Raw genomic sequence first — 66,722 nt, 5'->3', positions numbered from 1 at the left:
CAGTGCTATACGGTATCTCCTCCTCCACTCTCGCTCGACTTCAGCTTGTGCAGAACGCAGCAGCTCGTTTCTTGACTGGCACCAGGCAGCGGGAACACATCACACCGGTTTTAGCAAATCTCCATTGGCTCCCCATCCATCTCCTGATAGAGTTTAAGATCCTGGTTTTTGTTTTTAAATCCCTCAATAATTTAGCACCTGGCTACTTGTCTGAGCTCATTCACCCATATGTCCCTACAAGATCCCTCCGATCAGCTGACAGACACCTCCTACATGTCCCTAGCTCTCGCTGTAAGTCCCGCGGGGAGCGCGCCTTTTCAGTTTGTGCACCAAAGCTCTGGAACCACTTGCCCCTCCCGATCAGACTCTCTTCCTCTCTTTTCCTTTTTAAGTCTCATTTAAAAACTCACTTTTATTCTCTGGCTTTTAATTCTGTCTAACTTATTCCCTTTCTCCTTTTCTTTTCGAGTTGGATTACTTGATTTTAATGGATTTAGTTTTTATTTTTGATTGTTTTTATTGTGTGTTTTTGTTCAGCACTTTGTTCGGCTCTCATGCCGTGTTTAAATGTGCTATATAAATAAAATTGGTATGGTATGGTATGGTTAACACTACAGCTATACGAGTAGAGTTTTGTCTAATTTTTCCAGCTAGCTGTATGTAGGCAAGGCAAGGCTGCTTTATTTGTAGAGCACATTTCAAATACAGAGGCAATTCAATGTGCTTTACAATCATCAGGATATGATATGAAAACAACATAAAAACCATGCCCCCACAATGCGGCTCTAAAATTGGGCCCAACCCGGAAGTAACAAAAATTGCAGTTCCACCCTCATCCACTAGGGGCTGGTGTCAGAAGCGAGCAAATCCTCATTGACTCCCATGTTAAAAATACCAATTTCACAGCAGAAATAAACATGTTTACAGCCTGGTACCAAAACATGTTTTTTGTTAAAATGATCTAGTTTACGCTCATGACAACTCTGAGGGGGGTGAATTTTTTTCTCACTCTTCTGTTTAAGTGTATTAAAAGCCTAAAATTCTGTTTAATTAACTCATTCACTGCTATTGACGACTAAAGTCGTGATTTTAGATCCAACCGTCGTCATTTGCATTTATTTACTGTTTGAGCATTGGAACGAGCCCCCGCGCTGATAGAACAAACACCTCAGCCCTGAAGCCGATCTTCATCCGCATGCGTCACAGATCACATGATCAGGAAGCAACACATCCATGTGTTTGGAGATCGTTTTGGGCTGTTCCTGTAAAAAAAGTGAGGCGCAAACTGGAAAAGCGTCTGCCGATCACAATTCGACAACGGATTATGAAAGAACGGATAACGCTCGAAACACGCGGCTTCTTCCTGATGTAAGAGGTGAGTCTCCTCTTTGTTTTGGTTGTTTTGGCATCGACATCATGCTAGCTCGCAACGTTCTGTGACTCTTAAAAAAACAGTAAAAACGGTGAGAAACACTGGCAGCAAAGGCCGTTAGCGATCAGGAAACGGCTGGCAGTGAATGAGTTAATGAGCATCCGACCCACGTGACCGCCGCCTCACCCCGGCTTTCCACGGGAGCCGTCAGCAGCACGTTACTGCAGCAGCACGTCATAGCTGCTGATAGGAACCGCTGTGGTCAACAGAACCTTTTCCACCGGAGCCGTCAGCAGCGCGAGTCGGCCGCGTCTCAGGAGCAGCATGTCGCGGCCTTTACGCGCCGGTTCTATTTTCTACGCGCGACGCCTCTGAAACGGGTCAAGTTCGACATTTTTGGGGAAGGAAAGACAGGAAATCGGACGCGGAAATGGAGAGAAGCTCCCGAGATTTTCAGAATAAAGAACGTGCTGCCTTCCGGTTGCTTTACTTTTAAAAAATGTTACTAACTGTGCGTCCCCGTGAGAAGTTATCACCTAGCTAGCGGTCTCCTTTGTTTTTCAGGTCCGTATTGGCGACTATAAAACGGACAGAACATAAAACACAAACCATGTTGTAATTTTCTCCTGCTTGTTGTTGTGTTTACTGACGAAGTCACTCGTGTGACTTCGTGCTCTGTCGGTGACAGCTGCTCCCCTGCTGCTTCGCGTCTCGTGGGAAGGGCCAAGCAGCAGCTTACGCGAGCAAGACGTGCTGCTGCAGTAACGTGCTGCTGACGGCTCCCATGGAAACCCAGGGTCAGACCCACGTGACCACAGAGCTAGTTCCATGGAACTTCATTTTTTTCGGTAAGTAAAATTATATTTATGTGTTTTAGGTCACAGCCGAGCTGAGCTTAGATTTTAACATGTACTGTTTATCCATGAAATTTAAATGTAATAGGGTAAAACCCAGTGCATTTAACATAATGCTGCACTTTAGAAAATGGGTTGAAATATAACATGTTGGTGGAGCTGGGTTCCCACTATCGGCTTGTGGAGCTCTCGGGAGACCGATGTTTTCCATCCGGTTCTCCCCTCCCCGCAGCTCGGCGCATCTCTGTCTGATCGCGGCTTCTGTGTGCTGCGCGGGCTGACGGCTTGTGGAGCTCTGGGATGGAAACCTTTCCACCTGGTTCTCCCCAGCTGCAGCTCTGCACATCTCAGATCGCAGCGGCGCTTGTCTGCTGTGCGGCTGCCGGCTTGTGGAGGTCTCCGAGACCTCTGTGTTCCACCCGGTTTTACCCAGCGGTCAGCCCGGCGTATCTCTGACTCAGAAGCTCTGGTGTTGTGCACAGTTAACTCCGGTTGTAGCTAGGTTGCTACCTCCAGTAGCTTAGCTCCCACCTCCGCATTAGCTTTGGGTTAGTTTCAGGTTAGCTTGTAGCTAGTTCGACCGGGTGTCGTCAGTCGATCCCAGCCTTACAGCCCCACCCTCAGCTCCTCCTCTCTTCCCTTTTATGGAATTGTCTGGGCTTGAAGGAACCTGTGACACGGTCAAAATGGCGGTGGTGGCCACCTCCCATTTTAGTACAAAAACGTGTTATTGGAGCCTATATGTCCATATATGTATGTCGATGATAAAAACACAAATTAAAATACATACAAATGTAGACAGTTTAGAGCTAAAGGAGAAGACAAAGTTACAGTGCAGATTACAGTGGAGATGACACATGATAAGAAACAGTTTATTTAAAGGCTGATGAGTACATTGTTTTAAGCAACACTAGGGTTGGGGCAGATCTGAGGTCATGGGGAAGCTGATAACTAAATGCATCTCCACCATGAGTGATGTGCTCCATTCTCTTAGTTCTTGTTAAGACTCCAGCAGCAGCATTCTGAACAAGCTGCAGTTGATTCACAGCTTTTTGGGAAGACCAGTTAGGAGACCATTGCAGTAGTTCAGCCGACTAGAAATAAAAGCATGGACGTCACTAGGATTGAGATATAGGGGGGGCTTAGCCCCAGGAGCTTGACCTTGAACATTTTTTTCACACCCTGCAAAAACTTTGTCAATTAATTCATTATCTGAAGAACATTTAACAAAATCTATTATTTCATCACTGTCTTTTCCTTTCCTACCATTGTGCATTTTCTCTCTTCTTTTTTTTTTATAAAAAAAATAACACTTAATCAGCTCATTAGTGGGGTCTATGTTGAAGAAAGATTTTATATAATTCCATTAAAAATTAGATATGTTATATTTCCAAATAAAGCTATTCATTTCAGTCTACTGCACTTAACATGGGGAAATGTTGTAGTCATTTATTTAATTACAACTTGCTTAATTATAAATGTTACTGAAATATGACAAAGAACAAATGAATAACTGTCAAACTTTTATTCTGCCAAATGAGTGTGCAGTTGACAGTTTTAATATATGAATAACACTGCTATGATATGGAATAAAGGAGTATGTAATTAACAATTACAAGACAAAATAACAGTATATATAAAAATTAGGGCTGGGACTTGATTAAAATTTTTAATCTAATTAATTAGAGGCTTTGTAATTAATCTAAATTAATCACATTTTAATCGCTCAGGAACATGTGCTCTCAAAGCAAAACTTAACTAAAATTATGAGACAGAGAATTAAACATTAGACATAGTTATTACTGTAAAACTAAAGCTTTTAATAAAAAAATGCATTTTAATTAATCAAATTTCACTGTGTGATATGAAACAAGACCCAAATCAACTAAAATTTATAATTACAAATAGAAAACGCCTGCAAAGGGTTCCAGAGCCTTTAAATAGTCTCTCTGTCTAGTTGAATTACTGAAATAAATTTGACTTTGCACCAGATTCTAATTTTTCCAGTTTTACTTGTTTGTATAATTGGGAGTTTTTATTAGCATTTCTACTCATAATGTAGTAAAAACACATAAATAATAATCCTTCAAAATGACAGTAGAACAGGCACAAATATGACCTAGGACTTAAATGTACTAACTTTTAACACCAGAGCAGGCGTGGCATATTCTGAGAATGATCAGGAACACTGGTTTCAGTTGGATGACTGGAGGATGATGGGAAGATTAAAGATCATGGCGAGGAAATAATGAATAATGATGGGAAGTCCTGATGTCACGTTAAGAAGGGGATGCTGCAGACCCACAGATTCACGCCTGCAGCAGAGAATCTGGTGTGATCTCCAGCCTGATCACAACTTCCACGTTCCTCGCTGCCCCTGATACACTTAAGCATCCGCCCCTTAGCTGATGACAGCTTCAACACACCTCGCTGCTTAATGATAGTAATGCATGTGATGATGTTTAGACAGAGACTCGTCTCAGAAACGTATACCTCCCCGACAGAATTGTTTAGAAAATCATCAGAAGAGTTTTTCTGTTTTAACTTAAACTTCTGTTTTCAACTTTAAGACACGTTGTCTGTGATTGTTTACAGAGTAGTGAGAACACAGAGCGTTCTCCCAGCGGCACCCAGGTGCCTCGTTTGTCTGACTACTTTCATAAACTACTGTTAGGGCACAGAATTATTCTGTCTGGTGCTTTCAGCGCTGCACAGATGTTACGTAAATGTTAAAAATATGTTGTGAGCTGGGAGGTGAGCACTCCACACACACCATGACATCACCTGGCTTGTGAGTTCTCTGATTCCATGAGAGAGAGCAGCAGCTGCGATCAATCAGCTGATCAGTGGGTGGCCTTCATAAGGAGGACGGAGGACACTGCTAAGCCGCCGGATGATTACGCCTTACTGGTAGAGTTCCAGCCACAGTGTTAACTCGATTTTTGAAACCTTGACTTTGAACTTTTGGAACTTAGACTTTGAACTTTTGGAACTTAGACTTTGAACTTTTGGAACTTAGACTTTGAACTTTTGGAACTTAGACTTTGAACTTTTGGAACTTAGACTTTGAACTTTTGGAACTTAGACTTTGAACTTTTGGAACTTAGACTTTGAACTTTTGGAACTTAGACTTTGAACTTTTGGAACTTAGGCTTTGAACTTTTGGAACTTAGGCTTTGAACTTTTGGAACTTAGGCTTTGAACTTTTGGAACTTAGGCTTTGAACTTTTGGAACTTAGGCTTTGAACTTTTGGAACTTAGGCTTTGAACTTTTGGAACTTAGGCTTTGAACTTTTGGAACTTAGACTTTGAACTTTTGGAACTTAGACTTTGAACTTTTGGAACTTAGACTTTGAACTTTTGGAACTTAGACTTTGAACTTTTGGAACTTAGACTTTGAACTTTTGGAACTTAGACTTTGAACTTTTGGAACTTAGACTTTGAACTTTTGGAACTTAGACTTTGAACTTTTGGAACTTAGACTTTGAACTTTTGGAACTTAGACTTTGAACTTTTGGAACTTAGACTTTGAACTTTTGGAACTTAGACTTTGAACTTTTGGAACTTAGACTTTGAACTTTTGGAACTTAGACTTTGAACTTTTGGAACTTAGACTTTGAACTTTTGGAACTTAGACTTTGAACTTTTGGAACTTAGACTTTGAACTTTTGGAACTTAGACTTTGAACTTTTGGAACTTAGACTTTGAACTTTTGGAACTTAGACTTTGAACTTTTGGAACTTAGACTTTGAACTTTTGGAACTTAGACTTTGAACTTTTGGAACTTAGACTTTGAACTTTTGGAACTTAGACTTTGAACTTTTGGAACTTAGACTTTGAACTTTAGAAATGTGTTATTCGCTAGCGATCTTTTGCTCAGATTTTTTGTTTTGTTTTGTCTCTGGCTCAGTCATCTTTCCATACACCACCTCCTCGCTGTGAGCTTTTGGATTTACTACCCGACCATACGACGTCTGGACTTCACTCCCGGTTCCCGTCCTCTTCATGGCACTAACTGCTCCCAGCACTACAGGCTCTCTCTCTCTTCCCCTCCGGTTGTAAAACCTCGCCCATCTTCATCATCCCGGAATACTCGTTCACTCTACCAGCTCACCCCTCCCTGGAGGTCCTCTACCACGCTACGTCTGTAAGTCCTCCTACCAAACTCATCCTCTACCATACTACAGTATCAATCAAGGACTCACCTCTGTTTCCCTTCCCTCAGATGCTGCTCCCGTTTACCCATTCACTGGATTTCCAGTGCACCCTAAGTTCTAGTTACCAAATTTATTTTTTCACATCCTGCTCCAGTGTGTTGATTCTGCATGTTTTGGATTAAATCATTACCTCAGATCATGACAAAATATAGCTTTTGTAAAGTTTCCTGTGCCACCGGGCAGCTGCAGCTGAGACGATCTCTGAAAAATGTCCGCGACACGGACTCCGTTGTTGTCTGGAAGTTTTTTTTTTTTTTTTTTTCCAAGTTAAGAAAAGAGGCGGACGGGTTTCCTAAATCCTGCATCAGTCCAAGCAAGGCAACTTCTTTCCATTTTTATTTCGTTAGTAGCCATTAGCACTGTGCATTGTGTGCGTCAGTGATATTCAGTCTACGAGGAAGTCGTGCAATGACAAAGGTTCCGCCGTGCTCGAAATGCAAGCTGCGATTAAATGCGTGAAATTTTTTTTACGTGTCGTTTTTTCTAATCATAACGCGTTAAAGTCCCAGCCCTAAAACTCAAAATGATAGGGGGGCTTGTGATTATTTTAGACCGTTATATAAAACGGACCTAACGACGTCAGCGAATAAAAGCATGAATACGTATCTCTAAATCTGGTCTGGACACAAGACCTCTGACTCTTGATATTTGATGGCGATAAAACGCTGATTTAGTTATAGCCTTAATATGTCCAGAGAAGTTCAGGTCGGAGTCAATAACACCAAGATTTCTAACCTGGGGTTGCAATGATTATAAATTTTGGTGGTACGATTGTAATCTGAGAAGTAATTATGGTTTCACGATTACCACAATTATTTTTACAAGAATTGATTTCCCATCTGTATTAAATTATTGATAAAAGACATGATTACAATCTATAAAAGTTCTGAATCCTTGAAATATCTATTGTTACTTTTCAGGAATTTTGTTTTGAAAAATTCACTCTACAACTGATTTGCAATGTTAATGTTTTACCTCCACAAATAACACAAGTCTGAAGGAGTTCTGCTGTGTGGTGAAGTTGCTAATGCTAACAGTTGGCTTCTACTTGCTGAGACGTTCTCTGCTGTTTCCTGGATGCTGAACAAACAATAGCCTTCCCTGTCGTGAGTCAAGATGGGTGAGTCCATAAATGATAAGCGAGTGTGACGTAGATCAGTCAGGCTTCTCTAATCCTAGAGATTAACTGTCAAATTTTTTTATCAGAAGCTAATGCAGGAGATAGATGTAGGAGACTATTTTTGTTGAACCTGCATGAAAAACTCAGAGTGATTATCAGAATTAGAATGTCATTAAAATGTTTTTTCAGGGAAACAACTAATTGTAATTGCCTAATATCCTTTTTCGAGTTTCTGTAAAAAGACAAAACGGTTTAACCGTTGACAGCTGGTAAATTTTGGTGGTACGATTGTAGTCTGAGAAGTAATCATGGTTTCACGATTACCACTATTATTTTACAAGAATTTATTTCCCATCTGTATTAAATTATTGATAAAAGACATGATTACAATCTATAAAAGTTTTGAATCCTTGAAATATCTATTGTTCCTTTTCAGGAATTTTGTTTTGAAAAATTCACTCTACTACTGAAGGATGGAAACACTTTTAAGAGCAAGTCACACCAAAATCAACCTTTGTTGCTGATAATTTCTATAAATAAATGCATTATAGTGTTGTAGACATGTGTAGTCATTATTTCAGTTTGGTGCATTTTCTTTAAAAACTTAAAATTGTGCCTAAAACCTTCAGTCTAAAGCTGGAAATATACTTGCTTTTTTACCTCGCGTAACCTCGCGTTACTACAAACAGCCTGCTGCATCTTCAGCACGTATTTGCCTGCATACTGCACGCACTACTGGAGTGTTCCGCTAGAGGTCAGTGTATCGTATAGTGTGTGGCATTATACCAAAACAAAACAAACATGGCGATGATAGAGGAGTTAAGTAGCTGGTTAATTTTAAGATTACGACAGAAAAAAAGACGGCGTCGTTGTCGTAGATGGTATGTGAGACCCCTAAACCAGGCACGACAAGACAACGGAGAATATGTTTCGCTCGTTTTGCCGATGAGGGAAATCGACGATGACAAACATTATAATTACTTCCGAATGTCCTCGTCTGCTTTTGACGAGTTGCTCAGAAGGATTGAGACACTGATTTCCCATCAACGCACAGGTAGTGCTCCCATTAGCTCATCACAGCGCCTTGCTGTCACACTATGATTTCTTGCTACTGGTTGTAGCTACCAATCCCTGGCAGCCAGCTATAAACTTGGATCCGCAACAGTTGGATGTATTGTAAAAGAAGTTTGCGAAGCTATATGGACAGCACTCAAGGACGACGTTGTGGCCTTTCCCAGTGTTGCAAAGTGGATGGAAATTCAGGAGGAATTCTGGTCTCTTTGGAATTTTCCCAACTGTGTCGGAGCAATCGATGGGAAACACATTCGAGTTCGAGCTCCAGCCAATCGTGGAAGTTCCTTCCACAACTACAAAGGGTACTTCAGCTTCATCCTGATGGCTTGTGTGTGACACCAGGTGAGTGGTAGAATGCTATACCCACCCTTAGTAAGTAAAAGGTCGGTTTTTATGTTCCCCAGAGTTAAGTGAGGAAAAGAATGTTTTAACTAATCCTCCTAACCTGGCAGCTGTGCCTTGTGTTTAGCATGAAACAATCTTTGTTGTTCCATTTCATTTACATAGTTTTATGCTAACCTAAAGCAAACTGACAGGTCAGGAGGATTAGTTACTTGCTTTTTCTCACTTAACGCTGGGGAATATAAAAACTGACATTTTATTTAGGGGTGGAGTATACCTTTTACAGAATCATATTCTTTTATTTTAAACTTTAATTGAAATTATTTGTTTATGTACTTATTGCTTGAAGTCATATTTGCACAGACAAATCATTTTACTGAGGATTTATTTAATTTTAAATTAATATTTATTGCAGATAAACATCATTTGGAGCTGGGCATAAAATAAAACTTATTTCGTTACTTCAGGTACAGATTTACACTTGTGGATATTGGAGCCTATGGCCGTGACAGTGATGCTGGTGTGTTATCAAGAAGAGCCTTTGGATCCTAGCTCATCAAGGGGGAGCTGCACCTGCCACCTCCATCTCGTCTGCCAGGTGTTGTTGTTCGGAGTACCCCAGTCTTCGTTGCAGATGAAGCTTTTCCACTGAAAGTGAACCTGATGTATGAGGCCAGAACAGTCTCAATAAGAATTAAGTTACACAACGTTTTCCACAAATGCACATGTTCATTCGGAAATCCACACTCTGTTTCACAAATATAATTCGGAGGAACACAAATGCACACGCTCATTCGGAAATTCACACTCTTTGACTCATAAATATAATGTGAAAAAAATAAGTCACGCAACATTTTCCACAAATGCACACGCTAATTCTGAAGTTCACACTCTTACTTCATCCTCTCACCCTCAGTCTGCACCACACACTCTTACTTCATCCTCTCACCCTCAGCCTGCACCACACACTCTTACTTCATCCTCTCACCCTCAGCCTGCACCACACACTCTTACTTCATCCTCTCACCCTCAGCCTGCACCACACACTCTTACTTCATCCTCTCACCCTCAGTCTGCACCACACACTCTTACTTCCTCCTCTCACCCTCAGTCTGCACCACACACTCTTACTTCATCCTCTCACCCTCAGTCTGCACCACACACTCTTACTTCATCCTCTCACCCTCAGTCTGCACCACACACTCTTACTTCATCCTCTCACCCTCAGTCTGCACCACACACTCTTACTTCATCCTCTCACCCTCAGTCTGCACCACACACTCTTACTTCATCCTCTCACCCTCAGTCTGCACCAAACACTCTTACTTCATCCTCTCACCCTCAGTCTGCACCACACACTCAGCCTTTATCAACTATGCCTGTACTATCTTTGAATCACCCTTCCTCATCAACCCTCTCTTGTTCTGGTTCTGATCTGTGTTCCTCCTCCTCTTTGGTACTTTCTGCTCCAACTACAGTTTGCACCCCTAATCCTGGTGGCTCTTCAAGAAAAAAAAAAGACCTCGAATGAAAGGTTAGATATTTCCCTGTTTGACTTTGTTAAAACGGTTGCAGCTTTCAATTTTTTTATTTATTTTTTATATATTTTTTAGAGTGCCGAAAACACAGGAGACAAACGGTGTTCTTGTATGAAGAGGTGGTGGACAAGTTAATGTAAGTTAAAAAGTACACATTGTATTTACAGTCTTTTGCATTTTTCTTTCTAAGATATGAAGTGTCGAGCGTGCATTTCCAAATTACAGTTAAAAATAACCACAAAGTGTTGGTTGAACAAGTATAGAAAACACTTAAGACATAAGATGAAAAGGTAAGTCAATACGATGAAAAAATATAGCAAAGATGTCCAGAGCATCATTTTGACCAGACATTCAAAGGCACAATCCCAAATACTATGGGCCTTAGAAAACTAACACCTTGGAGAAGGGGCAGTTTTTTGTACAGCTGACATACAGCACAGGCTGAAAGTTTGGACACGCTGAATTTGTCTTTATTTTCATGACCATTAACATTGGGAGATTCTCACTGAAGGCATCAAAACTATGAATGAACACATGTGGAGTCATGTACTTAACCAAGAAAGGTGAATTAGCTGAAATTTTTTTTAATATTCTATTTGCTCCAAAATAGCCACCCTTTGCTCTGATTACTGCTTTGCACACTATTGGCATTCTCTTCATGAGCTTCAAGAGGTAGTCACCTGAAATGGTTTTCCAACAGTCTTGAAGGAGTTCCCAGAGGTGTTAAGCACTTGTTGGCCCCTTTGTAAATGGTCATGAAGATAAAGAAAACACATTGAATGAGAAGGTGTGTCCAAACTTTTGGTCTGTACTGTACACAAACAACCATTCACTCTCGCATTCAATAACTAGGGGCAGCCTACACAGGCAAATCTTACTAAATCAATCTGCTTGACTAACCACTGGCACAGTGGTCTAATTTCTGAAATATTTTCCAAGTTTTACAATATATTATGCAGTGACTGTATTACAGTATTATTTCTACAAAATGCTACATCAGTAGTGGTGTAAATATTGACGCAACTGGGGGAACTGGAACAGGACTCAGATGCCGTTGCGGCCCATTGACTTCGCTCACATAACAGGCATTAAGCAGTGTGACAAAGTGAGAGAGTTGATACAAAACTCATGTCCTTTTTAATTGAGTATATTCTATTATTGCAGCAGTAATGAACAAAATGGGGCTAGCAGCCTAGATGTAGGCCTAACATTAGCATAAATTTAGGTTTCTAAACTGGAGTCGGTCAATGCCTTTGTGCTTGTCTCTCAGCAATGTGACGCAGGGGCATCTCCCAAGAAAAACAACTGCACACAGACACATTAGGGAGTCAATCGCGCAGATGACACCACAGATGTGCAGCTTTTCTCAAGTTTGATTCCTTTGACAATTTTCCTTGATACAAAGAAAGTGCACCCTTTACCAGCTTCAATGATCAGTAAAAACTATTAATAGTCTCGTCTCTCTTTTTTTCAGTATACTAGTGTAGACTGGTCTATTTTATTACTTACGCCAAGATGGTAATGTGATTGTGCTTGCTTGCAACAAATTACTGATCAGATGTTGGGATCAATGGTATTAGGAATGACTGAACATCCTCTTACATCAGTTGAAAAACAGACACTTGTCCTAAAATATCTGCATATGAGCGGAAAAATCCAAAACTAATGAATGTCTTTATATTTTGTTTTTTACAGAAGTCCTTATTAACTTTGTAAAACGCACTGGGGTTGATGTATGAGCTCCACTGAGTAATTGTTATTCCCAAATAACTGTGTTTCAGGGAAAAAATGAAGTCAAAATCAGATGGGCACCATGCACAACATGGTAAATTCAGTAGAAGCAATGTCTGGATATATTTAAAATTGTTGAAATCAAACATAATTTTAACCTTTTTTTTTCTTTTTCCTCCTAGTGGCAAACAGTGGGATGATACCTGGGAGCCAGCTGAACAGTATATGAATGTATTGTGGGCAGAGGTGGACAGTATTCTGTTTTTCTACAAATGTTTGTAAAACTTAAAAAAAGTGAATGTGTATGATGTGTGAGCCTTGTTATTTTTATAAGGTGGAATGTAAGTCAAGCATATTAAAAATTTTCATTCAAATAATGTCATTTTGGACAGTATGGCGGTTAATTTGGGTTTTATACACTAAGATTTATTGACGTTTAAATATATTAATATATGTGTGTGTGTATATCTACATATATACACACACAGCTGTCTGTAAGCATTTATAATGCATTTACAAAATACAAAGGTCTTTACACACATACACAGACAAAAAACAGGGTTGCTTTTGGGACTAATGTACAAGGCAGGTGAGTGTTTTTTTCCAGGTGTGGATATGAATCCAACCTGTGATTTACATTCAGCATCTGATGGTCCATTACACCCTTCAAACAATACAGCAGAAACTGGTTAGGAAACAAAAAATGCAGTTTCTCATCAATTCTAACTCAGCATCAACTAAAACATAATGTATCCACAACACAGGCATCATCTCAACTACAAGATTCATATTGTTAACCTGTTATAACAAAACTCCTTCATGCTCTGCATGTGGTAACTTTGAGTTTGAGCTTTAGCTTAGAGTAGGTAATATCCAGTGGGGTGTGAAAGTTTTGGCAGTCTAATTAATCATCTTGAGTTATCTTTATAAATCTATGGTTGTTATGAAAAGGGAGTTTTCCTCTCCACTGTCGCTGCATGCTTGCTTAGTATGAGGATTGCTGTATAGTCACTGACACTAGTCAGTGACTTGATGCAATTTGCTGGGTTCCTTATATAGGAAACATTATTTCTGATTGGCTTAATGAACTGTGAATTGGAATGTTATGTGAAGTGCCTTGAGACGACTCTTGTCGTGATTTGGCGCTATATAAATAAACTTGAATTGAATTATGAAAAAAAATTACATCGGTTATATATATATATACATATATCATATAGGAGACAGTCATATTTAAGATATTATGTGAGGTTTACAGGATTAACAGAAAGCATGCAGTAACTTTTTAAACTAAATTAGGCAGCTACATTAATTTTGGCACTGTTGTCATTTTATATATTACAGAATCTTTAGAAATAATTAGTGAAGTTCAGCATTGGTTTGGTAAGCTCAGTGACCCTTGACCTCCATACACAAGTGAATCTAGTTATGAGAGAGTATTTAAGGGGCCAATTATAAGTTTCCCTCTGAATATTGTCTGAAGAGCAGCAACATGGGGTTTCTAAACAACTCTCACATGACCTGAAAACCGATTGTTCACCATCATGGTTTAGGGGAAGGATACAGAAAGCTGTCTCAGAGATTCCAGCTGTTTCTTTCTACAGTCAAGAACATATTGAGGAAATGGAAGACCACAGGCACAGTTAAAGTGACAGACCAAGAAAAATCTCAGATAAACAGAAGAGAAGAAGGGTGAGAACAGTCAGAGTCAACCCACAGAACAGCACCAAAGACCTACAACATCATCTTGCTGCAGATGGAGTCTGCATCGTTCAACTCTTTGGTACAGTTTACACAAGGAGATGCTGTATGTGAGAGTGATGAAGAGGAAGCCTTTTGTCCACCCACAGCACAAATGGCTGCATCGGGTATGCTTAAGCACATTTGGACAATTCAGCTCTGGGTAAATTACAGACATTGGACCACCATCTCAGGACAGTCCTTCCAGAACACTAATATATATGTATGAATGACATATGTTAAAATGCCAAAAAAAATACTTCAGCAAGCAGATGTCTGAAAATCAAACGAAGTCGAGGGAATCCAATTTTTTGTCCTGAAAATGTGAACTTCTGAACTGCTAAGTGTACAGTTTTGCTTGAGGGCTCTATGGAAAGGTCTCGCTGAGCGGAGTACTACAGTCTAAATATTGTCTCTACGATTTTACACTGCAAGGCTGGAGTGCGCTAAAAACCTTTTTTTGCAACTTGTTCAGCCCCATAACTCTGCCCCTGAAAGGCGTGCAGGGATTATACATCAATAGAAAGCTGTCACTAAGATGTATAATATATGTGAGCCTCCTGTAGGTAGTGTTCTTACTTAGCTATGAACTCAATTTTCTTTTCTTTTTTTCAGTTGCTAGAAAAAAAAATCCAAAAGTGCCCAAAATAGGCAGATACAATTGTGTGTCAGCACTGTGCTGTAGGGTAGGAGTTAGTTTTGATGACAGTATCAAGTGGCCTATCAAGCTTGAGCGAGTTGTTGTTTTCCAGGTGCACATTGGTATATATCATTTCAGTTGTTAATGTGATTGGCTAAAGACAATTTACTAGCCCAATCAGCGTATTAGTAATTTTTTTGTTCTGTGGGAGGAAGCCAGAGCACCTGGAGGGAACCCACACTTGCATTGAGAGCCAAATTTTACTGTTCCAAATTTTGGCCTTGATTTGTTTTTGCCCATTTTGTTTGACTGTGAAATCCCCTCTGATATTCTGAAAGCCTACAGGGTTCTTCAGGGAGTATATTTTATAGTTAAATGTTTCTTTTGGCAGAGCGCATTTTCCCTCAGCCATCTTCCAAACTAGGGACTTTTCCATCCACATTATGAATCTAAATGCAGTTTTGAAAGTCATATAAAGGTGTGGCAAAGATGTTTAGTTTACAGTGTTTGGTAATTAAACTGGGGGCTTTGCCACTCCAACATTTAGTAGCTCACACAATCAAAATGCATTTGCCATAATCTTTTCTAAAACCCTTACACACTAATAGTATTATTTGAAATATCCACAATTAAAAATTGGAAATGAAAAAACACAAGTAGAAATTATATAAATGTTTATTGCAGAACATCTTATTTAGCAGGCATTGTGTTAAAGTGCAACTTCATTTTAAATGTACAGTATTGTTCAAAATAAACGCAATGTGACTAAAAAAATTAAGCCAAAAAATCAAAATCATAGTTTAATTTACATTTTTCTTTCCGATTACATAATGACAGTCCATGATATATCCTTAATCCCAGCATTAAGTTACATAAAATGGAAGAGAAGCTAAAATGTAAGCTGTACATAAAAAAAAATTTGTTTCTGCACTTGTCATTACAAACTCAAATTAGTACTGTATAACCACATTTCTCAATGTGAATTTGCTTTCTCGTGAATCTGCAGGTTTAAGGGAGCCAAATTGAAGACTTTTTAAGACCGTTTTAAGGACCGGCGGATACCCTGTATCAGCTAAAAACACTTTCAGAGAAACGCTTCACATTTGCGTAACTTTGTCGGCCAACTTCTGGGTGCAATACAAGTAGGCTGTGCTTTTATAACATACGCATTTTGCGATCTCATAACATTTCATCAGACATGTCAGAGTCACTGTCAGAGTTATCTGAAAAGCTTTGGAGGATGTTGCTCGTCTCTGCTTGCGTGAAAACTTTTAAGTAGCAGCTCCTTGCATGTGCCACAGCTTTTCTGGTGTTCTGCCTTTTCCTAAGAAGTAGGCTTTGAAGACCTTTTAACACCTCATCTGGTAGGCCCCACAGTGAAGTAGCAGTACCTGGCAAAAAAAAGCATATTAGTAACCCTGTCATTAGTAATACCCATTTTCAGATTGGACTTAAGAACATACTTTTGAGAGCAGCATTTGAAACTTCCTCAGAAAGCTCCTTCAGGGAATCCATTTGACGCAGAAGGTACTTCCAGTGTTGGTTCATCTCTGCCATGAGAATCTTCTTCTCCTCTTGCAGTCTTTTCACTGCCATGACAAGGTCAAAGGCTCTTCTTTTTGTCCTGAGATCTACGGAGCCTGCATTCAGTTAAAAGATACAAATTAAAATAATTAGGAACAAAAACAACTGAACTGAAATGTGTTTGTGCACAACATGCTCCTTGAAAATAGATTACCAACAGTTTTGTAAAGGAAGGTTTAAGGCACATCACCCAGTACTATTATTTGAAATCACTGGAAAAATATAGTTAAACAATATGGCACTCCTTAGCCTGACTGACTAGCAAACCTTTACGACCTGAAATCCTCTTTAAATGTAATTTAAAACCTCAGAAAAAATGTATATATAGGATTTTGAATAAAGAAATGTTGGATCTCAGAAAAATATTATACATATGTACTCAGTACTTGTCTGGGGCACCACTTGCATGACTTACTGACTCAAAGCAGCGTGGCATGAATGCTATCAGCCTGTGTTATTGCTGAGGTGTTATGGAGGACCAAGAAACATTTATAACAGCCTTCAGTTGTTCTGAATCATTGGCTCTCATGCCTCTCATTTTTCTCTTAGGGCTAACCCATAGATTCTCTAAGGTCAAGTTATAGTCCCATTAGTTGTCACACACACTGATGTGTGTGCGAAATTTGTTCTCTGCATTTGACACATCCCCTGGGAGAGCGGTGAGCTGCAGACACAGCCATGCTCAGGAACTATTTGGTGGTTTAACCCCCAATCAAACCCCTTAATGCTGAGTGTCAAGCTGGGAGGCGTTGGGGTTCAGGTCACGCTAGTTTGCTGGACAATGAAGTCAGCATCTCCATAAAGCTGGTCTGCAAAAGGAAGAATGAAGTGCTCCAAAATTTTCTGGTGGAAGACTGCATTGACTTTGGACTTAAATCACAATGGACAAACACCAGCAGATGACATGGTTCCCAAAATCATTACAGACTGTGGATACTTCCCTCAGCACTTCAAGAATCTGCAATTCTTCCAGACTCGGGGAACTTGTCTTCCAAATGAGATGCTAAATTGTCTCATCAGAAAGTAGGATTTTGGAAAACTGTTGACATTGTTGTTCAAGAGCAACTTAACAAAAGGAATAGAACATATGAGGCACATGTCCAGCATTTGTCTGTGTGTGGTGGCTCTTGATGCACCAACTCTAGCCTCAGTCCAGTTCTTGTGAAGGTCCTCATCAACTTTCCAATGGCCTTTCCAGACAACTCTCTCCAGGGTTTCAATGTATCTGCTTTGATTCATAACTGGCCTAAAATCAAAATGAATTTGCAATGACCTTTGGAGGCTTTCACTACTTATGCAGGGATTCAATGATGATTTTCTTCAAAATTGCCTGATTGTGATTCCTACTGAAACAGACTGAGAGCCCATTTCATGGCTAAGGAATCTTTAGCAGGTGTTTTTGGATAATAAGCTGATTTGAGCAGTTTTCACAGCTGTTTTTGGAGATGCACAAGTACGTACCACTTTGAAACTCTTGCCATGGCCATGCTGTATCTTCAGACAGTATCGTTTCTATGCACAGGCACTCATTGCTTGGAACCATTTTGTTCTATTCGTCGACCACTGACGTCAGGAATCTTTTCTCCTCTCTGATTTTGTTGCGACCCCTGGCTCGGCCTTTACTGCCATCTGTGTCTTTGTACAGACGTTGTGAACGCCTTTTGATGCTTGCCACAAGCCCCTCAATCTTACTTCCAAGATTAACTGCAGCTTCATCAGTCTTGTTGGATGTCTCTGTATAAAAAGCATGGAAGTTGGTAACTGCACACTGACATACCTATGTATGTAAAAAAATATATAGTGCACCATGCATTATAATTATTAGGTAATTATAATATTATAATATCTACCTTCTGCCCACTCCTTCACATCAGTTACCCACTCCTCCAACTGCTTGTCAGTTACACCCCACTCAGATTTTTGGGACTCCAGTGTTTCAAGCTGACTCTTGAGAGTTCTTGGGTCTACAAGTAAAAACTGATATTGAATTCAACATACATAAACTATTCATAGAGGACAAACTGATGCCATTATTACTTTCAAATATCTGTGAGACAGGAAGACAGCCAAATTGGAGGTCTTTTGATGATTCCAGCGCATGGCCATTAGTGTCAGCATGTCTGAACGTCCTGCAACAGAAAGGGAGGCTGCTATCATTTTCAATACAATGCAGTATACAAAACACAGTTTTGTGTAGACCAAATAAACCCGACAGATTAGAATTTGCCTTACAAATTATTTTGAAAAAGACAGCCCAGTTTTGAAATTGCCTTCTATGTATTTGTATGTACCAGTCTTTAAGAATCATAGAGAGAAGTATGAAGAAGGTTTGGAAAAGCCCTGGATCTAAAGCACAACATACATGTGAAACATGATGGAGGCAGTGATTACATGGGCATGCGTTGCCTCCAGTGGTACTGGAAGCCCTGTTGCAACCCGAACAGGCCTAGGAAACCCTGATGGGATGAACACAGCAAATAGATTGGGAGGGAAAGAACCAGAAGGCTCAAAACAATAATAAAACCTTTTTGTAATAAAAACGTTTATTACAAAATGTGTCCCAACCAAGATTAAAAACTCTCTAGTTGGGAGAAGACTTACCTAAGGTAAACAATGAAAAATAGAATAAAATAAAAACTAAGCAACTCAAAAAATATTCTTAACTACTCTCAATTAAACTAAACTGTCTTACCCAGGGTCAGTAGTTCATAAGGGAGAGACTAAATAACACAGAGTCTAAACCAAACATTTGCAACTCAAATCCTCAAAAAAGGCTTAAGACTGAGATAAGTAACAAAATGATTTAGGATCATTAACACTGAGTCAATCTCCAACTGCAGCAATATCCCAATCCAAGTTTCTCTCAGGGCCTTCTGTCTTAGAGCAACCTCCTGCTATCTGGTTCAGGTAAATCTTCTTGTTTACCTCTCAAAATCTTCCTTAGAGCTCTCTTGCTACATTTCTAGCCCCTCTGCTTTATCTCTATGCCTGTTTCTCCTCATTTGGCTACAAAAAAACCTGTCCTGAATAGGCTGCGGCTAAAGGGAGTTCAGGGAATGTCGCTCTTCATGGTGCTGAATGGAAGAACCCTAGCAGGTACGGTGTAGTGGAGTTGTCCAAGGTCATGAACTGGAGGCAGACTGGTGGTAAAACCAGGGGCCGTAGCAAGCAGTAGAGTATTTTTGGTCATTCAACAAAAGACACACATTAAGTCACATATGTCAGAGTCAAGGCCCGCGGGCCGGATGCGGCCCGCGGAGCATTTTTATGTGACCCGCGAGATAAATATCAAAAATATATTAAAACTGGCCCGCTGGCCAATTTTACCGCAAAGACTTCAACTCCCATGATGCTTTGCGGCGTCAGCGCGGAGCCGAAGCGCCCCCTCCTTTGTGTTTTTTCTAGCGTCTTCTGCCGGGTGTCTGCAGCTCCGCTGTCTTGGACAAACTAATCACTCCTCTCACTCAGCGCCGAGTTCGCTCAGCTATTTTCTGACGTTGAAGCCCAGAAACGGAGATTTTAATCGCTCAGTAATGTGTTCACGACTGAAAGAGAAATTTTTCCAACTAACATCCAGACAGAGCTGATATAACTCCAGCGAACAGCGACATGCTCAAACCAGCTGCTGTAGTTGTGTTTCCTCCCCGACACACAACAACGTGGTCAAGCTGCTCAGACATGTTCATCAGCACAAACCTATGTGAGCTCCTGTTGTCATCTAATGTTGTCATTATCATGATGAAGATGAACAAAACAACAGGAGTCTCCTCCTCAGCTCAGATCAACCCCATGATGCAGGTATCTGGCTGGAACAGGTGAGCATCACAGTAAACCAGTGGAGCAAACTGAGCTTTAAATATGCTGGTTTTATGCTCTTTTTCTGCTCCAAAGCATGAAAGTTAACAGGTGAGATGTTGCATTTTCATTTAAGATAAATAATACTTTTATTTTGTTGTTGGAACGTGAGAAAAGATTTAGCCTACAGTAAAACAGGAAGTGGAAAGGCTGCAGATAGATGAATAGAATAGAAAATCCCTTTATTGTTCCTCAGTGGGGAAAGCTGTCACAGCAGCGATGACACTTATTACAGGAGAAAAAAAGGAGAATAAAAAATAAGAATAATGAATAAACAAGAAAACATAAATCCTGAATAGATTTATAAAATGCTGAATATACCACAAGTAATGACTACCACTGATGCCTTTTATTTAAAACTGACTTGCTCGTGTGTAATTTGGTTATTCCACATTCAGTGTTAATGCAGAAATATGTTTGTTTCCAAATTTAAAGGTTCAAAATTGCATATATGTTGATAAAGAAAATGTGCAAATTTGCCGTCACTTTTAAAAAAAATATTAAGTTTGGCCCTCGACTCAGTCCCAGAGTTTCATTTCGGCCCCGTGTGAGTTTGAGTCTGACACCCCTGCATTTAGTGAACATGTAAATGTAGGTTCGGGAGCAGGACCACGACTCAACTACATCTCATAAACACCTCTACTTCAAGGTTTACCACATCTCAGCCACATTTGCTATCTTCACAAACATCTCCAGCTGTTTGTCTGTGTTCTCTCGACCACCCTCCCTTCAGGGTTATGTTTTTGTCTTCCAGTCTCCAGCTGCTCTCAAGTAGACTGTAGTAGGGGGGTCTCCAGTCAGCCGGCTATGCTATTCAGATACGGAACCCCCATCCTGAGTCTGCTCATAGCCATCACCTTCCACACCTTCATCCATCACCACGTGTTTTTATAAAGAACATTTCAGGCACTTCATGCGTGGTCCTTGCTAGTGAAATACTATATATTTTTATAGTAGATCTACAGTATCTCACAAAAGTGAGTACACCACTTACATTTTGGTTAGACAAGGCACACTGGACAGCAAATTTACACAAGTTGTACACCGACTAATTGCATGTTGTCATATGTTCTGATATTTCCCATAAACAGTTAAAATGACATATTTACAAAAACGTGAGAGGTGTACTCACTTTTGTGAGATACTGTAAGAATATTAAGAGAGAGATGCACTAACCAGCCTTTTCAGTCCTGATATCGATATTTGGGCTTTTTGGATCAGTTGATACCTGATATCCACCAATACTAATGCAAACACTAAAACATTGTTATGTAACACATAATAAACCTCTAACATGATATAACTTGGGACAGAAAATAACTCATAATGTGGAAATAATTTGTCAGTGGCAGTGTAAAAAGTTATGTAGTTTGCCACATTATTGCTCTGCTCATTATTTGGATAAAGTGCAGTAAATAATATCATATCCGGTATCAGCCATGTTTACCTCTCCACCAATCCAGCTACAAAGCCTGGATCGGCAACAACATCCAATACAGTACTAGTATCGGTGCATCCCTAATTAGAAATACCGTGTTTTCATACCTGCTTTTGACATATGCTTCGTGGTGACTGCAATGCGAGAGAGGAAGGCATTGACCTGCTCCACTTCTTCACCCAGAGTTAACCCCGCCCCTTCCTGATATGCTCCACTCCATTTCACCTGTTTCAAAAAGAAACTATGTAGAAACTTTTCACCTCTGACAATGATTTTTACAAACACACAGTATAATCATTTGACTCACTTCACATTGGAAGTTATGGGCTTTGGCATGAAACACAGAGAGGAATGGCTTCATATCAAGAAGAGGCTGTAGCTCTGGGCAGCTTTTGGCCAGCCTCTGGAGGTAAGGCCAATATTTGCAGGTCACATCCATGCAAAAAAACCTGCTGTTGGGCAGCTTTTGTTGCAAGTACAAGGGATACGCAAACATTTCTCCCCTGTACATATTACGGGGCCGCAGGAGCACTCCAGGCTGGCACACTGCAAGCTCAAGGCCCTCCTCATTAAGCTTGCTGGTAGACCTTAAGGAGGTTTCTCTGGCCGCCTGCCATTGACCACCACATTTACCTTTCCCAGACACCTAAATTTAACAGGATGAAAATATTAGAGCCTACCTCTACGTTACGATATTTTACATTTATACAGTAATTACAGTCCCATCTTACATGTTTTGCCTTGCTTTGAATGTGGTCCACAAATTGTGTAACGTCCTCATCGTCAGCAATAAAGACACCCTCAAAGATGGCCTTTTCCTCACATCTGTAAAAAGCAGAAATGTAAATCTATAATTAACTAAGACCTGTGATTTTTAATGTGTTTGATCTTTATGCTGACATTTTATTGTACCTGGCAGCATTATTAAAACGATAATGTTTGCGGTTTCCATCAACAGAGACCGCAAACATCTCTGGGCTGCAGGCAGGACAGGCAAAGGGCTCTGATTTGCAGTGGCTGTCAATTTCATATCTCACAGCCTCCCACTCAAACAAACTTCTCATTAAGCTGTCTGCTGAGATCTTTCCAGTCTATTAAAAACATTTAAGAAAACATAAAAGAACTCTATTTCATACACTGTTGAGATCATTAAAAATATATATACTCACACGACCAAAGCGAACGGTTCTTAGATCCAGCATTCTTATAAATGCCTGACAAGACAATCCGGGCGCTACCATTTTCATTTCTTCAAATGTGAAGAAAATATCACATGCAAAGATTGTTTCATAGTGCATGGTAGCTGGCCAGAAGTCATTTTTTATCAGGTCTTCAATCAAAGCAGTCCATGTGGCATTGCACATCCCACAGGTCAGCTTTGGGATATTGAGGTCATGACGTCCTTTAAGAAAACATAAATGCAACATGAATTTCACATATTTTCTATTGTCAGATCACAAACACAATAGAAAAATATTTTGATGCACAACAATATACTTGTACCGTTCATAGTGATCACAGCCACAACCTTTCCGGCACTGAGCTTCAAGTACTCAGCTGGACAGCTGCAGATTTTGGAAGGGACCTCTAGAGGTACAACTCGATCTAGAAAAAATAAGTTCATGTTATATATGTATATACTAACAAACTGTGTGCACAATAACAGCATGTATGCTCAAAAAGAACTCACCACAATGACAAAGAGCTTCATTTATAATAACTTTGGTTGGGGGCAATGGCTCAAAGAATCCTCCTATAGTGGCCTCTCTATTGTGGAATGGATGTTGGCTGTGTGCATTTAAATCACATTCTCCACAGAGGAACGGCCGTGGACGACAATCCCGACACCGGATAGCAGCTGCATTGCTTTGACACTCTTGGCATAAGTTGGGTTCCACTTTCTCCTTTGATATCAGGGTATTGACTAAATAAGGCCTCACAGATCTCCAGTTTTCCAGCTCTCTCATTTTCCTTAAGCCCCAGTTTGCTGATGTCACAGTGGGAACCACTGGGGATACTTCTTCAGTCTCAACATCAGCAAATGAATGCTGGAGGTCCCGCATGAACTCGTCTGATGAAATTAGAGAACAAATGATGTTCACTGTTCAGATAATGTTTAAAATTGATCTGATCTTATACATATACTAATACACAAATCAAACATATGAAATAACACTAGTGGATGAAGAAAGAAAAACATACCACATGTCTCAGGAGCAAAGACAACATCAGGAGCTGAGACAGATGCTGAGACGGGAGCTGAGACCGTGTCAATCAACAGACTGTGACCAGCTGTTATCAAAATAAAAATACTAATGATACTCATATAATGAAACTAAACTTTTCTGAACATTACCAGCACATTATTGTGATCAATAAAATTATATAGTATAACATAATACAGTTGTGGGCACTGTGTGTGTGTGTGTGTGTGTGTGTGTGTGTGTGTGTGTGTGTGTGTGTGTGTGTGTGTGTGTGTGTGTGTGTGTGTGTGTGTGTGTAAATATAGGTTGACAAAAAAATTTGTTTGCAAAGCATTGTTATAAGCCTTTGGATTGGGTTAGGTTGAGTTTAGTTATATTTAACCCTTCCACTGTCTTCATGGGTGACCCTGCCAGGAAAGTTGACCATTGAGCAGGATTGATGGTTTATCATCAGCATGTCGTATTTATCAGCACTACCTCACCCCTGCCACGTGGACCTCAAGGGATAAACCATCAATCCTGCTCAATGGTCAACTTTCCTGGCGGGGTCACCCATGAAGACAGTGGAAGGGTTAAGGAAAGAACAATGCTCACCCTGAGTGCACTGGTTCCTTAGTGCCCGTGGTCTCCTGTGGATGAGGTTTCCACCACTGTTTCTCTTCTTCCACCTCTCTGTTGGCATCGGTGCTGCAATTGGTACTGCAGTTTTCTCATTTTGCAGCTGACTGAGGAAGTCATCGGCGTCTTTTAGGTCCTCAGTGACCTCACCCTCAACGCTCTGCAGTAAATCCTGCAGCTCACTCATTGTTAATGAGGAATACTACACACACACACACACACACACACACACACACACACACACACACACAGGCTATATTTCCCACACAGACAGAACCATTATTACAGTAAACAAACTAAACAGTCAGACACAGAAGACGAAACCAAAGGAAAACAAGTGTGACAAACAGAAGACAAATTACGAAAAATAGACGTGGCTCTAAAAAGTGCCTTTGTGTTGATGAAAAGTTGGGGTTCAGATAGATCAAAATGACAGCAGCTGTTGAAAGAGAAAACAAATGTCGGTTGCAGATCAAAGTCTGACACGGTAAAAGTTTACATGTTAGCTTAGTTTACATGTTATCTGGATTTTCTTTAAATACCTTATTCTTAAAATGTGATTGAAAATTATACACGCGTATTTATAAAGTGAACATATAATGATGAGAAAGGCATTTTAAAGTGTTTTTGTGTAATCAATCATAACGGATTAGAAAATGTTCTACTTACCGAAAGGAGAGTAAACGGAAAGACCGGAAGACCAGCTTACGCGGGACCTGTCGCATTCTATCACGTGATATAATCACGTTTGTAAATAATTGTGTATTTAGATTGAAAATTTATTTAGATGAAAAATAATTATATTATATGTAGCGCTATATTACAACAGTCAATAAATAAATTGTTTTGGTTAAAAAAGGAGCCTAAGTCACGCCCATCTACTTCCGGACCATGGGTGCCCGGAAAAACGAAAACAAAAATTGTGAACTACTATTGCAATCACTTTAAAATGTATTACTGTACTGTAACAACTATTTGAGATTTAAAATTTAACAACCGAGTGGGTTTCAGAACTTTCAGAAACAATGAAACTCGTTTCTTGACGTAAAACCAGCTTATTACTACTAAGTGCTTCTTCTCTGCCCGCAGCCGAGCATTGTGGGAAACGCAGTTTGTTATGCTTGCCATACCGCAACAAATAAGTTTATAAACACGGCTTATACTGACAAATAAATTAAAATTGTTGTCTCGAGCAGTTAAATAAACATGCCGGTGTCTTATAACTATTGTAAATAAATCGATTCTCATAGATGACGTAGATGACTCGTAGTCACGTTCAGAAGTCCACACAATTTATATAAATGTAAGCATAAGCTGCCGCAAAGTCCGTGTTTAAATGTGGCTCCACAGATGTCAGAAAAATACTCAAAGTTATCCAAACGATAGGGAAATATGCGTGTTCAGTGCAGCGCAAGAGAACATCCAAACTCGTCACTGTGTCGCTGCACTGGGATTTGCATTAGAATCAACGGAGACTCCTTTTTGTCACATATATACGAAAAAGGGCACTTTCTGCGTTGGTATCTGATGCAGAAAGTGAGTGACCAAGCGTTTGTTTCCGGCGCTTAGGGTGTGAGAACGTGTTGCAGGATGAGGTTCAGTCATGTATCCATTCTCCTCCCATTCAATCTCTGGTATCGGTATACCCTGGAAAAAGAAAGTGTGTATGAGCATTGTGCATAATGAATCTCAAGAAAACACATTTAATAAAGCCCTATCATGACCTTTTAACAATTACTTAACATCAATGATGTCAGGCAGAACCTAGCATCTCCATTATTTAATAAATGTTTTTTTTAAATTAATGGGCTACTTTTATGTTAAAACAGCAGTGAGAATATCACATCTGGAAGGTCTAATGCCTTGCATTTTGAACTTGCAGATGTGTCATGACTTTGTAATGTCATGACATTATAGTTGACAGTGTGCACTTCAGTAGAGGTGCACACAAACAGAACTGTAATTTCAATAGCCATTTTGTCTTGAAGCATAGTGCAGAGGTAGATTATCAAAGTGTTGAACATTTGATTTTTAGTTAAGGATCAACTTGACATGTGATCAGTCATTTTAACAGAACATACATTTGCCCCTGGATCAGAAACAGGATTCAGAGCCTGACCCAGATGCCACAGCTGATTTGGTGTCATGTTTTCCTCTGTCCTGATTGGATGGTTGTCCCACGCATCTCTAAAGACATCCAGGCTGGCCTGGATAGGAGACAAGAAAATATAGTGGCAACAAAACAGGTGAAGGATGTTACTGATGTCGAGCAAGTCTTGGTCTTCCAGAGAGTGCAGGATGTTGTAATATAAACCAGTAACACTCATGAAGACATCACGCCAGAGGGGCTCAATCCTGGATTTGGAGGGGGATTAAATAAAAGAAAATTATAATATACACACACATTTACATGTCCATACATCCGTTTTCAACTTGAGTTATCTTTTGAATGGTCGCAGGGGGACTGGTGCCAATCTCCAGCAGTCACAGTGTGAGACGAAGGGTACACCCTGGGCAGGTCAACAGGCACAGGCGCGCGCGCGCACACACACACACACACACACACACACAAAGCTTCCAAATTAGGTTAAACTCACCGTTGATTGTGTACACTTTTTCCTGCAATGAAGCTGTTGGTGTCAGTTCCACGAACTGAGAACATTAATTCTGCAACACCTACATTTTCTCTGCCATGATCTCCTCTCACCCAGAAAAAAAAAACACATTAGAATCTTGCTTCAAACATTTTTAATGCACATCTATAACAATCTACATCAATTTCAGTTTCACAGAAATTTCCTTATGTACCTTGCTACTAAGTGAGTAAACATTGTGGCATTATTAACCCTCTGCTGGGGAATTTTTTTTTTGAAAGAGGAAAATGTTCACCCCCCCCCCCCCCCCCCCCCCCACACACACACACACACACCCCAATAAATTTCACTATATGACCTCAAATGGCATGTTGTCTTTGGTCAATAACACACTTTAGGCAAAAGCAGATTTGTAACAGGGTAACAAAGGGTAAAGTTGGGAATAACATGAATACCTCAGAGGAAAGCCATGCTCATTCACAGCTTCACTGAAGAAGGCAAGGTGGGTGTCTGCCCGGTTGTTGTCAGCTACCTTCAGGTACATGATCTATGTCATTCAAGCACAAACACTCTCATATGACACACTTTTATAGGGGCCAAAACAATCAATTACCAAATGAAAGGTACAACAGCCATACAATAACATGTTAGATAATTAAATAAGTTAAGATCTGATAAACTGTATTGTTTGTGTCAAATCTCACAGGAGTGATAGATGCATACTTTACAGAAGACCACTGCACTATACTGTTTTCATTTCTCTCCCTCCAGCTTGTTTTGAATTTCAGACCACCCGCAATGTGTGTTACTCCCACATTCTCCCGTGACACTCAGAATTATTACCCACAATATAATTAAGATGCACTGATTTTATGTATTCACTCATCGTGCAGGAGAAAACATGGCATGACAGACTATTATTGGAGATTCATAGGATTGTGTTTCATATTCTTCCATTTAAAAATCTATATGGAGGAGTAAAGGCTAATGATTATTACAAGCCCTTACATTAACTGACTTTACAAATATGCCAAAAAAAAAAGTGTATATTTTGGGATTTCTGAAAATCCCTTTGGTTTTTAGCCAACTGTTCTAACTGCCCGCTCCTGCTGGGACCCAATCCTATGCAGCCCTCTACTTCAAAATATAAGTTGTTAAAGGTATAAAACATATCTATGAAACAGAAGATAGCCAGAAAACACATGTGCAGCTGTTTGGTCCTTGACAACGAAAACACCTACCTTGCTTGAATAGCCATTGATAGGTAATTTAATGTTATCCCGCTATTACCTTAAAGGACGACACACCCAGAGAGAGAGAGAGAGAGTAAATTGATTATTTGTAATGTCCATGTGTGTGGCTCAACCAGCCCCCACTCTGCTCCAGCCTCAAAGCTTTCTCCTCACCTGCTCTGTATACCTGCATTCTCCAATTATCTGTTAGATAATATTTAACCTCCATAACCCTGGAACCTGAAATAAACACTCGACAACAAGGGAAGACATTTTACCCTGAGTCTCCAAAATCAAGGAGAGTTCATGCAGGAATGGCCTTCTCCAAGGCTTCTTCCCACATCACTCCCGTGTGCTCCCAGTTCGTCAGGGGCTTTATTCACAATGGATGGGGGAGAAGGCGGGCCTTCTCAGGTTACAGAGGTACAGTTTTCAGTTGGAAACCCACAATCAACATCCTTGCTCAACCTTTCATGAACAACAACAGTTGGCAAAAACAGAGATTCATGATGTGTTTATAATACAACCTGGGCATCTTTTAGGCCTCAAAAAGGTACAATTATAAAAATACCCAACATTCCCTCCTGATGTGACTTTTTGAGCAAGAAAAGATTCAACCAATAAAACACATTAACATGAAATTAGGACACACCTTACCAACCTGGAATTTGAAATGACCAATTAATCAATCGGATTTTAGTTCAACATTAAACCAGACATCAAACCCAATTCATCCTGTATTTCTAGCTTTATTAATTTATCCCCCCTGAATGCTACCTTTGAGTAATAACAATAAAAATAAAATACATTATTCTGTCAACAAAACCCAGAGCAAGAGTTAAGACCTGGAATTAGGAATGAATAAACTAGATACCAAAACCTACATAATAATCTTGAGTTCCTAGCTTTATTGAGGTAACCCACATCATTTGTCATCAAACACTTGTGGATCTTCTGCTCCACATCCGTCGTTACCTCCTGTGCTGCAATCGATCGCTTGTAGGACTGAACAGGTGTCACAGGTTCTGTATTTTTCGTGGTTGGCTGACCTGCGGTTCTGGTTCCCTCCTGAACTTGGTGTTTGACCTCTGCACCTCAGCTCCAGTTCAGGTGTGATATCTCGGTCACACTGTGCTCTCAGCTTTGCGTCGTCCTGTTGATGTGTCGACGCAGGATGGAGCTGGGTCACTTCCTGAGAGAGCTGACTGGCCCACAGGGTTTTGTGGTTTTACATCAGCTAACAGGTTGGTACCGGTTTGGGCTAACGGCTTGTGGTTTAACATTAGCTCAGCCGTGTTCTTTGTGCCTCCTCCATCTGGGATTGCAGGTTAGCAGCTCAGTCATTGGCCCCTCCATCTTGGTCTGCAGGTTTCCACCTCCTTCTGAACACACCTACAAGTCTCAAAACCACAGCAGGGTGCCACAGACAGACCAATTTGCATCAACTTCCACAGCTGAACTCAGATCCTCTGAAGTCTTTTCATCGACACTTTCCTCCTGAGAATGAGCCATTCCTGCATTCGGAGAGTAGCAGGGCATGACATAGCAACCATCTTGTGTTGGAATCACAATACCTTCCTGGTTGTTGAGGGTCAATGGGGCACAAAGTTTCTTATGTCCGATCCGTGCCCTTTGATGTTCTCTGCAGGAACCAATGCAGCCAGCCACTGATCTTTATCACCTGTTAATCGAGTTGCCACCACCACATCACAGCAGGACACAAATCAAGGAGTCTCCCAGCCTGTCTTTGCCTAGGGAACAATTTGCATTTAGGAAATCATTGTACCCAACAGTTGTGCTGAGTAATTGTCTAAATTAATAAACATCGATGTCTGGTTTAGCATGAAATTAGTCAGTTATGGTCTGTCAAAATTATCACAAACGAAATAAAATACATACAAATTCTTTAAAACTAGTTTGTCTCAAGTTAACACACACACATGTCACAGAGGCTTCAAAGAGGTTATTCACAAAAGGACCACAGAGTCTTCTAGTCTAGCCTTGATTTAGCTGCTCAGGCACCATTTAAATGTAAATAACGGCTTTGGAGACAACTTTCCAGAAGCAGCCCGTCTCCAGCTTCTTCACAGGAGTGTTACAACACAATTGTAGGGTAATCAAAGGGTTAAAACACCACTTTATCAGTTACAACACCCCCTCCTGTGGAGGTAGGCTTCTCACACATTTACAGGATCTAAGTTAATCAAAAGGAAGTCACTCAGATTTATTAAACCTTATAACCCAAACAGAAAAGAAATGATGGTAATAGCTCAAATGTTGAAATAGTTACAAAACAGCCTTACTGTTGAGTAAAATAAAATACTACGATTAGCATTTATGGTCTGCAGGGGCTGAGTTGATGTTTACATTTCAAACAAGATTTGCATAGGAATAGCATACAGGAAAAATCTAGCACTGTGTTGATTCAATCATGTTATTAAATTAACACCAGTTACTTAATATATCAATGGTCGACAAGACACATTTAACGGGAAGTTTTTAAGGTTCATAAAAGATCTAAACACCCTCCTGTAAAACCAGTCAACTGAGTAAGGTCTGCTTATGGCAGGAACACCAAGTTTAACATGATTTAGTCATATGATAAAATGCTGGCACACAAAAACTGTTACTGCATAGTGTAGAATTCTATTTACCTAAGAACATAACCCACTAAAGTAAAACTGCATAATCTAAACAATAATACAGAACATGGTAACACTAGCTTACATCTATCACACTAGAAAATTTAAACAATAGGTCTCATAAAATCAGAATGTTCAAATTAAACCACGTCTACTTAACTAGTCTAAAAAGAACTTAATACACCAGGCTGAAATATTTAGTTTGGGGCTGTTTCTATATAGTCCAGTAAAGGAACAGCCTACCACTTGTGAAATAGAGACCATCTTGAGTCAAAGTTGTATTTTTAATCTTAGTTCATGAGCAAAAGGTATCTTCGGACCCAGATTAGCTGCTTCACAGCTAATCTGTTTCCGTCTGACAAAACTAGAGCTGTGCTGGAATGGTAAAAGAGTCTGTCATGCTAAAATGGCATAAGCTATTTATAAGGTTATGTGCCTCTAAACACTAAAACCTACGTGATTTGTTTATTCTAACAAACTACATGATCTTTTAGAAAGGGTATTTATTTATTTTAATAAAAATAATAAAAGGCCTGTAGACCAGAATATCTAATTTAATTTGAGGCACTCGCGTGAATCTTCCCCATCCTATTTGGCCATCCATTTCAGCCGGTGAAGCTGAAGGAGTTAGAGGATGGATGTATTTATCCCTGCTTAACTGTATTTGCTTAACATTCTATCTACGTAAGTCATTTTGTTTACTAGTTTAGTAAGAGTTATCATGCAGATAAGAGCAATGACTTTTTCAGATAGTATTTAGCTAATCATCACACCTCCTTTCTGTCTGTCACTCACTCACTCACGAACTTTTTGCTCATTTCTAATTAGAATTTTGACCATAAAGATTTTAGAAATTAAATGTAAAATAAAGATTTCAGAACCAAACATTTCTTTCCCGACGTTCGAATGCCCTCTCACTTCCTCAAACATTTCTTTAAACTTTCTATTTGCCTTCTCTGTTTCTTCAACCATTTCTTTAATTCTGTCTTTTCTCCGTCTGTCTGCTTTTCCTCAACCTTCTCTGCTGACCTCTCATTTCTTCCTAACCAAACCATCAAACATTTCTTATCTGATTTGCTAGTGGCCTGCAGCCTTACCAAACCATCCCCCATAACACTTCCCTGTCTCTCATACACCCCCTCAAACCTTCACCCCTCCTTTTCCTTTCTTCTCCAGCATCACTCAGGAAACACACACACACACAACTGAGCTTTCTGACCCACACTTACATGTCACAGGATGTTAGTGTTATTCATACATGTACAGAATAAAGAACAAGACAACACAGAACAAAACAGAAACATAGAACATAGACTATCTAGAATCTGCAGGTTTCACACAGAACAAACTAGCCTCAAAGTTTCAGTCATACACATTATCATGCATTTGGACCGTCCACTCACTCAGAGATCTCGGCCGAGACACATTCAAGCTTCAGAACCTTGGCCCAAAACTTCTCTCTCACACACACACAACAGAAACGAACCTGCTTTCACTCACACATTCAGAACTTTGACACACACAACCCCCCCATATCAGACCAGATCCGGTTAGGCCCAAAAACCTTTACTAACACACAGACGGAGCAAAACTCTGTCAGAAATAAACATGCCAGTCCCCAGCGACAACTTTAAACAATTCTCAACACGTCCACCCACAAAATGGAACGTAGCCCATGACACCAGAAAAATCACAACACAAATAACACAGACTGGGAATTTTAGACCGATTTAAGATCTTTTAAGCCAATATAGAGTTCAATAAATTTTGTGTACCTTGTTGCACCATAAAATATTTAAACAATTGCCTGCGGCAGTGTGATTTCAGCATCAAACTACTCCAATCGACACCAGCACTTATATGCTGCGTGTATTAACCATCCGCAGCTGCGTTAATGCAGCACTGGTTTAGCAACAGTTTTAGGTGCATCTGAACATTTACCTGTACTCACAACCCACAGCTCTGTGGGACGTCTAGTGCAAACACAAACACAGACTAAATTACAACCTCCTCTTTTCAGGCCCGGTCTACAGCCACGGTTCACGTATTCAGTGCAACCCCTTTGGTTCACATGTGCAACCCCTTGCTGGACACGAAAACGTCTTTTCGTGCGTAAATGTCAGTCACCACCATCAATCTTTAATCACACTGCCAACGGTTAAGAACAAAAGGTGCAAATTAATGAAAGTACTCACTCGGCGTGCTATTCAGCTGGCCAGACTGCGAAGCGATTTTCCACCGGAACTCTGCTCTCCGGAGCTCACCAGAGCTGATCCATCGTCTCCCTAACTTAATGAATTAACTTACTGTCCTCCGCGTGGTAAATTCGTCCTGGGGTCCGAGAGCGAGAGCCTGTTGATAAAAGTTCGTCTGCAGAGCTATATTTAGCCGGCCGATGGGACAATTTTAGCCCCCCGGACTTTCAAGGAAGAAATGGCGCCGCACGGCTCCCTGGAAGGGAGGGAAGACATTTTACCCTGAGTCTCCAAAATCAAGGAGAGTTCATGCAGGAATGGCCTTCTCCAAGGCTTCTTCCCACATCACTCCCGTGTGCTCCCAGTTCGTCAGGGGCTTTATTCACAATGGATGGGGGAGGAGGCGGGCCTTCTCAGGTTACAGAGGTACAATTTTCAGTTGGAAACCCACAATCAACATCCTTGCTCAACCTTTCATGAACAACAACAGTTGGCAAAAACAGAGATTCATGATGTGTTTATAATACAACCTGGGCATCTTTTAGGCCTCAAAAAGGTACAATTATAAAAATACCCAACAGCCATCTATTCCCCCAAAGATAATAAAATTGTACCTGTTAAAACACAGACAATTACAAATGCAACTCCCAAAACAAAAAATAACATCTCCAATTACACACAGACATTACCTGATGAGCTTGTGATTGGGTCAATGTGCACCATATACTTTGGGCAAGGAACTGTCTACGTTCTTCTCACTACACATCCCAGACGTGTCATTCGAGCAAGTACACCCGCACTGTCCACACGATGCATGGATGCATACAGTCGGTCCCACTGCACTCTATGTCCCTGGGCAAGCAGAGTACCTCGGACTACCCTGTACCCAGCATCTGGCATGTTGCTCTTAATTACTGAGATAAATGAATCTAGTTCCTCGTCACTGCATTTACTGTATGTGGCAGATACAGATATATTGTTTTCAGACATCCGTCTGAATAGAGTTGCTCTGAATACACCAAGGAGTTTGGTAATGACACTTGTTGGCAGACTCATTTCCACAAGGTGTTCGAGAGCCTCTCGCGACACCACCAATCGTGGGCGGCCACGAGAACCTCTTTCAACGTGTACTGTTATTTAGGGCTGCAACTAACGATTATTTTCATAATCGATTAATCTGTCGATTATTTTTTCGATTAATCGATTAATCGGTTTGTTATTGTTTAGCTATTTAACCTATACATGCATTTCAGTTAAGAAAAAAAACATAAGAGAATTGTGCAGTTGACTGCAATCTATTTTATTGCACATGAACACAGTCAGCAGTATAAAATGAGCTAAACAGTGCAAAATATCAGTCCAGAATAATTTTTTAGCATTAGCTGGAAGCCTGCTCCTTCCACCATGGATAGTGGCCTCATGTCTTTTACCAGCATGTTTAGAATAGAGTTTGTAAGTGGTATGAATTGCTGGGGGGTGAGTGTCTTGTTCCCCATGTAGTTGTCCATCGTTGCTTGTTTTTTTTCTGCATAAGAAACACAAATAGACTGAAATAAGTACACATATAAAATAAAGCAGCACACACACTACAACACTAAATCAATATTATATTATTTGAATTAATTAACAATATACAGTGATCATTTATTTTGAGGGTTACGTTCTACAAAATAGCCCGCAACAGGAGATATTCAGAAAAAAAGTCTAATTTTTTTACTATTAAAAAGCTCTAAGTAAGAAGCTCATGAGGTTTTTACTTTGAGTCGGGAGTGTTTAAATTAGCTAGAGAAATGTGAAAAATGTTTATTTTGTGTAATTCTGTTTAAGAAACATGATAAAAATGTGTTGTGAGGCGTTTTACAGCGTTAGACAGTAAAACAGCCTTTTAATAGTAAAAAAATGACTTTTTCTGAATTTCTCCTGTATTTAAAAATTGAAAGCGTACAACTATGCCGCGTTATATTCACCTGGACACAGCTCGTCTGTATATTTTTCACCGCAGAGTTGTCCTTTTTTGAATGACGAACATAGTTATGGGTTTGTGCCGTTTTTCTCTTAACGAGAACATTCTTATAAACAGACGTGCTGAATTTGGCAAGCGCATGATACACAACACGGAGGAGATTCATGATTACATCTAGTCAATCAGAAGTAGAACACCGTAGACTGACGCGGCAAAAAAACATGTTTAACATCCACTATAACGATCTCAGCTAAAACACTAAGTCCAGCTTGTTTATTTTCTGTTACTTACCGGGCTGGCTCTTCCAAATGACGGCTCACTTGACCACGGTGCTCTTCCTCTGCAGCATCAGCCCCCACGTTTTCGTCTCAAATGTTCACTTAGGGACGTCGTGCTTCCGTGCCATGCTAGATGGTTTTTGCATATTTTGCCTTTTAAAGGCATCTAGAGTGAAGTGCTCCCATACTCGTGAGGTTTTTGTCCGGGGTTTCTCTAAAGTTTTGTCGCTTCTATTTTTCTTCCGTATTTCCTCTTGTTCCGCCATCTCTCACAGCAAGATGAGCGTCAGTAACGTGATACGTCATGAAAACCGAGGGCACTCATTGGCTCATTTCTTCTTCTACGGCTCCACTGGTAGATCAGTGGCTCATTACTGCCACACACTGGCGGCAAATTTAACAGCTTGTAACCGATGTCAGATTGTGGTAAAAATAGACTTTATGCGGTAAAATATGATTATTAAACAACTAATCGATGACTAAAAAAGTTGTTAACTATTTTAATAATCGATTATAATCGATTAAATCGATTAGTTGTTTCAGCTCTACTGTTATTAATGTCTTTTGATTATCTCTTTCCTGCTGGATAATAGTATTCAGATCTGAAAGAGCAGAAAGTATATCCTCTCCCACATCAACAATGTCACCTAGAGCACCTAATAAAATGAAATAATGGTAACAAGCAAACTGTAGCCCTTCCCCATCAACAGGTTGCCTCTCCAAGATGCTTGACAGTCGATTGTACGACCTCTGAAGGATGTCATGCCTCAATGATTCCTAGAGGAAAAAAACAGAACAAACATGGATTGGATAACTGTTGGGTAATAGAAATAAAATAACAACTTCCAAATATCTTATGGCACTTTTATTTTTTAAACACTCCAGCTATGATAGTTTTAATAAAAAAAACATTTTTAAATAAGACCAACTGTAGATTCAAAGGTACATGAAATGATGAAGCAGTATTTCTGTTTATTATGTGCCAGAGCTCATTGGCCAAAATTTAAAGACGTATTTTATTTTAAAAAAATAATATTTCTTTAACTATTGCCCACCGCCAGAAAATCAAATATTTATGCACCAGCTCAGCCAGTGTCTGTCTCCTTATTACTGCACGCACAGCCTAAAGCAGGGGTGTCAAACTCAAATTCACAATGGGACAAAATTAAAAACTGGGACAAAATTGCGGGCCAAACTCAATATTTGTTGAAAAGTTTATTTACAGATGTCTTGTTATTCAATTGGAAAGAAACTTATTTTTGCATCTGAACACAGAATCTGATATGACCAAATTACACACGAGCAAGTGCATTTTAAATAAAACACATCACTCGTTACTTATGTCTCAATTTTTATTTACTCTTTTTACTCCTTACAATGTGTATATATTCAGTATTTAGATTGTTTTACCTTTTGGATATATTAAGTTTGTCTGTTTTATGTTTTCTTTTAGTTTACTCTTTATTATTATGTTTTACTCTCCTGTTTGGCTACGTAATTGCTGCTGTGACACCACAGTTTCCCCACTGAGGGACAATAAAGGGATTTTCTATTCTTCAATCTGTAGTCTGTCCAGTTCCCATTTTAGAGTAAGTTTAATCTTTTTTTACAGGCCAACAAAAAAACCAAAAATAGCAATTATCTTCTATGAAAATATCTCAGTTATTAACTTTCATGCTTTGGAGCAGAAAAAGTGCATGACAATAAAATATTTCAAGCTCAGTTCGCTCCACTCTGATGGTCACCTGTTCCAGCCAGACACCTTCTTTCTAGGCGTTCAAAGTCGGAAACTCGCTGAGTAAACTGGGTGCTTAGAGGAGTATCTTCAGTTGTTTAAGACTGAGGGTAACGCTGCACACGCTGATTCTACTAGCATGGATGCTAATGATCGTAAACTAAAGAGGGCTTGCTTCGTCTCGCGCGCTAACGCCGCAAAGCACTATGGGATTAGTAGTCTTATCAGCAAAATCGCCCGGCGGGCCAGTTTTAATATTATATATTTGATATTTGATTTCGGGGGGCAAATAAAAATAGACCAAGGGCTTGAGTTTGACAACCGTGGCCTTAAAAAATGGTACCTAGACACGCTAACTAAACAAATGTTCGCTTGAGTTTAGCTTGATGTTAAACTAGATGAAGAATGGACCAGACTTCACGTAACGTCTGGACTGAATTGAACATAAAACATTTTACTTGACTATGAAGAACGCTTCTACTCATAATTCTATAACATTGCATAAATTACAACGAGGGAATAAGATAAAACTGTTACTCACAGATTGTGACCGGTCCATCCCGCTCTGCCGTGTGAACTGCAATGCGCATGCGCACAGCAGATCTGTTCCGTAACATAAGGAGCCATATGATTGGCTGAAAGCGAACAGCCCTGGCAGAATCATATATTTGATTGACAGATTCATTAGCCAATGGTGACGTTTGTTGATCTGTGACGTTAGGAGAGTCTCAAAATTCAGCACACCGATTTCTCTCACAAATGCAGGAAGGTTCACAAATGAGAAGCTGTTCGTAAACGCACATTCAGCAATTCGTATGATCTGTGAGTTTATATTACAAGTGTTCTTACAAATTGTATTTGTGAACCACAGAGTGTGAACTTCAGAATTAGCGTGTGCATTTGTGGAAAATGTTGCGTGACTTATTTTTTCACATTATATTTATGAGTCAATGTGTGAATTTCCGAATGAGCGTGTGCATTTGTGTTCCTCCGAATTATATTTGTGAAACACAGAGTGTGGATTTCCGAATGAACATGTGCATTTGCGGAAAACGTTGTGTGACTTAATTCTTATTGAGACTGTTCTGGTCTCATACTGATGCGGCCATATTCAGGTTAGTTTGTGGACAGTGGCGGCTGGTGAAAAATATTTTTGGTGGGGCTGTGCTATTTTTTTTTAAACAAACTTGTGCTTTCTGAGCTTTGTGCACAACTTCACTATTTCCTGAATTAAGCACAGCTCTTTTATTTCCTGTCTTACATCATTAGACAAACTGATTAATCCAGGTGTGTCTGACTATTGGCAAACTGCCTTGCGGACCAAGGTTGAAAAATACTACATTAAATTGCACATAAAATAACATGACCATAAATGGTAAATAGGCAATGCAAGAGGCAAGTAACAAAAACATTTTGTTTAATTTCAACATTTGAGTGAACACGAAAAATTATGAGCAGGTCACTGTTACAGTAATGGTAGTAAACACTACTTAGACAAAATGCCAGAAATTTACACTATTAGGACTTATGGAAAGTGGAAACACTTTCATAGGAAATAGTATCCTCTTACAAATGTCATATTTCCCACTTCCCAAGCTGGGAAATTTAGTTTGCTGCAGAAGTGTAACAAGTAAAATGGAATCAGATTGATGTATGTACAAATTTACATGAAATACACATTTACATGATTAAATATGTATAATAGGTATGTGTGTTGAAATTAGTTTTTACAGTTATTGCACATTAAACAATGTACATGTTCTTAAACAAATGTCCCGGTTTGTGGGACAACCAAGGATTTCTGATTCTGATTGTCTTGTTTACAGAAATGTAATGTACAGCTTACCTCTGCACCCAGCTGCTGTTCTCCCTGTCCAAACGTCCTCCGTTTCTTTATTGGCTGCTGCACTGATGCGCTGCATTCCTCAGTCAGAGAATGAATGGAGTCCCCAATGAGACACAAGTTCCACATCCACCTTCTGTGGATCCCAGCCGTTTTGAATAACAAACACAGAAAGCAAAATAACGCATTAGCGTGATTGCATCCAGCTAGCCACTGCTTCCTGGTGTACCAATTTTGGGAGAAGCGTCATGTGTACAGTTTACCCTTCTCCTTCTCCTGCTGGCTTATCTTTACGTCGGGCTGATCTGGTCCAAGCTCTTTGACATTAAGTTTTTCCACCATAGTTCTCCTCTCGAACGGATACTGGAGGAGACCGAACTGAATTCACTGGCTGCTGAGATCCAGTATCCATGTTGTAGGCGCACTGTCTACGTCTGCGTCACGACCGTCAAAACGTGCTGGAGTCGAGACTCTCCGAGTTCTACCGAACATCAACGAAAGCCTTGGCGGTAGCTCTATCGCCCATCATGCTTCTGAAACGTTCTGAAACAACGTCGACGCTGATTGGATACATTCCCATTCCTACCCTTTGATTTTCTTGTCAGCAATTGGACAACTGGTCCCGTCCTGTTTGGGCTATTGAAAAACAGCACACAGCCTCCACCGCTCGGCAGAGACCGGCAGAGATTGGCAGAGACCAATATAGATATAAATACATATATGATTTATTTTTGTTACAAAACACACAATTAACTTAGAATATGTAATTATTGTTAATTTTATTTATTTATTTTTTTTTAAATAAAAATTAAAAACACAGGGGAAACTGGGAGGGCGGCGCCCTATCGCCCTCTACTGGCCAGCCGCCACTGTTTGTGGAGTAAAAAGGTAGAGAATTTGAATCAACTGAGTTCGACTCAACCACTCATCCCTAAACTAAGACAATACAATCCTAATTATATTTTCTTATGTTTATAATAGGGACCAACCTCACAGCAGAGCAGCACATCTACAACTATTGACACTGCAGAGCAAGGCGGGTAATAGAAAATGCCTTTGGCATTTTGGCTGCACGATGGAGAGTGTTTGGGACAGCCATGGAGTGTTCTGTTGACACTGCTGAATTAATAACAAAGGGATGTGTTGCTCTTCACAACTTCCTCTGTGGTACTGACCAACTCCAAGCTGAGACAGCAAGGTACATCAGTAGAGTGGACGAAGGAGATGTCTTGGGAGAATGGAGGCAAGTTGTGGAGACCGACACAAACCTCTTGGACACCGGACGCTTGACTTCTGAGCATGCTACACGACATGGCACTAAGGTGCGGAACAGCTTGATGAACTATTTTCAAACCGAAGCAGGAAGAGTCTTTTCAGGACAACATCCTCCAACGGGGCACACTGCATTTGTGTATATCTATTTGCTTGTGGTGTCAGTTTAAATGTTTTTTGCACGTGATTTGTTTCAGCACAACACAAGGAAATCCAATGAATTTTTTTTATTTATCTGCAAAATAAAACTGATTCAGTTCAAGTTTGTCATTGGAACAGTTATTTTTTTTATAAATGGTCATATTAAATTTGTATAAAATGTAACATTTCATTTTAACAAGACAACAAATGTTCAAGTAATTTTTGTAGTGATGTCATTCATAAAACATTTTAAGCCTTCAACCTGAAGAACATTCAGAAGAAATGTGGAAAATCTGCAGACATGCTGCAGCACATGAGAACATTCTGCTGAATTACATCATTGGGCAGTTTCTGATTTTTAAGGAGTTTTTTGCCTCATGAGGTGCTATCAAACTGGTTTCATATTCACCTCAGAACCTATGAGGCAGAAAACTAAACTGCTGTAGTAAATGACTGCTCTCGTGTACTGCAGGCTTAACAAACAACACAACAACAAACAGCACAAGAAAACTGCATGGGAGGAACATTAAATAAAAAATAACATTTTCTACTCATAACATTGCATGAGCTGCTTAACTTCCTACATGAGTCTTTGTGCATTATGCGGATCCAGCTGCTGAAGGAACATACCCATGTAGCTTCCAAAGGTTGTGTAGATGTTGTGACCTGCACGGGCTTTCTCTCTAACCTCTGCCAGCCTCTGGAGGAGGGCAGCATCCAGAGGATCCAGCTCTTGGGGTTTTTTCTTCCTTCTTGGAGTGGTGGGTGTTCTGGAAGATGTACTGGGTCCTGAAGTGGTCTGAGATGAGGTAGATGGGTCAGGTGAAGGATCTGGTTCAGGTGTACTTCCAGGTGAAGGAGTCGTGGTCTCTTCATTACACACTACAGCCACAGTGCCACAAACAAGACATTTGTCAACTACACAGATGTGACATGATGAGAATTGTGTTATGAAATGCTAGTTTATTTTAAGTTCATGTAAACTAGAATGTTAGCTCCTCGTCTGTTTAAAAAAAACAGCCCAGAGTAGATTCGGATGTTTACTTACGGGCCTGCTTTGTGGGAAGTTGGTCTCGGTTGAACGGTGGTTTATAAAACTGCTGAGCCAACCCAGGCGTCTGACGATAGCTGGACAAAACACGCCGTCTGCACCGTCCCCACTCCGTTTCTCCATCATCTTCCTTTGAGCCCTGACGTAGCGGTCTCGGACTTGTTTCCATTTTATTTTGCACGTCTCTGCGTCGCTTTGTAGGTTGTCACTGATTTCTCTCCAGCTGTTCTGACAAGCATACTTGTCGCTGTGCAGTGGTAACGACACATCATAAAGATGTGGATAGTTCCGAACCTGGTCGATTAGCTTTTCTTCAAAGCTTTCTGACATTTTAAAACTACTGAGGTTTGTCGCCGTTGACCCCTGTACTACATCCGGTTATATAATGCTCTACACTCCGCCTAGTGGTTAGCCGTATATTGCAGCAGGTGGACGCGTCGCGTTAATTTCAGAAGACGTGCACAAACGACGCATCAAACGAATGCAAACAACGCAAGGTAGCCATGATACGTACGCATTGTTAAAAGCAAGCATATTTCCACCTTTACGCCCTCTTCAGCTCAATATTCTGCACAAATTCACAACAGCAGTTTGAAATCTGTCCTGACCAATGGGTGAAACCTCCCATGCAATGTAACCAGAGCTATAGAAAGAGACACGCTTTGAATTCACCGACTCGCGGTCACGTGGTTCATGGAGCTCTCAATAGTTCCAAACATCCCAGCGCTGTACATCAGTTTGAACAGCGTATGGTGGGACAAATCACAAAATGGGGCGACGGTGGCACAGGAGTCAACTGCTCGCCCCGTAAGCGGAAGGTTGCAGGTTCGAGTCCCGCTCAGTCTGTCGCTGTCGTTGTGTCCTTGGGCAAGACACTTAACCCACGTTGCCTGCTAGTGGTGGTCGGAGGGAGCGGTGGCGCCAGTGCTCGGCAGCCTCGCCTCTGTCTGTGCGCCCCAGGGCAGCTGTGGCTACATTGTAGCTCATCACCACCAGTGTGTGAATGGGTGAATGACTGATTATGTTGTAAAGCGCCTTGGGGGGTTCCAGGACTCTAGAAGGCGCTTTATCAAATACAGGCCATTTACCATTTACCAAAATTTGAATATCGTCACATTTCCCCTGGTGGTTTTTGGTAATTATTTAATAATATTATATATTAAATTATATATTATGTCCTATCTCCTTCACAAAGTAGACTATTTATTTATTTATTTTCTGAGCAATTGTAGGAAGACAAACACCCGTGACTGTTTTACATTACAGGAACACGACAGTCCTAAACACATTGTAGAATACATTTAGACCACATACATTACTGTAATATATTGTAGCAATACATTTGATGTAGTAATGCAACACACTGCTCTAATATAAGCATATTTAATAAATTTAAGTCCAACAAGAAGCCCTAAACTCGAGTTGTAACATCCATTTTAAAGTGTTTATTGAAAGCTAGAATTCTGCTCCAGCTTACCTTGAAGAAAATATGTAGCTGTTTATGCTTTGAATGATGATCTATTATGTTCAGTAGAATACATTTTACAATCATTACTTTATATTTTTATGTGAAGACAGTACGTGCATCTATAATTCAATTCAATTCAAAAATACTTTATTAATCCCAGAGGGAAATTGATTGCTGTAGTAGCTCAGAATAATAATAATAATCAAGTCATCAAAGAGTTGTATATTACAATGGCTGTTGGAAGGAAGGATCTCCAGTAGTGGTCAGTGTTGCAGCCAAACTGAAGAAGCCTCTGACTGAAGACACTCTTCTGTTGTCGGACAGTCTTGTGAAGAGAATGCTCATGGTTGTCCATCATTTTCTTGATTCTCTGGAGAATCCTTCTTTGCATTATCTCCTCCAGTGGTTCCACAGTCGTCCCCAGAACAGAACCAACCTTTTTTATTAGGCTGTTGAGCCTTTTCAGGTCCCTGCTTCTGATGCTGCTACCCCAACAGATGATGGCTGAAGAGATTACACTCTCAACAACAGACTTGTAGAAGATCTGCAGCATCTTGCTACAGACACTGAAGGACCTAAGCGTCCTCAAGAAGTGCAGTCTACTGTGTCCCTTCTTGTAAACAGCTTCGCTGTTCTTTCTCCAGTCCAGTCCGTTGTCCAGGTGAACTCCAAGGTATTTGTATTCCTCAACCGCCTCCACTTCTTCTCCCAGTGTTTGACTCCACCCTGTTTCTTCTGAAGTCTAAAATAATCTCCTTTGTTTTGTTAACGTTCAAGGTCAGATGATTGTTTCCACACCATGCCACAAAGCGCTCAACCAGCTCTCTGTACTCAGCTTCCTGTCCATCTCTGATACACCCGACAACTGCAGAGTCATCTGAGTATTTCTGTAGATGACAGGTCTCTGATTTGTACTGGAAGTCTGAGGTGTACAGGGTGAAAAGGAATGGCGAGAGTACAGTCCCCTGTGGCGCTCCAATGTCACTGATCGCCTGGTTTGATGTGCAGTTCTTCAGCCTCACAAACTGTGGTCTGTTTGTTGGGTAGTCTTTAATCCAGGCGATAGTTGAGGCCCCCACCTGTGTCTTCTGGAGTTTCTGGCAATGTACATCAGGCTGGATTGTGTTAAATGCACTGGAGAAATCAAAGAACATGACCCTCACAGTGCTGCCTGCTTTGTCCAGATGACAGTGGATTGGTTGAAGCAGCTGGATGATGGCATCTTCAACTCCAACTCCATGGCGATAAGCAAACTGCAGCGGGTCCTGATATGTTCTAGTTTGCTTATTCAGGTGGACCAACAGGAGTCTCTCCAGGACCTTCATGATGTGGGATGTCAGGGCAACCGGTCTGTAGTCGTCATTGACTGATGGGCGAGTGTTCTTTGGAACTGGAACAAGGCAGGATGTCTTCCACAGGACTGGAACCTTCTCCTAGGCCAGCCTGAGGTTGAAGAGGTGCTGCAGAATCCCACAGAGCTGCTCTGCACAGGCCTTCAGTACTCTGGGGCTGACACCATCTGGACCTGCAGCCTTGTTCCTGTTCAGTCTCTCCAGCTGCCTCTTCACCTGACTTCTAGAGACAGATAGGTGGGAGGGGGAGGTAAATGGGGCAGCAGCATCTCCTGACTTGGTTGAAGACAGATTTATAGAACCAGAAGAGTCCATGACTGCGTTAGAGGACAAAAGAGCTGGCATGTGACAGGAAAATGTTGGATCAGAGGAGGATGGGATGTCTGATTGGCTGGGGACAGGCGAGGAGGATGCTGGGTTTGTTCCTGAACTGAACCTATTGAATAACTTCTTCAGTTCATTGGCTGTGTCCAGGTTGCCATCTGTGCAATCCTTCCTCTGCTTGAAGCCTGTGATCTTCTTCATCCCTGACCAGACATCTCTGATATTGTTCCTCTGTAGGTTGTTCTCCAGCTTCTTCCTGTATGCCTCCTTGCTGTCTCTGATCTTGATCTTCAGTTGCTTCTGTATACTCCTCAGTAATTCCCTGTCTCCCTCCTTGAAGGCTCTTTGTTTCTCATTTAGCAGATTCTTCAGTTCACTGGTGATCCAGGGTTCGTTATTAGCGAAGCATCTCACTGTTCTGGTGGGTATGATGTTATCCACACAGAAGTTTATATAGTCAGTAACACATCCAGTCATGGCATTGATGTCCTCTTCATATCCTTGGCAGGGAGTCATCCAATCTGTGGTGTCAAAACAACTCTGCAGGGCTTCTTCAGCATCCTGTGACCATTTTCTAACAGTTCTTCTTGTCACAGGTTGCCTCTGAACAAGTGGTTTGTATTCCGAGCAGAGAAAAACAAGATTGTGATCTGATTGTCCCAGAGGAGGTCTTGTTTTGGACCTGTATGCATTCTTTACATTTGCATAACACAAATCCAATTCTTGTTTTCTCTGGTGGAGCAGCTGACAAACTGTTGAAAGGTTGGAAGTGAAGCAGAGAGCAAGGCATGATTAAAATCACCAGATATAGCCACAAATGCATTGGGGTGCTGGGTTTGTAGCTTAGCGACAACAGAACTGATGGCATCACATGCATTTTCAGCAATGGCTGAAGGTGGATTATAAACGGTTGCCAAGACAACACTGGTGAACTCTCTTGGCAAATAATATGGGCGACAACTTACTGCCAAGAGTTCAACATCTGGGTTGCAGAGACGACATTTCACTGAAACATGACCTGGATGGCACCATCTGTTGTTGACAAGCACTGCCACTCCACCTCCTTTTCTTTTCCCGCTTCTCTTCAGATCTCTGTCTGCTCGTACAGTCAGGAATCCTGGCAGAGAGACGCTGGAATCGGGGATATGGTCCTGCAGCCACGTCTCAGTGAAACACATAACACTACACTGCCGATACTCTGGCTGAGTCCTTGAAAGGGCTTGGAGTTCATCCATCTTGTTGGCCGGTGATCTCACATTGCCCATTATGATCGATGGAAGAGATGGTTTGAATTTCCTCTTTCTCTGTCTCAGTTTTGCTCCCGCTCTGCACCCTCGCTTCTTGCGTTTTAGCTCATTTGGGATTGTGGCTTCAGTTGAGGTAGTATTTCAGCCTTTCCAGTGTTAATCAGCTGCTCCCGATTGTAAACCAGCTTGTTGCCATGGTTACGCATCATAACAAATGCTCAAAAAGTGAAAAAATAGCAGTAAAAATCCTCCAAGCTTCACAGCACCAGAAACAGAAAAGTAAAATGTCCAAAAGAATACCGTTTTTCTTGAGAAACTAGAAGAAAAAATGTCCCAGAAAAGGCAAAACTTACCTATAGTCAACAGAGCTACTCCAACATGCAGCCACCCAGAGCAGCGCAGTTCCGGAAAAACCCAGTTTATCTGGCTTCTATAGCCTGACTAATAGCAACTAATTAAAAGGAAAATTTCAATAAAACTGTATTGTCAAACACAGCAGATAAAAACTTGTTAATTGTGAAAAAATTCATACCAAACTTGTACAACATGTATAATAGCATTTTTAATAAAGCATTTTACCAACATTATGTTTAGTCATTACATATGCACAAATAAGCTGAAGCATTCATTATGAGCAATGTACTCAAGACCTAATGAAACTCTTTTGAATAACTTTATTTTCATTATTAAAATAAATTTTGTCAGTGGGTTAAAATTAGAAATTACAAATTTTAGGGTTGAATAAAATTTTAAAAAATAATTTTACATATCTACATTTTTGGTTTTGTTCAATATTTCTATATGTACAAAAATAGTATTTTAATAATACCTTTATAGGTTGATTATCTTACCATGGTTGGCTGCACTGCATATGGATGTAGCAATCGGTCTGAGAGAGGAATCAGAATATATGGCTTCCCCAAAGATTTAGAGAGAAGAAAAAAATGGTTGGTTCAAGTCATCAGGAGCAACCTCACCATGACCAGAGATCACAATAACAAAAAGCTGTGTGCAGTGAGTTTAATGTGCACTCACAAATGTTTTCTATCAAAGCTCTACGTTTTGCTCTCAACTGCACAAAGCTGCAATTAAACTGTTAAATGTGGCAGGAAATAAACTAATACACCACTCTACAGGCACATTTTGAGGAGGAACAGTTTACTAAAGCCTGCCGCACACGAGAGCAATCTGCTGAGCAACCGACCTCGAATGACCGTTTGCTCAGCAGATTGCTGGCCGTGTGCGTCTGATTTTCACTGAGTTTTCTGCCTCACAAGACGCTGAGCCGATTATCTGACCAGTCAGATATTTTCTGGTTCACGGGGTGGGGGGGGTGGGGGGATGGTAGAAGAAACTCACTGTGTGTGCACTACGTGAGCTGCCGGCTGAGCTGAACTATTTAAGTGGACAATCACATCGCGTTCTCTGAGCACATGATTCCAAGATGGCAGCCCACGGTGAGGACTACATTTTAGAAGATAAACTCATGGAACTTTGGCCGGACTACAGCTGTTTATATGATGTCAACTCGCCTGACTTCAAGAACAGGGACAAGCGCGACCTGGCATGCAGCTAGCTGGCTGCTAAATTGGACCTAACAGGTACTATACAATGAGACAGGTGTTGGGGTTATTCGGTAGCGAACAATTAGTAAGCGTTAACTTACTTTTGGATTCTTCAATAAATTCTGTAAATATGGGAATATTTACTGATTTATTAATTAATTAAGATATTCTTAGATATCTTTGGGGCACCACCCTTTAATTAGAAAGGGAAATTAATCCAAAACCTTATCAGTCTTTCTTGAAGTTCGTATAATCCTTGGAGCAGAGACTTCTCTTCGACACAACAAAGCTACTGGAGACGAAAATCTGAATTTTATAACGTTTAATTAACAATTTGTCAAATGAAGAAACAGTGGCATAAATGAATAATAACCATGTGATATAATAAAAGGATGTATATTTAAAATAATGTTCAAGGTGTTTTGTGTGTATGTATGTGTGTGTGTGTTTCTAAAATGGAGTCTGTATACAAGATGGCTGACCCCTTTTGTCTGGCTAAAGTGTGGGTGGCAACTTGCACTTTAACTTCCAAGGCACTTAGAATCATAAGTAACTTAACCTTAAATTCACTCAAAACATTTCAAAGGATCATGAAACAACACAAAAGATTAATCACAAATTATATATTTTTAGTTTAACTGCTTGGCCATAGCAGAAAACATTTAAAGATACCAAACAATGATCAATAAGCAGTTTATTCTTTCAAAATGACCCGACGGACGTATTGGGAGTGAAAGAGGAAAACACGTCTGGTAATTTGAAGCAATAGCGCGATTTTTTTGCTTATTCTGGACTATAGAGGAAACGGAAGAAGAAGGAGAGAGAGAAAGAGATGAGTTTCTGATCACCAGAAGAGCGAGGCGTCCCTCCCTCTTTGAATTGACGGTTCTCCGTGTTTCTCCGCAGCTTTGCGTCGTCCTTCGGTTTGATGCTTTTCTCCGTTGTTTCTCCCCACGAGTGTTTCTCCAACGGGCTGGACACAAAGAGAACGAAGTTTCTTTTGTGCTGAGTTTGACAACTTACAGCGTCTCTGAGAGCTGGATGGAGTTGTTGCTTTCCTCCGCAGTTCTGTGTCCTCAAACATCAGCTGGAGTGGAGCAGAAACGAGCAGATCTGATGGGCTTGCAGTTTAGTTTTTCCAGCGGTCCCGTGGGCTCAACTTGGGCACTTAGAGCTTCTGCGTGCTCAAGGGAGTCGGAGCGTTCGACAAGCGTGTCCTTACCGCCAGGTATCCTGGGCAAAAGAACGAGGTTCCTTTGTCTTTCCTGATGATTTATAGTCTGAGTTCGCGGGAAAGCTCCGTGACTCCCGCACATGCACAGAATGTGTTTCTGGTATTAGGCGGTGACGTCATCACAATGCTTCCGTGTGCAAAGCATCATGGGAAATGAAGTTTCTTGGCGCTGATGTGATTATTTGCTTTTCAGAGCAATTTAAGCACAGTCATTTTGGAGAAAATCACTGCATAGTAATTTCCTCATGAGGTCAGACCCTCAACATTCCCCCTTTTGGTTTCGGGGATCGCGCCCAAAGCTCGATCGTCGGAAGCACAGATGGGTTTGTTCCTCATGAACGTAGGTCGACTTGATTGTCGGAAGCACAGGTGGGTTTGTCCCTTAGGACGTTGGTCTCCTTGGACGCCTTTGTCTTTGGTCTTTGTCTTGGATCCTGGTGCCTTTGGTCTTTGATCCTGGTCAGGCACAAAGAGGATAGGAAACGGGATAGTCCCCAACGCGCATAACGAGAAGAAGCCACTCACGCAGGTGGTACGCAATGATGATGTCGTCCATGCGAGAGGTAGTAGTGTAGAAGGAGGAAGGTCGGTGGGCGGTTAACTCCACGAGGGGACACAAAGGCATCTCACCGCCGGCCATACAGTTCAGTTTATGGAGCACGCGGTGATGTACGAGGTCCATAGTTCGCAAACGCGCATTGACCTATGTGGTCCCAAGATTCCCCCCTTTTTGGTCCAAAGGGTGGATCAGGACAGTCTTTGGGCTAAAACAAGGACCATAAAACTAAGAGGTACTACAATGTGCTGGTGCATCAGACAGAGTCATTGACAGACTGAGCTGGGCCGGCACATAACCACTAGTTAATATGTGACCAAGTACTAAACAAAAATACAGAAAACGCAAAAAAAAAAAAAAAAACATATAACATCCAAGAAAATTCATAGCAACCTTGAGGTCTCATAAAATACATTCTTAGGTCATACATTCAGTGTATAGCTTATAAAGAATGTGACATACTGCAACACTCAGATAAATATGTGAGGTAGACTAAAATGAGAACTACTCGTAGGGTTACAAAATAACAAAGAAAATGTTGCTCACCCCCTTTAGACAGGTGTGGTACATTCAGGTGTTGGTTCTTTGTCGGTTAGTACATGTTAGTGGGTTAAACATGCACTTTCCCCCCTTTCCTTTTCCATGCATAGAACTATGTGGAGACTACGTCTACCTCCTGTGGGGAGTCTGGTCTCTGTACCCGCAGGGATGGTTTGACGTAGGGTTTGATTTGGTTTGCATGCACCCATTTGTAGACAGGCTCCTGTCTCGCTTTGGTGATGCGTAACCTGTATGCAACTGGAGAGAGTTTTGCCACGATCTCAAATGGTCCTGACCAGCAGGGCAGGAACTTCTTAGCTTTGCGTGCCGGTTGGGCGAACCAAAAGTAGAATACTTTGTCACCCACCTCGTATTCGCGGCTGGTTGTCTTTTGGTCGTAGTAGGCTTTAGCGCCTTCTACGTTGGTCTCCAGTTTCTTCTGAGCGTGCGCGAACGTAGCTCTGAGGTGTGTTTTCAAGTCTGCCACATACTGATGAGCGGTATAGGCAGTGGCAACACTGACATCCTCTGGGTGATACAGGAGGTGCAGTGGTAGAGTCATCAGTCTGCCGGTCATCATCTCAAAGGGCGTAACCCCCGTGGATCGCTGGGGAGTGGACCGTATGGCCATCAGGACCAGAGGGAGCTTAACGTCCCAGTCCTTCCCAGTGGAGCAGACGTACTTTTTGAGCATAGAGACGACCGTGCGGTTCATCCGTTCGACCTGTCCGGATGACTGTGGGTGATAGGGGAGGTGGAATCTCACTTCCACTCCCAGAAGTTCAAACAGGGACGTCATTACACTGGATGTGAAATGAGTTCCTCGGTCAGAGTCAATGCAGAGTGGAAGTCCCCATCGACTGAAAACGTGGTTAATCAGCAGTACAGCGGTTGTGACAGCTGTATCGTTTGGCGCTGGAAGGCACTCAACCCACTTTGTGAAACTGCAAGTTACAGTTAGCATATATTTGTTTCCTCTTGCCGATCTGGGAACCGGTCCAACCCAGTCGATCTGCAGGTGGGACCAAGGGAAGGTTATTCCCCTGCGTTGCAGTGGTGCTCTAGCAAGCGGCTGGGAGGGTTGAAACTGGGCACAGATGAGGCAGCCTTGGACATAGCTGTGTACGTCCTTGGACATCGACGGCCAATATGCTAACTCTGTCAGTGACGCGAGGGTAGCTTTTGCTCCGCGGTGACCTCCAACCGGAGTGTCGTGGGCGTAGGCAAGCATCACTCCTCTGTGGTCGAGTGGAACAACCCAGCGCGGCGGGCTGTGATCGTCACGCATGTAAACTAACAAATCGTTTTGTAGTTTCAGGTGCGCAAGTTGACGATGCAGGGTTACCAAATCTCGGCTTGTGCCAGTAGGTGGTGACGGTTGTTCAGGCATCGGGCCCTTTTGGAGAAGCTCGCGGATGAGCTTCAGGTCAGGATCTTGTTCCTGCATGGTGACTAGGTCCGCGTCCTGTGGTTTTCTGCCTAGAAACACGGGTACCTCAACTGTCCGAGGTTCGTCTGCCTGTTTAGCATGGCGACGAGTAATCGCGCAGACCTCGTGAACGGCCTTGGGTGGAAGCCACTCGTCTTTGAATTCCCAACAGGTTCCCTGGTCAGCACCGAGCTTAGCAAGGCGGTCCGCTTCGTCATTACCATCTTTCTCCGGACCTAGGGCCCTGGAGTGACCTTTGACCTTTTTCCAGTAGACCATTATGCCTTTCTCAGTGGTGAGCAGATCACACGCTAGGAATAACTCCGAGTGTTTCACGTCTCTGTTCCTGGCGTTTTTCATGTGGTTCTCCTTCCACATGGGGAAGTGAGAAATGAAGCTGTGTCTAGCGTAGTTTGAATCTGAGCAAAGGACGATTTGAGTGATGTCCAAGGCTGACGCCTGCTGGAGGGTTATCAACACTGCAGCGATTTCGGCATACTGACTAGACTTTTGGCCCAACCGGTAGTGATTTGGTTGCTTAGTGTCACAGTCCACCCAAACGACTCCAACCCCAGCACGGAGCTGGCCTTCGTGAAGGTAGGCGCATCCATCAGTGTAAACTTTCGGAAGCCCTTGGCAAACATTCTCATCAAAGTAGCGATGATTGGATGCGGTTGGGTAGACTGCGGCAGGTGTGTCCAGGGGGCCCATGTCGGAGTCAGAGTCACAGTGCTGGCAGCCTGCTAGCCCTTGTCCTATTGCTAGCTTGGTGTTCTGACCATACTTGACCTCAATGTTGTATCCTTGGAGCACCATGATCCACGTCGCAATGCGGCTGTTTGACACTCTTCCTTCGCGCAGTCGCTGGCTGTTTAGGAAGGTGACAGGCTGATGACACGTTTCAATGATCACTTTCTGTCCACCGATGTAACTACGAAAGTGTTCGACGGCCCAGACTGTAGAGAGGAGAGCTCTCTCGCAGTCTGAGAACTGGAGTTCCACCTTGCTCAGAGGCTTGCTGGCGTATGCCACAACTCTCATGTCCTGGTCGTGTTTCTGCTTCAAAGCAGCGCTCAGGCAGTGAGAGGAGAAAGTCGCCTCTATGAAGAACTCTTTATCCTTGTCTGGGTAAGCTAGACAGGGTGCGGACGCCAACTTCTGTTTTAGGAACTGGAAGGAGAGTTCTTGGGGTCTGTCCCACACGAAAGGTGTGTCGTTCCGAAGCAGCTCCGTGAGGGGCCTCGCTGTTTCAGCGTACTCCTCAATGAACTGTCTGGAGTAGTTGCAGACTCCGAAGAAGCTCCTGAGTTTGGTCAGATTAGCTGGGGCTTTGATGTCCTGAATGGCTCTAATGCATCCCGCTTGGGGCTCGACTCCATTAGGGCCAACCAGCAGTCCAACATACTCCACTTTGGTTCGACACCACTGTCCCTTGAGAATCGCCAATTTAGCTCCGGCGTCAGCGAGCTGTTGCAGCACGTGACAGAGTTCGGCCAGGTGCTCCTTGAAGGTTCGACTCCTCATCAAGATGTCATCGACATATATGAGGTTCCCTCTGGAAGCAGCATCTGACATGGCTTTGTGGAGGAAGATGTTGAACTCGGCAGGTGAGTTAGAGTAGCCAAAGGGGCAGCGGTTCCAAGTATATTGGCGATTTCCAAAGGAGAAAGCCAGTTTATACTGGTCCGCCGGCTCAACCTTCATGGTCCAGAAGCCGTTGGCTACGTCAACCGTAGAGAAGAAACGAGCATCTCTGACTCTGGCTAGCTCTTGATCTAAATGGATCATAGGCCACCTGGAGAGAGGCACTTGTTTGTTCAATGCACGATAGTCTATGGTGAGACGCCATTTCCCAGTCGGTTTCAGAACCGGCCAGATGGGAGAGTTGTAAGTGGAGTTACACTCTCTGATAATGTTTTTCTCCTTCAGCTGATCGAGGATCTCCTGGATCGACTCATAAGCAGCGAGGGGAATCTTGTACTGACGTACAAAAGTAGGAGGGGCATTCGGGTTCGTTGGAATGCGAACCGTATGCAGGTTTGTGAGTCCACAGTCCAGGGAGTCCCTGGATAAGACGGACTGAAACTCATAGAACAGGCTTCTAAGCTCTGCTCTCTGCTCCTCTGACTCCAGCGCATCCGCTTTGTCAAGCTGCTGGCTGACTTCGGCCTCGAAGCCGTCATAAGGTTCAGAGGAGGAGGGTCTCTGGTGTTCCGGGCTTTCAACCGGTGACTCAGAAGGTTGAGTATTTATTGCAAAAACCGTTAGACACTGACCGCCGTCAGTATCTAAGGTTGCACTGCAAATGGGTTCCTCAGGAAGGGCTTCATGCCGCTTGATGGTAATCATTTGTGAGGGGAAAGTACTGAATGTGTCTGCACCAATCTGTCTGTCGTTCACGAACAAGGGAAGTTGTTCGATCACGGGGACTGAAAGTTCAAAGTCATGGAATGAGCTATCTATCAGCATGCCCAAGGGCTTTCCGGCCGGCATGTGGATAGGACTCCGGGTCGGATTTTCGACCAACAAGTACGCAGAACGATTGTTCAGCTCCAAGAGTGGCGTGCCACAGATGGCTAAGTTGAGCTCCAAGAAGTGTGGTGATGGCTGGAAGAAGGCCTGTGTGCCTGGCAGCTTCTGATGCTTCAGAGTCAGACGAACAGGCACTCCTTTGACCTGTGGGGGCAGAACCGAGCTGGCCTCAACCACTGCACGGCAGGCCTGTGGAATGGTCTGACCGGACAGCAAGTAATCAGGGCCTTCTGAGCGAGGCTCAGAGGATTGTGTGGCCCGGGCCCAAAGGACTTGATTGCAAGTGTCCAGCTGGGCACCAAGTCGAACCAGCAGATCTGCTCCAATGAGTGCAGGTGGCTCAAGCTGTGGTATGATGCTGAATGTATGTGTGAGCTGTCTTGCTCCAAGCTGGATAGTCAGAGAGCAGACCTCTGGCGCTTTCAGGAGCCTCTGCGGCCAAGTAGGTGACAAGAGCTGATGGCTACGTGTCACACCGACCAGAAGGGCGTCCTTCTGACGCAGGTGTTCAAATGTCTGTTGGCTGATGGCTGACTTTTCTGACCAAAGAGCAAGGCGAGCATCTGATATGTGGGTGCAGTTGATGGTGAGACCACCAACTATGTATGGTGCATATGGCTGCAGGCTGACGTTCTTCAGCGAGCAGAGAAAAGATGAATGTGTGCGGAGCGGAGTTCCAGGAGTGGTTTCGTGCCTTTGCAGGCGGACATCGTCTGTGGGAGCCGTAGGGAGGGGCATGACCTTGGAACAAGGGTTTTGCGGCTCACTTAGGCTGACTTCAAGAATGGAGGATGGTCGGCTGTTATCTGGGTTCCAGGGCTTAGGTGTGTCCACCTGCGCCCACAGTTGACCCTTCTGGCAGTCGATGAGGGGAGCTAGACGTTCAAGCAGGTCCTGACCAATGAGAAGTGGTTCAGTGTCTAGCTGGCAGACATAAAACGGGTGAACCAGAGTCATGTCTTGGAAGGTGATGTCCAGCCACGCCCGGTGAGTGATACACTCCCGGGTCTGGGTGTAGCTGGTGATTTTCAGGTCACAGGGTTCTACCTGGACTGGTTTCCCGAGCGACCGCATGGTGTCAGACACGCGATGGAACAGTGTGGAGCACATCAGGGTGATTTCTGAGCCGGTATCCAGCAGAGCATCAACCTGTATGCATCCACCTACGTTGGTGCTACAGTACAAACGGCGAGCATGATCAAGGTTTGTTAAGTCACCAAGGAACTTCAGAAATTTAGTATCAGGTTTCTCTGGGGGGTAGATTTCAGGAGACTCCTGTGGTCTACCAGTAGTGTTCCCCCAGCTGATCAGGTAGGTCCTGGCCATGCTGGGGGGTTGAGCCACGCCTAGTCATGCGGACGTTGGCTCTGGGTCTGGCTTCTTAGAAGAAGACTTTGGTGCAGGGGTCTCATCTGCAGATCTCAGCTGTTCCTTCTGTTTAGCTAGGAACTGCTGAAACATCTCCTGGACGTCGGCTTTGGTCAGAAACTCATCCGCGGACTCGCGTTCGGGACCTACCTGTGGGCGGCGCTCCTTAAACCTTCCATTGTTCCGACCTGCCTGCCGTTGGTTTTGGTTGGGCCACTTCCTGTCTGATCGTCCAGACCTAGGTGGCCAATCAGCACCCCCCTTCCCCTGTTGAGGAGATTGGGACTGCTCTCGCGGTTTAGCAGGTCTAGGTTTAGCAGATTTTGGCTTAGTGGGTGGAGCTTCTGTGCCTTCAAGCTCCAAACGCGGCTCGGCGTCGGGAGCTAGGTGCATGACGTGGTGATGTGCGTCAGGCTTTTGGGGCTTTCCGCCGGCTTCCCAAGCCTGTTGGGCGTGCCTCCTAATCTCCTGAGTTGTCAGTTTTTTCATCCGACAATACATTGAGACTTCGGAGCGAACACACTTGTGCAGGTTGTGAATGAACAGGGATCTGAAGGCAGGGTCTTCCTCGAGCCCAGGGCCGTTTCGACCTTGGAAATAAGCACTTTTGAGTCGGCGATAATACTCTCTGGGTGGTTCGTTTCTCCCGTGTTTGATGGAGAAGGCCCCCATTGTAGCAGACGCAGAGTCTGCATACATGGCGTATTCATCTCTCAATGCTCGGCAGAGTGAGGAGTACCGATCTCGAATGTCAGATGGTAGAGTTTCCATGAAACCGTGCACCGTTATAGATGTGGTTTTCCAAATTAGCTTGAGCTTTTCCCTTGAAGAGGGTGCTGGAAGATCAAGCAGACAACGTTCTATCTCCCTGAGATAATCGTTGACATTGGATTCATTGGTGTTAGGATCAAAGCGTTCTATGTCTTTAGCTAGCGATTCAATTTGACGTACACGGAGCCCTGACTCACGGTACGGCGCGTCATCTTCTGACTCTGACCCACGGTCTGTCTCAGAGGGCGCTGGATATCGCTGTTGTGCTCTGGGCTCCCAATGTTGACTCCTGGGACCCAAATCGGGGTTCGGCATGCTGTGGCGGGCTGCTGGCACGTCACGTGGGTGTCCTGGGAGGTCCTCCTCTCGGGGCACGTCTGCGTGGTGCAGCCTGCGTCTTTCAACTGGGGCTTCTGCGTAATACACTTTGTCCGGGTACGGACTGGCGTATGATGCTTTGTCCTGCAGCTGGTTATCGGCATGCCGAATACTGGAGTAGCTAGGATGGGTGGATGGTGGAGGTGCAGGTTGGGCTTGTGCATAACCCCAGCCGGCACCTTGCACCCTTCGTGGACTGGGGGAGCGGTCTAAATAGAGGTGCCGCTCAGCTGGTCGACTTCTCACTGATTGAGAAGGCCGTGAAGATGAGGGTGGTGGTCCAACCTGGGGTTCGAGGGCGAACTGCCCTCGGCCCCTAGGTGGTCCTGAATGCCCTAGAGTGTGTGTAGGGAACGGGGCCGAAGGTTGGGACAGATAAGCTTCATCTCTCCCCTGCGGCGTGCGTCCGTCCAGAGAGTCATGGTGTTTCCCCCCTTCCCACTGTCTGTTGTCATCAGCAGAGGGGGGCGGGGTCTCCTCCCCATCTTCCCCAGAATCGGTGCTGGTGTTGTCTTCCTCGATCAGCCTTCCATTTCGCTGTTTTTCAGCTAGCATACTCTGGAGGTTCATGATCTTCTGACCACGTTGGAGTCCTCTCTGATAGAGGATCAGGGCTAACTTAGCTAAGTGAACCTGGATTGGTTTTGTACCATCCGGGTTTTCTATTTGATCAATTACAGCTTCTAGCTCGTCGCTACGCTGTTCTTCAGTGAGATCCCTAGAAGGGTAGTCGGGTTCTCGAGCAACCACGACCAGTTTGGACAATATTTGTCCAGAAAGTAGGCCAGGTTCACATTTGTGGGCCGCAGCGTCACCTGGTTGCTGGGAGTTGGTCAGTTCACTACTCTGTCCCTCCATTTTAACAACCGAACCAAAAATAGCCTAGTAGAGCTTCTGCAGATAGCTCAAAACTGCACCTTTTGGCAGCAACTGCTAGCTTTGTAGCAGAAAAACACTAAATTAACCTTTGTGCGCACAGGTTTTAGCGTTTTAAGATTGCACGGAATGCCGTGACTAACGTCTAAAATACTTTTCCTTTCAGTATTTTAGCAAAAGCTGGTGCGTTGCCGTAGCAACGTCTTACAACACTTGCAGTGTTAAATGTGCTTATTATTCCTTTCAGAATATTAGCAGACAGGGTGTTATCAGTCTTTGAGTGAAGGTTTCAGTTAGTTATAATAGCCACTGTGAGTTAAAGTTGCTAAATTAGCAGTTAATTTTAGCCTAAAAGGGTTAGTCAGAATCACTTACATACTGCACCTTTAATGAAGAACTGAATTTTAACCTAAAAGGTTAACCAGAATTAATTACACGTTGCATCTTTAAGGAAAAACTGAATTTTAACGTAAAAGGTCAACCAGAATTAATTTACACGTTGCACCTTTAAAGAAGCACTGAGTTACTGGTGAGAGTTCGATGCAGCTTCCTGCTCAGCGAAATTAGCACCACTCTGCTGCTGGTTCAAGGCTGAACAACTGATTATTTTTAATTCAAGCTCTTTGGATTTATTTGTTTGTTTGTGCCGGATAGAAATCTCTGTGTATCCAAGCCTCACACGGGCTGCACCAATTAATGTTGGGGTTATTCGGTAGCGAACAATTAGTAAGCGTTAACTTACTTTTGGATTCTTCAATAAATTCTGTAAATATGGGAATATTTACTGATTTATTAATTAATTAAGATATTCTTAGATATCTCCGGGGCACCACCCTTTAATTAGAAAGGGAAATGAATCCAAAACCTTATCAGTCTTTCTTGAAGTTCGTATAATCCTTGGAGCAGAGACTTCTCTTCGACACAACAAAGCTACTGGAGACGAAAATCTGAATTTTATAACGTTTAATTAACAATTTGTCAAATGAAGAAACAGTGGCATAAATGAATAATAACCATGTGATATAATAAAAGGATGTATATTTAAAATAATGTTCAAGGTGTTTTGTGTGTATGTATGTGTGTGTGTGTTTCTAAAATGGAGTCTGTATACAAGATGGCTGACCCCTTTTGTCTGGCTAAAGTGTGTGTGGCAACTTGCACTTTAACTTCCAGGGCACTTAGAATCATAAGTAACTTAACCTTAAATTCACTCAAAACATTTCAAAGGATCATGAAACAACACAAAAGATTAATCACAAATTATATCTTTTTAGTTTAACTGCTTGGCCGTAGCAGAAAACATTTAAAGATACCAAACAATGATCAATAAGCAGTTTATTCTTTCAAAATGACCCGACGGACGTATTGGGAGCGAAAGAGGAAAACACGTCTGGTAATTTGAAGCAATAGCGCGATTTTATTGCTTATTCTGGACTATAGAGGAAACGGAAGAAGAAGGAGAGAGAGAAAGAGATGAGTTTCTGATCACCAGAAGAGCGAGGCGTCCCTCCCTCTTTGAATTGACGGTTCTCCGTGTTTCTCCGCAGCTTTGCGTCGTCCCGTCGGTTTGATGCTTTTCTCCGTTGTTTCTCCCCACGAGAGTTTCTCCAACGGGCTGGACACAAAGAGAACGAAGTTTCTTTTGTGCTGAGTTTGACAACTTACAGCGTCTCTGAGAGCTGGATGGAGTTGTTGCTTTCCTCCGCAGTTCTGTGTCCTCAAACATCAGCTGGAGGGGAGCAGAAACGAGCAGATCTGATGGGCTTGCAGTTTAGTTTTTCCAGCGGTCCCGTGGGCTCAACTTGGGCACTTAGAGCTTCTGCGTGCTCAAGGGAGTCGGAGCGTTCGACAAGCGTGTCCTTACCGCCAGGTATCCTGGGCAAAAGAACGAGGTTCCTTTATATTTCCTGATGATTTATAGTCTGAGTTCGCGGGAAAGCTCCGTGACTCCCGCACATGCACAGAATGTGTTTCTGGTATTAGGCGGTGACATCATCACAATGCTTCCGTGTGCAAAGCATCATGGGAAATGAAGTTTCTTGGTGCTGATGTGATTATTTGCTTTTCAGAGCAATTTAAGCACAGTCATTTTGGAGAAAATCACTGCATAGTAATTTCCTCATGAGGTCAGACCCTCAACACAGGGCAGGTCTTTGGTTAGCAGCTAGCTGTCTAGAATAGAATAGAATAGAATAGAATAGAATAGAATACTTTATTTGTCAATTCTTCGAATGTGCTTGCCATACGAGGAATTGAAATTACGTTTCACACTGTCCCATGCGTAGACATTTACATAAAGTGCAGATGCACAACAATAACAAAACTAAAAACATCCCTAACAATAAGATAATATTAAACAGGTAAATATCGCTAATAATATACAAAACATATAGCAGCAATTTCAATGCAGAGGTAGTTGTTTACAATCAGAAATGTTTACCCCATTATTGGTTCAACCACTATTTCCTTTCTGTATAATGTGTGTGTGTGTGTGTGTGTGTGTGTGGGGGGGGGGGGGGGGTTCAGCTGGCTGGGATCTGTGAGGGAAGAGAGTTCAGCCGTCTCACAGCCTGGTAGACGAAGCTGTTGGTGAGCCTGGTAGTGCGGGAGCAGAGACTTCTGTACCTCTTTCCAGAGGGCAGGAGGCTGAACAGACAGTGCGCAGGGTGGGTGGCATCATTGACCATTGTGATGGCTTTGCGGGTGAGGCGAGTGGTGTAAATGTCTTGCAGGGAGGGGAGTGGTGCACCAACTATCCTCTCAGCTGTTCTCACAATGCGCTGTAGAGCGTTCCTGTTATAGTCAGTGCAGCTACAGCCCCACACAGTGATACAGCTGGAGAGGATGCTTTCAATAGTTCCTCTGAAGAATGTGATCAGGATGGGTGGTGGAGCACTTGCCCGCTTGAGTTTGCGCAGGAAGTAGAGGCGCTGTTGTGCTTTTTTGGCCAGTGAAGCTGTGTTGGTGGTCCAGGAGAGGTCCTCCCTGATGTGCACCCCCAGGAACTTCGTGCTGCTCACTCTGTCCACCGCAGCGCCGTCGATGGTCAATGGGGGTAGTTGTTGTGGCCTCTCTGGAAGTTGACAATGATCTCCTTGGTCTTACTAACATTTAGCTGGAGGTTGTTGTCTCTGCACCAAGTGGTCAGGAGCTCAACCTCTTTCCTGTAGTGGGTCTCATCATCCTTGGTGATGAGCCCCACCAGCGTTGTGTCGTCCGCAAACTTCACAAGGTGGTTGGAGCTGTAGTTTGGTGCGCAGTCATGTGTCAACAGGGTAAAGAGCAGAGGACTGAGCACACAGCCTTGTGGAGCCCCGGTGCTCAGGGTGATGCTGTTTGAGACCTTGTTGCCACCACTTGCGGCCTCTGGCTGAGGAAATCCAGCAGCCAGTTGCAAAGGGAGGTGCTGAGGCCCAGTCTGTCCAGTTTACAGATGAGTTGTTGTGGTACTATGGTGTTGAATGCTGAGCTAAAGTCTATGAACAGCATTCTCACATAGGAGTCTTTCTTGTCCAGATGAGTTAGGGCTGCGTGGAGGGCAGAGCAGATTGCATCCTCTGTGGATCGTTTCGCTCTGTATGCGAACTGGTATGGGTCCAGAGTGGGAGGTAGGGTGGATTTGATGTGTGACATGACTAGTCGTTCAAAGCACTTCATAATAATGGGTGTTAGTGCCACGGGGCGGTAGTCATTGAAACAAGCTGGGGATGGTTTCTTTGGTACAGGTATGATGGTGGCAGTCTTGAAACATGATGGGACAGTGGCTTGCCTCAGGGAGGTGTTAAAGATGTCTGTGAAGACATTCTTCAGCTCCTCTGCGCAGTCTTTCAGTACACTACCAGGGATGTTGTCCGGACCTGCTGCTTTCCGGGCGTTGATGGTGACGAGTGTCCTCTTCACGCTGGCAACAGACAGGCACAGAGGCTGGTCGTGTGGAGGTGGTGGTGTTTCTGTGGGCGTGTGTTGTTCTGTGTCTCAAATCGTGCAAAAAAGCTGTTCAGGTTGTCGTTCTCACAGCTATGCGCTGCAGGCTTGTAGTCTGTAATAGCCTGGATTATGCATACTGGATGCCTTGCCATAGGCTCCGTGTGTCCTTGCTGTCAATGAACTGTGAGGTTATCTTGTGTGTGTAGTCCTGTTTCGCTTTCCTGATGCCACGGGACAGGTTTGCTCTCGCTGTTCTCAGGCCTATTTCATCCCCAGCTCTGAAGGCGTTGTCTCTGGCCTTTAGCAGCCTGACGACATCTCCTGTTAGCCATGGCTTCCAGTTTGCTCGAGTTGTGATGCTTGTCACCTGTGTAACGTCATCAATGCATTTGGTGATGTATGAGTTCACCGAATCTGTGTACTCCTCGATGTCTATGATGTTGTTGTAGGTAGCTGCTTCCCTGAATATGTCCCAATCAGTTGACCCAAAGCAGTCTTGAAGAGCAGAGGTGGCCCCCTGTGGCCACACTATTACCTCTTTCATAACCGGTTTGACAACCTTCACTCTCTGTCTGTATGCTGGCATTAGCATAACAGTGAGGTGATCAGAGGTGCCGATATGGGGGAGGGGAATGGCTTTGTATGCTCCCTTTTCCTGTGTGTAGATCAGGTCCAATATGTTATCTCCCCTTGGAAAATGTACATGCTGATGAAACTTTGGGAGAACAGTTTTAAGATCAGCGTGATTAAAGTCTCCTGCGAGGATGATGAAACCGTCTGGGTGTGCTGTTTGTTGCTCACTGATGGCCTGATACAATTCGTTCAGCGCCGCATTTCTATCGCTGTTGTTGCTAGATGGAGGTATATAAGTAGCGACCAAGAAGATCGAACTTACCTCCCTGGGCAAGTAGAATGGGCGACACTTCACGATCATGAACTCTGCCAGTGATGAGCAGTGTTTTCGTACTACAGTGGCATCACAACACCACTCGTCACGGATGTAAACACAGACCCCACCACCTCGGGTCTTGCCTCCGTCTACGAGAGCCCTGTCGGCTCTGTAGCATGCTAGCTGCTCCAGCTGTATGGCCGAGTCCGGTATGTTGTCATTAAGCCATGTCTCAATGAAAACAAGCACACAACAGTCATTTACTCTGCGATTCGCTGATCTCAGAAGTCGTATGCTGTCCATTTTATTGTCCAGAGATCGTACGTTGGCCAAGAGGAGCGACAGTATGGCTGGGCGAGTTGGCTTAGCGTCAAGCCTGACTCGGACACCTCCGCGCTTGCCCCGCTTCCTTGTCCTAGCGCACCGCTTTCGATGTCTCCTTGCCCAGCGAGGGGTAGCAGGCGAGTCCTGTGGGTTGCTAGGCCAGCTAGCAGGCTGTCGCAGAAGTCCTATTTCCCTTAACATCTCAACATTAGTGTTCAAAACTTGGCAGATCTTGCATCTCCGAATGTGTAAGAGAGCCTGACGACTGTACACATATTCCGACGTGGACTGGCAAGAAATACTTGCAGAAAGACACTTACTTGACAAACAAAACACCGCATTTTCAGGAGAGCGTGAGGTCGCTGCGTCTACACGCGCCACCATCTTGATTGAGCAAGCTAACAAGCTAGCTAAGCTAGCAAGCTAACCCTGAATTTGTATTGCTTTCATGATCGTATTTCTGCATTACGACGGAGTAGGGCCGTTGTAGAAAAATAGTAATGAAATAAAAGTGTGTTTTCCTGCAGGTTTTAGTAGTTTCTCTGCTCTCACACACTTGATTCAGTGGCAGAATCACCTGTGCAGCAGCTCATCAGGCTCTGCAGAAGGCTGTCAATTACTTGCTGATTGAAATCAGGTGTGTTGATTTGGAGTTAAAACTAAAACGTGCTTAATACCGGTCTCCCAGGTCTGGAATTGAATACCCCTATCATGTTGAAATGTATTTACAATACAATGCAGTTTTCTATAATTACTTATCTCTTTCAGTGGAATGGGTGAAAATCAAACTAAGATTGCTGCGGAACAGCTACAACAAGGCCAAAAAAAAAAAACAGTCAAGTGGAAGTGCCAGAAAATCTTTAAGCAAATGTTCAAAATGGCTTTTGGAAAAACTTCGATTTCTTGCTCCCTACATCGCTGCTCGGCCAACAGTTACAAACTTGGATGCGGTAGGTGTTTTTGCAAAAATGTATATATCAATCACAAATAGGGCTGCACAATATATCGAAAAATTATCGTCATCGCGATAACAGGACGTGCGATAGGCCCATCACAAAACACGTCAAAAACAGCTATAAATGTTTGGTTCAAACATTTCCATCCGTGTCATACATCAGCTTTTTGTAAACCAGCTCTGTTTTTTACTCGGAAGTTTATGTTTATGTTTATGTGCTTAGCAGACGCTTTTACCCAAAGCGACTTACAATTTATTTTTTTTTTAACCTATAGGGCATGTTGTGATCTGTGGGGGAAACCGGAGTACCCGGAGGAAACCCACGCATGCATGGGGAGAACACGCAACTCCACGCAGAAAGGCCGCAGCCGAGGTTCGAACCTGCGACCTTCGTGTTGCGAGGCAACAGTGCTAACCACTGCGCCACCATGCAGCCGAAAGTATTATTTGACCAATCAAATGTAGTCCTTCTGATATGCGGCCAATCAGATGGTTCCGTTCACGTACTACGCCCGCCCCCTACATAGACCCTTTTGGAGAGCAACTCCCGAACAGAGTTTGCGGCGCTGTTCCCTTGTTCGTCATGCTGGCTCAGATCAATGAACGCACTTTGCGCTGATGTTTCTGGATTCAGCGCTGCTTTCAAACGTGAACGTGAGTCCGCTCTGTGTCGTTAATCATTTTTACAGGGCTGACTCCGACATGTGCCGGTGAACCAACCCACCTTCATGTCGCTAGTGTTAGCCCCAGGCTCCGGTTAGCTTCCAAAGGCTACAGCACTCTCCTCCCATTCCCACCCTGCTAAAGAGGGCCTGGAACAGTTCCCCCACACATCAAAGTGATTTTTCATTTATGAGCTTTTATAACCTTGTTAATCAGGATAGTTGATTTGCTGCTGCTCATAAACTGTCAGTCAGAAGCTCTGCTAGCCGGTTATCTTAGAGAAGCTAGTTAAATTTGTTAGCTTGTTATCAGAATCATAGTTGCAGTTTCATCATCTGAGCTGCTTTTTAAGATCTAGGTAAACTTGTTCAATTTGGGGTTAAAAACAAACATTTTCACATATTTTCCATGTAGTTTTTTGCCAGTTCCTCTTCTGAAAGGTAGACAATTGTTTTTTTCTTTCCCTCAAAAAATCTTAATATTCTCCTAGTTTGGCCCAGCACAGTTCACTTCCCAATTACAGCAACAGCCTTATCAAAACCACTTAAGTGGAGAAAATGCTCAGTAGCAATGAGATAATTTGCTGTTGCATTTAAGTGATGTTAACTATTATTTAACATTTAAACTTATTTTCTGATTTTTTTATTTATTCAAAAAACCCTGGTAAGGGATGTTTTTCTGTATTTGGAGCATCAGAAAAAGTTTCATGGCGGAGGTGATGTTTTAAAGTAACTGAGAAACTGCATGCATGCAGTTTGTTGTTTTGCTGCTAATACAGTAGCAGGTGCAGCTGCATATTTTAGCAATAAAAATGTTATGTTGTAATGGAATTCATGCATTAGTTTTTGTTTGCTTTGAACCCAGAGCAGACGTCACACGCCAGACGACATCAACACTGCATACTTTAGTATTTGTTCATTTATCGTGAGTAATATCGATATCGCAATATTAAGCACTGTAATTGAATATCGCAGGTTTTCCTAATATCATGCAGCCCTAATCACAAAGTTGCTACACATTTTTACATGAAAAATATATAGATATGTAGAAAATGTCAATAACATATTTACATTGTCAAGTCACTTGTTGTAGGAGAGAAGGCAACTGATCTTTGGCTGCTAGATACATCTTTAGGAGACTATTAAAGAGGCAGATGACAGTACTTGCCCAAATTGAAAGGGCCAATTCGCCCCAAACTAAAATCTGTTACCATATTCCCCAGAGTTGGATAAGTTAGAGAAAGCATTTTCATTTCCCTGATCTGACAGCAGTCTGTTTGCTTTAGTTTAGCATAAAACAATGTAAACAAAAATAAATAAATAAATAAATAAAATAAAATAAAAGAAGTGAAAAGTTACCATGGGGAGGATGACAGACAAAATTCTACTTCAGGGTGGAATATCTCATTAAATATGGTTGTTGGTGACTACCACTACACACTGACCATGTCATATTGCCATGGCACTGCCCAAAGTCTGAAATGAAGTATTTAGTTATGAGCTTCCTTTGTAACTTTGCACCAGCTTTGGGATTTCTGTCAGTTGTTGGCTGCATCAACATACATGAACTTGTAATTGACATTTACAAGAGCTAGGAGTACTACACTGAAGAAATGTTTGTAATTGAAGTACTCTGAACTGTTGGATGTCAATGTGTTTGCCATAAATGGCGCCAATGCAACGAGGGTAGTTCCACTTCTCATTGAATTCTTTAGCTGTTGCCTTCCATTCCTCTGTGGTTGTGAGTGCCTGAAAAATAAAAAATATGATTCATTTTAATTTCTTGCTTTCAGCCATCACCATCTGACACAACTGGCAGTGAGGACACTGTTGACTCTCTTGATATTGGGTAAATTGAAGACCTCAACGATTAATCCTTTGCCTTTGAAGGTGACACAGATGTGGGAGAAAGCAGTGCAACCACATCCTCCATATCTACAAATACACCCATAAAGCGGTCAAATAATCTTAAGCATCAACGAGATACAGAGGAATATCAGTTAATAAAAGGGTTTGCTGAGTCAATTGCTCAGAGACATAAGGCACAAAAAAAAATGGTAGATGAAAATGCAGTTAGTTCATTCGGTCACTATGTCACACAAACATTGTTAGAGCTTGATCTTTGCACTCGAAATTTAACTCAGTTCCTAATTAGTAAAATTTTATTTCAAGCACAAATGGGACAGAGGTTGCTGAGGTAGTCAAACAACTACACAGCGGTGGAGCCCCGGGGGTATCTCAAGGCTATGGATGTTGTAGGGCTGTCATGGTTGACACATCTCTGCAACATTGCATGGTCATCGAGGGCAGTTCCTGTGGAGTGGCAAACCGGGGTCGTGGTCCCCATCTTTAAGAAGGGTGACCTGAGGGTGTGTTCCAACTATATGGGGATCACACTCCTCAGCCTCCCTGGAAAGGTCTACTCCAAGGTACTGGAGAGGAGGGTCCGATCGACAGTTGAATCTCAGATTGCAGAGGAGCAATGTGGTTTTCGTCCTGGCCGTGGAACTGTGGACCAGCTCTATACCCTTGCAAGGGTGATGGAGGGGGCATGGGAGTTTGCCCAACCAATCCACGTGTGTTTTGTGGATTTGGAGAAGGCTTATGACCATGTCCCCAGGGGACGCTCCAGGAGTATGGGGTGGGTGGCTTTCTGTTAAGGGCCATTCAGTCCCTTTACCAGAGGAGCGTGAGTTTGGTCCACATAGCCGGTAGTAAGTCGGACCTGTTCCCGGTGAGGGTTGGACTCCGCCAGGGTGTCATGTTCTGTGTCCCTTTGTTCCCCAGCCCCTCCAGTTCCCACTCCAGGTTCTCCTTTTGTGTTTCATAGCACCCTCATGTGTCCTTTGTCTGCATCTAATTTATGTGTCTCCTGTGTTCCTTTAGTCTTTTCCAGTCACCCCTCTGCAGCCAGTCATCCCTCTGCAGTGTTTATAGTTTCAGCTTTTCATTTTTATTAGTCTCTTTAATATGTTTTGTCCCACCGGTTTTTGTAGTTTTCCTTCCCTTTAGAATTTTAGTTATATGGTTGCTTTTCTGTTTTTAGGTTCAC

General features: G+C 42.5%; 1 protein-coding gene across 2 annotated transcripts; it reads right to left on the bottom strand.

The window, feature by feature from the left end:
• Window positions 1-15,285: 15,285 nt before the first annotated feature.
• Window positions 15,286-36,217, bottom strand: LOC129161959 (uncharacterized). 2 transcript variants are annotated; one of them, XM_070548892.1, is made up of 17 exons: window positions 35,245-36,217; window positions 27,377-34,515; window positions 26,409-26,534; window positions 24,304-25,974; window positions 23,708-23,797; window positions 23,196-23,576; window positions 23,009-23,110; window positions 22,675-22,907; window positions 22,418-22,596; window positions 22,237-22,330; window positions 21,813-22,151; window positions 21,613-21,730; window positions 18,250-18,341; window positions 18,063-18,176; window positions 17,674-17,946; window positions 16,092-16,268; window positions 15,286-16,019 (listed from the first exon to the last, which is right to left on the bottom strand). In XM_070548892.1, exons 4-14 carry the CDS (start codon window positions 24,512-24,514, stop codon window positions 18,114-18,116), a joined length of 1,902 nt encoding a protein of 633 aa, XP_070404993.1. In that variant the 5' UTR covers window positions 24,515-25,974; window positions 26,409-26,534; window positions 27,377-34,515; window positions 35,245-36,217; the 3' UTR covers window positions 15,286-16,019; window positions 16,092-16,268; window positions 17,674-17,946; window positions 18,063-18,113. The 2 variants fall into 2 exon arrangements, with proteins under 2 accessions (XP_070404993.1, XP_070404994.1); XM_070548893.1 differs by lacking the exons at window positions 27,377-34,515; window positions 35,245-36,217 and adding an exon at window positions 26,925-27,215.
• Window positions 36,218-66,722: the final 30,505 nt, after the last annotated feature.

The sequence above is a fragment of the Nothobranchius furzeri genome, chromosome 2, assembly GCF_043380555.1.
Source record: "Nothobranchius furzeri strain GRZ-AD chromosome 2, NfurGRZ-RIMD1, whole genome shotgun sequence".
Classification (NCBI taxonomy): Eukaryota; Metazoa; Chordata; class Actinopteri; order Cyprinodontiformes; family Nothobranchiidae; genus Nothobranchius; species Nothobranchius furzeri.
The sequence above is the reverse complement of the archived record's forward strand: the minus strand, read 5'-3'. Positions and strand labels throughout refer to the sequence as shown.

Coding starts and splice junctions, on each gene's coding strand:
- LOC129161959 (XM_070548892.1), bottom strand. CDS start 24,514: ATGAGTGAGCTGCAGGATTTACTGCAGAGCGTTGAGGGTGAGGTCACT. Junction 23,111..23,195: donor TGAAGCTCTTTGTCATTGTG/GTGAGTTCTTTT, acceptor TATTTTTTCTAG/ATCGAGTTGTACCTCTAGAG. Junction 22,152..22,236: donor TTCAAAGCAAGGCAAAACAT/GTAAGATGGGAC, acceptor TGTTAAATTTAG/GTGTCTGGGAAAGGTAAATG.